Raw genomic sequence first — 72089 nt, 5'->3', positions numbered from 1 at the left:
AACTAATGAGCTAATGTATGTATGTATGATGAACTTCTTTCGCATCGTATGTAGCCAACCGTGCTAATCGGAGGCGTGACTAGCATCCGTTGATACTTGCCATCTCGCTGTACCAAGCTCCATCATTGGTGAAACAGCAGGATTCCTTTTCATGTTTGTTTGCTTGTCAGTTTCCCTGTTCAAACTGCCCAGGCGTGTACCGCTTCGTGTGTTCTAAACAGAAGGATGTTTTACTGCTGTGCTTGGAACATGCATTTTGATCCAGTAGTTTGCTGGTTAAAATGGTGCGGGGTTCAGAATTGAGCACATTTTGCATGCAAGTATGTTGAACTTCTTTTGCACCGTGCGTGACCATACCTCACCACGTGACCATACCTCACCACGTGACCATACCTCACCACGTTTGGCAGTGCGGGTTGGTTGAGCGGGAGGGCCCATGGCTGGTCCAGCTGTCAGCGACATTAGCCACAGTCAGGAATTGAACTCGGTGAGCTGACCGCTGCACCACTGCTCCACTGCCTTGTAAATAAATAAATATATACACAATGCATATGTACCACAGCAACGTGAACATGAATTAATAATGCATGGGGGCATGTATGCACATATTAATACAAGGGGAGGATGCATATGCATCATACATAATACATGGATGGATGGATGCTTTACACAGAAGAGGGTGAGGCATGAACAGCTGCGAAGGCCTTTACACATCCATTGAAACTGCACGCTTATGCATAATATATGCTACATAATATAACACAGGCCTACATACATTAATTCATACACTGTACACATAATGAGGTGATATAAATATGTGTGTAATACACGTGTATGAAAAGTTAATGGTCAGGCAATGACCCGAATATTTTACACAAAAAGTAAGGTCCCCTCGTTTAGCCTAACAGAGCTGTGGGGCATGTGGTGATACTTAGCAAGCACAGATTAATAGGCGATGTATACATTAATATTAATATTCGGCCATTTGTCAACTGCTGGATAAAGACCTCCCCACCCCGTGGTTGTTTTAACCATACTTCCCCACGCGGGTCAGTGCAGGGGTTGGTGCAGGTGCGCGCCGGATAACTTCACGTGTCACTCGCTCCTACTGGTGTTAGCTGTGGCTGGGAATCGAACTGCAGTTGCCGGGTTAAGAGTGCAGTGCGATAGCTACCGTGCTCTCGAAGCGACAAATATGTCGAGACAAATACGTTTGCGTGACACCAGCTTCATATGGGGTTCATCTCAAAACCCAAACATACGGTCATGTCAAGTACTAGGTGGGGGTGGGGTGGGGGGTGCTGCCACGGTCAGTGTAATTGGTCGCCCCACTGGACCTGCAATCCATAGGTGGTCACCGCTTCGATCTCCCATCGCGTGGCATAAAAACCCTACCTTCGATTAGCACGGTTGGTTACGTACGGTGCGAAAGAAGTTCAACATACATACATTTACGAGGCATCAATGGATCAAAGGCAATGTGATTTCCAATGATGACGCAAGGAAAGGCAATGTGATTTCCAATGATGACGCAAGGATAGTATTCTAGCCACGAGCTACAGAGGCATTAAATCAGGGGGACTTGGGTGGCGAGGAACATACAATGGGACCAAACAGAACCCGAGACTCATGGTATGGAGAGTTACATCAGAGCCGGAGAGAGAGAGATGGGAGATAAGTAAGCGCAAGCGCCTTAGCCACCAATCACGAGCGGCTTTCTCCATCAATCGGCGTCAGAAAATGAACTGCGGACTGATCTGCGATTGAGCAGCGGGCACGATGGGACAGAGGAGGAGGAACACCGGTCGCCAGATGTCACGAAGAGACCTGGCACGGCCGCCACACCAATGGTGTCACTCTCTATTGTGTGCCCAGCTACATTGCGGTGTGTGTAATATATCGGACTGGCAGAGGCAGTCAAGGCATAGGTGGAGTTTGACTTCTATATTTGGGGGGTGGGGACAGGGGATCGCTTTGTCCCTCACATTAGGAATCGCAAGTGCATATAATTAATTGTTTTATCTCAATTGTAAACTACTGATAATAAATTAATAAAGGTGTCCAGTTTGGGTGGTGCTTAGCCCCCCCCGTGCCCCCTCCCCCCTGAAAACTCCGCCCATGAGCAGAGGGCACTAAGTTAGTTTTGCAATTTTGCTTCCAGCGATGTATGTTTAAGTTTAGCAGCCTTTAGGCATTCTGGACCAAGGCTTTCCGGCAAACTTAATTTGTTCAAGTGGGCAAACTCTGGACCGTTTCAACTTTCACCGTCTCATCAGCTGTCAGAGCTGTTCAACTGCCTCATGTTGAAAACAAGAGCGATTCATGAACACAGTGGGGGTATATTTAGTGCAAAGCAACGCAATTGTGGGTAATAAATTAACATTACGAGTCCCAGTATTACCGTGTATAAATGCAATATGAAAGAAAAAAAACATTTTAACCAGATATATTCCAGCAGCATATTTGTACAAGTATACTTATGTATCACACTGTTGTAAAACATAATTCATACAAATAATGTATTCATTACTTAAAGGGTTAATATGAAACCCTGCCAAAGCTTGCTCACTCGTCTGCGGTCAGAATGGCCATTACCACACAGAGCTCTGGAGAGCCCCTCTGTTGGGTATTTTGGCCAGAGAGTACCCACATATATACTGCTGCTTGGGCAGAAACGCGAAAATTTAAGACACTTTCCCATTATTTCAACTGCTGTGTCAGGAGATTACACCAGTGACCCCTGGATCGCAAGTCCGGTGTGCTAACCGTTGCGAGCATGACAGCGACCTAACAGATAGTAACTTCCTCGAATTGGAGCCTCTTAACGAAAGGGCTGCAAGAAAGCTGGGGGGTTGTTCTGTTTTGTCCCAGAGAGCAACTTCACATCACAACGACTATAATCTCTCACCAAGTTCCAGGATCAGATATTCGGTTTTTTTGCCTGTAGCGGAAATGGTGTCATGAGCACTGGGAATGGAACCGGCACCACAGCGCGTGAGTACACTCAAACCTGAAGCTCAAGCTCTTGGTGGTGAATTCCTCAAATTAATCACTGCCCTAGTCACATCACTGACACACTGCCTCCATCCATACTCTTGTGCTGCATATAACAGCATGAGAATTGTTCTTCAGAAAGAGCAGGCAAAGATCAGTCGCCAAAGAGCATCTTGAATTCATTCAACCAGTTCTACGTCAACATCCCATCGATACGGAGTGGACCTTTGTGGGTGCAGTCTGGTGTCATCACGATATTCACTCTGCGTGTGTTTTTTTTCCCCCGCACCTTGCAATTTGCGCTCTGCAATTATTTTGAAAACCAATGTATTAACCGGCTGGAGTTTTCTTGATTTTTTGTTTCTTCTGCATTGCCATCAAGAAGCTATTAACAGAGTCCTACAGACAACAGAATGGCAAACCAAAATGTGTAAATATATATTACCTTTAAGACTCTGTGTATACGATAATTGGCTGCGTTTGGGATGCAAGAAACTGAAGCAGCTTGCAAAATAGATAAAGTCCCCGCCCCCCTCCGACATTACTTGGAGAATTACCAAAGATTAAATCCCCCTGCCTTCCGCCCAGCGGTATAAAAATTGGTGCACCAGCGAGGTAGAATGTGGGTATCTTATCCAAGAGATGTGGCCAGCGTATGAAAGTGAGCCAACATATCCATTGTAAGAGGGGACCAATGCAGCTCCCTCGAGTGGAGACAATTCCGCCAGCAGTGGTGTCGGCGGCAAGGCATTGCAGGGCTGCGCCTTTATTAAAAGAGCAGGCGTTTAAAATCCGTGATATGATGTCCAAGAAGAGGCCACTGCATGGGTGCCAGTGTCGGGGTCACTTTAGGTTGAACTTGAAATCCATTTTGCAAATCCTAATGTCGTTAAAAATAAAAACACAACTTTAAAATTATCTGGCCGAGCTGAAAATTCAGGTACAATCTCCAAAGCATTTCGGAAAAACGGATCAAGCAAATGTGCAGTACATTAGAAAATCAGTGTATCTTTAAACCATGTATCTCTAATTTATATTTACACACACATAGACAAAGACCCCCTATATAGCCTGCTGCAGATTGTTGTGCCGAGTGATGTTAACGAGCACCTATGGAGGCCAACATGGCCCATGACGAGGTTGGTTGGTCAACACCACGCCTGGCCACCTTCGTCTCCCTAGCGTGGCAATATTTTACACATCGTACCAGGTACTCATCTAAGGCCGAGTCGACCTAGGGGAGGCCCAGAAACTCGTTCATATAATTGTCACTGTGTGTTGGTGTTGATCGTGAGCGGGAAGATGTATGTGCGCATATATACAGACAAAGATCCCCCCTGTAGCCTTAACAGACTGCTGGGGCAAGTGCTGTTAGCGAGCATCTTGGAGGCTGGCACGGCACACGAGGGGGGGGGGTGGCCAGCACAACGCCCGGCCGCCTTTGTCTCCCCAGTGGCGATGTTTACACACCGCACCAGGTACTCATTTGAAGCTAAGTCGACCTAGGGGTCGCTGGGTTCCTAGCGAATCGCGTTAACCGCAACACCACCTCTCACCGCATATATCCAAACATACACACCCGCGCACGCCATGCTGCGTAGTTATGTTTTACTCATGACCGTGCGTGCGTGCGTGCATGCGTAATCGTGCACACGCGCGCGCCGCTTGTCGCCAAAGGGCTAATACATTTCCTCCAAAGCATTCCGTTTTGCATTGTGGTTTTATAACTCATCATCATCGCGGGCGTCATCATTTCTCGGCGGTAGGATGTTTCCCTTTGGAGCGGCATGCCGCGTGTTGCTCCCTGCACCCTCCCCTGCCGCGTCTGTGCGTGTCTTGGCAGCTTGTGTTATTATCTTGGGCTGATTGTAAAGTTGAGCGTATTTGCAAAGGAATGGTTTTTACCTATAATGAGTATTTCCTGAAATCACAATAAACACCCCGTTGTGGATTGATTTGAATTTAGGAATCGCATAAACCCTTTGCCTTGAGCAAACATAACCCATCCCCTTTTTCACATTTATACATCCGAGTAGATTGCATTTTTACTGCACTTTACATGGTATATTTTTTTCATTGCAAATACTTCAGCAATGAGTTTGCAACTTGAACACCTCAAGGAACATTTTCTGTTTCAGTTTATATTAACGTTAAAGTTAGGCCGTCAAAAAACCCAGCATTTTAATGCCAGCAATTTAGCTCCATATTTGCACGAGCATTTCCAAACATTAACTAAAAAAGTGTTATCCACGGAACAAGGACAAAATCCTGTCTGTGAAAAAAATATTACTTTTCTCAGATATATATTATGTTTCTACACAGAGTGAATGTTGCAGACGAATGCCACTGTGAACCCGGTACTTTATTACACCTAATAAGAGGTCAACATATGAATGACATACCAAATAAAGTATAAAAAAACTATCTTGTGGCATCAATAGACGACTTCGAGAAAAGCGTATTAATTTTTTCGTCAGTTCTGAAACCTTACCAATAACTAGAGATTAATTTTATATTTATTTATTTTGGATATTGGCTTTTCAGATTTTGATGCCAAATTTATTTTATTTTGATATTTTGTCTGGTCATATTTGAATTAATAGATTCTTCATTACTTTAATTTTGGCGTGCATCTTAATCTTGCTGGACAGCCCTTTGAATCAGGAGTGTACGATTATGATTACCCTTCAAAGGTCCTTTATTCTGCAACTAAACGGCCGCACTTATATCAGTGGTGGCTAGGCCAAACAAAAATACATTTAACGCACATTACTCTGCATGACCACTTAATAATATACCACAGAGGGAAAAGGGGATCTAAATTACCCCTTTAGGCAAGGAAATCACAGGAGGGAATGTTCATATGAAGCAAAAACATGAATACTTTTACTCCATTTATTTGATTACCCACAAACTCAGGTGTAATATATATACGGTGCATTAAGAAGGTTTATCTAATTACATTAAGAAAGCAAATGCATTAATTTTCTTATATATACCTTCCAGTTAAATACTACACACTGGTATTTGTTGCATCGTGGCTATATTCAGGCCTACATACAGTAGTGTGGCTATCTCGTTGGAAATAAGTGGTAAGTGATACAGATGTGACTGCATCAAGCTGATAATAACTACGATTTTGCTGCGATTGAAGCGTACTTATGTGCCCCACGGTAGCCAGATGTTGACTCCCTCACATGGGTCGTGGGTTTGAGCCCGACCAGGACGCCTGTATATTTGAAAATTTGCATGTTCTCCCCGTGGTCGTGTGGATTTTTCTCAAAGTCCTCCGGTCTTTCCCTCCACATTTAGAAACGTGCGTTTAGATTACAGTATTTGGCTGCTATACTTGTCCACTAGATGAGCCACTTCGTTGAGCTATCGTTTGTGACCAGGTCGCTTCTGTAGTAGAGCTGCATAGCTCAGTGGGCCATACCTGGTAAAATAAATAAAAAAATAGTTTAATCGTTTTAACTTCTTCATAAAATGCAGGCTCCTGTGGACACCCTGACAGTGTGTTCAAGAGTAATCACGTGCCGATTCATTTATACATCGCTAGCATCTGCCAAAAGTAGCCCGCTGCTGGATGAAGGCTCTGCACATCCTTTTGCCACTCGTCGCGGTCTTGCAATTCAAACATCCGTTTCGCTTCTGCACATGATCTGGTGCCATCGCTCCATCTCCATAGTGAGTGTTCTTTTGGATGTTCCAAATTTTGGCTGCCATTCAACCACCAGCTTCGTCCATTGGCCATCATCCATTTTGAGCGTTGTGTTCTGCCCGAGCCCACTCAACTTTCCTGAATGGGCACCATGAAGTGTACCTCGATCTGTCTCCCAGTGTGTGTCCAGAGAAATCGACTCTCTGCATGCTTATTTGTGCATCATCTTTAGCTTTTGTTCAATTGCCTCTGCATTGTTAATGTTTCCACACCGTGTGTTATCGTGGGCACGATGCACCGATTGAAAATGTTCCCTCGCGAGTAATTTCTCCCACTTGTGCAATCATTTTGATCCAGATCTGCCTTCAGTAACTGAAAAGATGCAACTTTGCTGTGTTTTCCAGCTGTGCCCTTCAATCAGTTTTTGGTTGTTTTGCTCGTAATTATCTTTACTACCAAATTATTTTTCACCGCCTGCTTTGTCGAGTGCTCGCTATCAATTCGTGCACATTGTTATCGGCGAGTCTGAGATGGTTCATACGTCACGTCTTCATATGTGCCAACCTAATTTTGGAGAATAACACCTCGCTGTTGCTGTGAATAACCTTGACGAGAGCGTATACCCTTCACAAATTTCTCTTTTGATTTGCATTTTTATCTTTTACACGTAATCTTGTAATAACCTGCTGTTCAGCACACCTGTGCTGGTGAGAGGGGCCTGCTGTTCAACACACCCGTGCTGGTGAGAGGGGCATGCTGTTCATCACATCCGTGTTGGTGAGAGAGGCCTGCTGTTCAGCACACCCGTGCTGGTGAGAGAGGCCTGCTGTTCAGCACACCCGTGTTGAGGGGCCTACTGTTCAGCACACCCGTGCTGGTGAGAGGGGCCTGCTGTTCAACACACCCGTGCTGGTGAGAGGGGCCTGCTGTTCAGCACACCCGTGCAGGTGAGAGAGGCCTACTGTTCATCACACCCGTGTTGGTGAGAGGGGCCTGCTGTTCACCACTCCCGTGCTGGTGAGAGAGGCCTACTGTTCATCACACCCGTGCTGGTGAGAGGGGCCTGCTGTTCAACACACCAGTGCTGGTGAGAGAGTCCTGCTGTTCAGCATACCCGTGCTGGTGCGAAGATGGCGCCGATGATGGTAGCCTCAGCCGGTCGGTGCGCCCTGTTTTGTCTTGTTTTGTCTGTCAATTCAGTGTTTTGCCAAGATTTTCGGAGTTCTCTAACAAGAGACGAACTTTTAAATATCAGGGAAACAACTCCTGTGGATTTAATTCCTACTTTTCTGCTTCCAGCGGCAGAATTAGTAGGCATTCTAGTCAATGCCGCGCTAGGCTTTGCTCAAGCAGCGAAACGCCGCCCAAGGAGTAAACGGTCGGGGGCTCTAGTACGGCTACGCAGACGCGGGATCCGAACAGTGCTTCCGAGCTTTTTCCTCTCCAACGTACGTTCACTGTACAACAAAATGGATGAACTTCAGCTACTGATGGTAAAAAACAAAGACTTTCTTTCAGCTTCTGTTTTGTGCTTCACGGAAACATGGCTGTGTGATTTGATTCCTGACACTTCGCTACAACTAGCAGGATTCCATCTTGTAAGATCGGATCGTGACATAGCACTCTCCGGCAAGACGAAAGGCGGTGGTATTTGTTTTTACATTAACAGTGGCTGGTGTGTAGATGTCACAGTGATTCTGCAACATTGTTCTCCACTCCTTGAATCAATTTTTATAACCTGTAAACCGTTTTACTCGCCTCGCGAGTTCGCGTTGCTCATTTTGGTCGGAGTTTATTTGCCGCCTTGTCCTCAGGTTAAAGAGGCCCAACGCATGCTCGCCGATCAGATTCTGAGTGTGGAGCGAGCAAATCCAGATTCGTTGGTTATCGTACTTGGCGACTTTAACAAAGGTAATCTCAGCCACGAACTCCCCAAATACATACAATTCATTAAATGCGCAACCAGAGAAGGGAACACTCTGGATCACTGCTACACTACAGTCAGTAGAGCCTACCACGCCGTCCCCCGAGCAGCACTAGGACACTCTGACCATGCCATGGTCCACCTGATTCCTGCATACAGGCAGAAACTAAATCTCTGTAAACCTGCTGTGAGGACATCTAAACAGTGGACCAGTGAGGCTGTGGAAGATTTGCGGGCGTGCTTAGACTGTACTGACTGGGATATGTTCACGACTGCTACCAATAGTCTGGATGAACTCACAGAGGCTGTGACGTCCTACATCAGCTTCTGTGAGGACTGCTGTATCCCAACACGTACCAGGGTGAACTTTAACAACAATAATAGCCCTGGTTCTCAGCAAAGCTCAGAAGGTTGAGGTTGGAGAAGGAGGAAGCGTTTAGGAGTGGGGATAGAGACAGATTCAAGGAGTCGAAGAACAGGTTTAGCAAAGCGGTGAGAGAGGCTAAACGACTGGAGAGGGCTCAGGCAGATCACCAACTACAAACCCAGAGCCCCCCACACCACTAACGACTCCCGCCTAGCCAACGACCTGAACGAGTTCTACTGTAGATTTGAAAGACAATTGGACTGTCCTGAACCACCCCTTCCCACCCAAGAGGCCCCACCCCCCACCCATACTACAGAGACGATTATCTCCTTTCAGGAGGGAGAAGTTAATAGACTTTTCAAGAAGCAGAATCCACGCAAAGCAGCTGGGCCGGACTCTGTCTCTCCAGCAACCCTCAGGCACTGCGCTGACCAGCTGTCTCCGGTGTTCACCCACATCTTTAACACCTCCCTGGAGACATGCCATGTACCAGCCTGTCTCAAGTCCTCCACCATCATCCCTGTGCCCAAAAAGCTAAGGCCAACAGGACTAAATGATTACAGACCGGTCGCCCTAACATCTGTGGTAATGAAGTCTTTTGAGCGCCTGGTCCTGGCACACCTCAAAGCCATCACAGACCCTCTCCTGGACCCCCTTCAGTTTGCCTACAGAGCCAACAGGTCTGTGGACGACGCAGTTAGCATGGCCCTCCACTTCACCCTACAGCATCTGGACGCCCCAGCATCCTACGCCAGGATCCTGTTTGTGGACTTCAGCTCTGCCTTCAACACCATCATCCTTGCCCTGCTTCAGGAGAAGCTCTTCCAGCTGAACGTGCCCTACACCACCTGTAAATGGATCACAGACTTCCTGTCTGACAGGAAGCAGTGCGTTAAGCTGGGAACACAAATCTCTTACTCCAGGTCCATCAGCACCGGAACTCCTCAGGGCTGCGTCCTTTCCCCACTGCCCTTCTCCCTGTATACCAACAGCTGCACCTCCAATCATCTGTCCGTCAAACTCTTGAAGTTTGCGGACGACACCACCCTCATTGGGCTGATCTCTGGTGGGGATGAGTCTGACTATAGGTGGGAAGCTGACAACCTGGTGACCTGGTGTAGCCAGAACAACTTAGAGCTAAATGCTCTAAAGACAGTTGAGATGGTTGTGGGCTTCAGGAAGAATACAGCCCCCCTCACCCCCATCACCCTGTTAGACTCCCCAGTCAAAATTGTAGAGTCCTTCCGCTTCCTGGGCACTATTCTCTCCCGGGACCTCAAGTGGGAACTGAACATCAGCTCCCTCACCAAGAGAGCTCAACAGAGGATGTACTTTCTACGGCAGCTGAATAAATTCAACCTGCCAAAGACAATGATGGTGCAATTCTATACAGCGATCATTGAATCCATCCTCACCTCCTCCATAACCGTCTGGTACGCTGCTGCCACTGCCAAGGACAAGAGCAGACTGCAGCGTATCATCCACACTGCTGAGAAGGTAATTGCCTGCAATCTACCAACCCTTGAGAACCTGCACACGACAAGGACCATGAGGCGAGCGAGGAAGATTATGGCCGATTCCTCCCACCCTGGACACTCTCTGTTTCAGCTACTCCCCTCCGGCAGAAGGCTTCGGTCCATCAGGACCAAAACCTCACGCCATAAAAACAGTTTCTTCCCATCTGCTGCTGGCCTGTTAAACAAGGCCAAGGGCTTACACTGATTTTAACATTTTATCTACATAATGACACCTTGCCGATATTAACTATGTTAACCTATTTGTATTTTTTATTTTTAAATTATATCTTAAAGCTATTTTATATTCGATATTTTTTCAATTTTATATACTTCAGCCCCTTGGTGTTAGTTAGACTTTTAACCCTTATTATTATAGTAAGACTTGTTTAAAACTTATTTAAGATTTTAGATTCCTATATCTTGAATGTATGCACTATCCTGCCAAAGTAAATTCCGTGTCGGTGTGAACTTTCATGGCGAATAAAACCCTTTCTGATTCTGATTTCTGATTCTAACCGTTCCTTCTTTAGTCATGCTTTTGATAATTTCGATATTTTATTTCTTATTAAGGCATTGGGCATATATGTGTGTACAGGACATCCATAAAGGGTGTCCATATCATCCATTATTGAATAATTATAATGAAAGAGAATGAGACCTACTGGGTTCAAATGTTGGCAGACATATTCCTCACATACTTACGCTTTCTAAACAACAACAACAACAAAAAGGCCTTAGATTATCTACAAGCGCAACGCAACAGAAACTTTTGAAACAATCACACCGAGACTCAAATGTCGAGACGATGCGCGTCGCTAACGACGGATGGATATTCGCGCTTACCAATCGTGCGTGTGGGAGTAGCTGATCGACCTAGCAGCTCAAAACGCCGTCCTAATTTTCATTCTTTGGTAATGGATAATACCTGCATGGACAAACGCTGCGATATCCTTCGACCGAGATTGCCAGGCGACAAAAAGAAAGCTCCCGAGACTGACCTCTCACGCCATGCGGCGGGGGGGGGGGTTATCTCTTTTCTTCCTCAATAAAACTTGTGAGATGTCCCCACTCGCGTTGCCATGGCACGAACACGCCCAGATGCGTTGCGTGAACTCTACCTAATGAGACGGGGCATCAGCTGGGGCCAGTGCCTGTCAAGAGACGAGGTTCGCAAAACCCATCGCATCCCCCCCCCCCCAACCAAACCTCCTGCAGCCCCCCGCAGCCAACAACAACCTCATGTCTGTTTACACCCCCCCCCCCCCCCCGTGCCCACAAACCCAGCCAACCCTGGTGTCATCGTTCCCGACAGCTGCAACAAAAAATATTCTTTTGCATTTGCCTCCGAGGAGCCAGAGGTATTATTATTATATTTATATATATTTTTTGCACTTTTATTATTCGAGATGCACGGCAACGGTTAGGTTTGTTATATTTATTGGGGAAAGTACGTGCAGATCTGCGCCCGATAGCCCGCGGTCTGCATTCGTACGGTCGGGCAAATGAGCGAAAACCCGCGTTATAGTTGTCAATTAAGGGTAAAGGTGAAGCCCTACATTTCTTTACCCACACCACAATGGTGGAAAGGCCTCGACTGCTTTAGCAAGATAGTCACGTCTTCCAAGAGGCGGGAGTACCCAGTTTACTCCTCCATACGTGACATTCGGGTCGACCAACTCTTCCTGTATCAATTCAAAAAGATTGCTCCTGAATTTAGTGAGTTTTCAAGGGTGGTAATGTTGTACTAAAATGTTGTCAAACCTGCAGTTGTAACCAATGTGAAGAATATCGATAAACGCATTGTACAGTTATTGCAAATTTATGTTGGTTTAACGTAATGACGTATTAATCCACGGACTTTTGTCAATCCACTGCTGGATGAATGCATTTTACCATCCCATCAGCCACAAGGGGGTTGGTTGACTATACTTCACCATGCTGGTCAGCGTGGATGATTGAAGTTGTGCTGAGAACGGGTTCCAGCATCGCTTGCTACTGCTGTAAGTAAACACTGTCTCCAATTTGAGTGGTCACCATCTGCAATGGTACCGACAGTGGTATTGTATCCCAAATGCAATATTGACCAGCAAGGAAAGAACCAACTGCTCTCCATGTACCCGCACAATAACCATTAAATTATCTTTCGGAATAGCTGAATAATTTATACGAAATCACTTCTCCGTTCATTAACCATCAGGGAATATTGTGTTAATGCATTATAGTTATGATTGGACTGAATGCACTTTTTCTCTCTCTCTCTTTTAAACCAATAAGGTTATCCTTGGATGATCACAATAATACTAAACCGAAACAGACAAAAAATATTACGACTTATAATCACGTGTGAATCTCTCTTTGCAATATAGAGCCTATGAAGAGTCACACGGAGGGGGGTGGCATTTTCCCTAAGCAGATGGCATTTGGTGACCACTTTGAGACAACGTGGAAAAGTTACAAAACTTGGATTCATCACTCAAGAGTGAAGCGAAAATTAATTGAATAAATACGGATGGATCTGGCCATCGCGCGCACACGCGCGCAAAGAGAAAGATCCCCCCTATTTCCTTCTAACAGACTGCTGGGGCAAGAGTGATATTAGCGAAGCACCTACGAAGGCTGAAACGGCACACGCGGGGGTGGGTGGCCAAAAACCACGCCGGACTGCCTCCGTCTCCCCAGTGGCGATGTTTTCACACACCGCACCGGGTACTCATTTGAGGCTGAATCGACCTAGGGGGAGGCCCTGGACAGGTTCAGATAATCGTCACCGGTGTTGGCCGTGAGCGGAAATAGAACTCGGGTCACCGGGTTCGTAGCGCAGCGCAGCGCTAAGCGCCGCACTGCCGCTACTCCCAATCGCGCGGGCACGTGAACACGCGCACGCGCACGCGCCTGCACGCACGCGCCTTCATCTCACCCACCACGCACCCGCCTTCATCTCACCCACCACGCACCCACAGCAGACCCTCCGCGCGCGCCTGCCACTGATATTGCGTTCATGCATTTCCGAGGCCCTCCATCAATCTCACTTGTCGAGGGAGCTCGCATCGATTTTCTTGTGTTTGGTTTTTTTTGTTCTTCTTTCCACCTCTTTTGGTGTTTTATAAGCCGGCGGTGTGCTGGAGTAAAGGTTGTGCAGCCTGAATTTCGTTTTGCGGTTGTATGCAAGAATTGTGCCCGTGTGTGTTTGTGTGCCCTGATGAGAACGTCACCGTCCGGTGCCACGTTTAATTCGTATTACAATTCAGGGCTCTTTGTTTTTGTCAAGTAAGTATCCATTAATGATTCGTGGACTTTTGCAAAAAACTGACCGGGATAACTCGTGACCCAGGTTTAATTACTGGGTTTTTTTTTTAGCAGCGAGATAGTTTAGTTCAGTTTAATAGAGTTAGTTTGATAGAGTTAGTTTGATAGAGTTAGTTTGATGCATATTTCATCACAGAAATCATTATCTGAAAGAAGCCTCGTAGGTAACAAGGCTTATGATAATTATTTAGTTTTTTTGCGACAATGATGTTCAATTCCAATAAAGAAATGGCGCGGTGGAGTAGGTTGATGTGCAGCAGCTAGTTGGCCTATTACATTGTGGAGGTGGTTTGGCAAGGCCTCCATCCAGCAGTGGATTGACCAAAGCGGATGATGTTGAACGCTTAATAATTGTACTTTTATATATAGTCTCCTTTTATTGTAACACTTTTCAAATTGTGTTTTCTACATTTTGTCGACACAATAAAATTCGCTTGCTGTTTTCTGTAAGGAACTACACGATCCCTGGTCTCTATTGTCAGACATGGCCTTTTGAATTGAGTCTCACCAGGATATACATTATATCCATCTGTATTTCTATTACGGGTGTGCTATGGAACTTAGGGTAGATATAGTGCTACCTGACGTCTATTCTCTCAGTGGAATTCCAAGCATGTAACTCTCCCGCGCAACTTTGCGCATTTTTCAGCCCGAGTTACATTTTCTTTGATATTGGCCCTTGTTTTTTTTTCCATCGACATTAACAACGTGGATCAGAAAACAAACGCGGGTCAGAGGCACCGCATGGATCTCCAAAAGCGAAGTTGGCTAGCGCAGGACACGTCTGCTCGAGGAGATGACGGCCGTCGGTCGGAACGGACAAATGTAGCGGCGGCGTTGCACGTCTGAGAAAACCACCACCCTGGAGATGGAGAAAGTAGCACGGCTCACGTGCAGGAGCAGAGCAGATTGTCGCATCACACGACCACGACAGATGGTGACAGCCTGCGGAGGCCTTCAAACAGCAGCGGATAAATCATGACCGTCGATGGTGGACTATGCTAAACTTATTGCACGAAGCATAGTATTCGAGACGTGAATAATGGCACCGGGGTAATGATATTCCATTATATATGTGTACATATTAAAATATAATTGCGTTGTGTCACGCTTGCAACCAATGCATTAGGTCATTCTGGATGCAGCATTGTGCACACACTATATATGCACAACAACATGACAGTAATGTGCACGCGCACACACACACACATAGTGCACGGCGCTTTCATGTTTAATTTCTACTGGAGGTAAGACACTGGAGAGATGCTTGCATTAGGGCTATAGTGCAAACACGTGCTAACTTAATATATAATATAAACCCACACTTATGCCCACAGGGAGCGAATGCTTCATCTTGGCCCGTTCAATAGCCACAGAGATAACCCGGTTTGAGCGAGGCTGGTATGTCATAAAGCAGCTGGCAGGAATGCAATATAGACGAAGACAGCGTCAAATGGCACAAAACGCGCTTCTGGCCTTTTAAAATAATAAAATAAAGATTAACTGACTTTTCCGTGACATTTCCCTTTTTTTTTTACCCCTCCCGGGGTAGAAGCATTCGCTTCAAAATTGTATTGCTCCATCATTTCAGCGTGTACACAAATGTGCATATCGAACACACGCATGTTGCTCGGGTTTTTTCCGACAAGCTCGCGATGTCACGTGAAATGTACCGTGCAGGTGCGGCGCTTATCTCCCGTATTGTAGATAAATAATTTGCCATAATTGCCATCAAAGACAACGACAAAGATGCCCCCCCCCCCGCCCGCCCGCATATAGCCTTAACAGACTGTTGGGGCAAGTGCTGTTAGCGAGCACCTGTGAAGACCGGCACGGCACACGAAGGGGATGGTTTGTTTGCCAGCACCATGCCCGGCCGCCTTTGCCTCCCCAGTGGCGATGTTTAAACATTGCACCAGGTACTAATTTAAGGCTGAGTCGACCTAGACAAGGCCCAGGACCAGCTCAGATATTCGTCACTGGCCGGTTTCGTAGTGCAGCGTGCTAACCGCGACACTACCGCGCCTCACATAGTAATCACCATCACCACCATGATCACCTTCGTTGAACATCAGGTGGCAGCCCAGTAAGATAACAAGTCTTTGTTGCAAGCCATCTCGCGAACAATGTAACAGGGGAGAACGTACAAATAATAAAAGGACGTTGAAAATAGTAAAAAAACAATCTAAAGGTTATCAAATTAAAATCCACAAAAATCACTAAACGATCGTAAAAAATAAAAAAATAAAATGAAATATTAATTCATGGTATTTATGTATGTATTTTTTTCTAAATTTACAAGGAGAAAGAGTATACTGCGCATTTATGAAATTGTGGGGGGGGGGGGGGGGGAGCATTAAAGTGATAATGCCACGGTATAACTCTAACGGAGGCCTTTGTTAAGGAACCTGGTAAAAAAAATCCTGAATGGGAAATAAATGTCAACATTTCAGCTCAGAAAATGAGTGTGGATTTGAGAAAGGCCTCTTAGCTGAAACATTATCCTCACGTCCCATTTACAACACACTGCCATCTTTTTTTTTCTCCTCATAAAATATCATTCATTAATCATCGAAGTTATTCATCTGCATATGCTCTGCGAAGCAACAGCGATTTATTTGAATCACAAATTTGTATAATTCTGCTTGGAGTTGCCATTCATTCTCTTAACACAATGCTTAGTGCTCATTATTTTTGAATGAGTGGCGAGTGCCACGTGAGACTAAACGGCGAGGAATTCACCTCTTTTCTTGACTCGCTTACCAGAATGAGCCCTCCCTGTCAAGCGTGCGAGACGCAGGCTACCAATCAGTGTGCATTTCTCAGATGGGGGCATTTAGCCAGACCATCATGGCCTGAGGTTGTGGTCAAATTTGTGTGGGCAATAGTGTCAAATTCCTCACTCATACTTCATTGAGCTATCAGCCTAGAAATGGCGTATCAGTACCACTGAAGATGGCAAATGCTACTAATGATTTTCGTTAAGCATTGTATCTCTAGATCATGAATATTGATGATAGTAAGGCCACCGTCGTAGCATTTTATTAGATAAATGTTCTTAATAATGGTACCATCGTGTATTTGATAGGGAGAAATACATTTTTTTATATTAAACATCTAAAGAACATTAAATAAACATACCGTATATGCAACATATTTCCGTCCATGGTGCATACTGTCCATGGTGGATACTGGTAGCAATTGCCACGCAATTTTGGTACCAGCAAACTCCCTTGGCTCATGGGCAATTGAGCAAATGAACAGGCTTCGTGCAGACAAATGAAACCGCTGTGTGTGATTAGATGATTGCAGTATAGAGTCATACACAATCAATTTAATGTATTAATAAATATCCACACTCCCCCATCCTCGGGGCAAGAACCAACATCCACCTCTGAACAATAAAAATTGCCACGAAAGAGTTAATGCAGTGCATGCAGCATATATGGTACCAGGCTTAACACAGATATGTTCATTGACATCGCAGTCCACTCCAATGCACTCTTCCCGCATTTGAAAATAAAGTCAGTCATCAACATATGCGAAGTTTTAAATACTGATGAGAGAAAATTGAACCAATAGTGACTGGGATTGAAACGTACCGTAAGCACTAATAACTAGAGGCGTTTTTTTCTAACCACTAAAATTGTAAGTATATAACTGCTATCACAGCACATTAACCTGCTTGATGAATGATTAAAAAAAAAACTTACAGCCCTACATTATTGCTAAACAAAATAAAGTTTTACTACTTCTTACTACAAAAAATCCCACACTGCGTGGAGTTGGTTGCTCAGATTTTGCTCTCTCCTCATACTTCTCATCTGCATCTCTTCTCGACTCACTCACAGGCCCAGTCCGCGTAGCTAGTCCCCCTACATACTCCCACCTCACACTCGGCATCCATCTGCTCCTTCTGCCCTGACCATCTCCATTGCCATTCTAGTATATGGGTTTCTGGTGTGAGTCTACGGATCCCTGTGCGAGTTTATAGGTCTCTATGTGAGTCCATGGGTCTCTATGTGAGTCTATGGGTCTCAGTGGGAACTATGGGTTTCTATGCGAGTTTATGGGTCTCTGTGCGAGTCTGTGGGTCTCTATGTGAGTATGTGGGTCTCCATGTAAGTCCATGGGTTTCTATGCAAGTATGGGTCTCTATTTGAGTCTGTGGGTCTTTGTGCGAGTCGATGGGTCTCTCATCTTCATACCCTTTAAATTCGTTCGTATTAGTCTCTTCTCATCACGTGCCTTGACCATCTAATTTTAGACTGAAAAGAGATAGGCATTAACCTTCAGCTACAAACAGTGAAAGTGTTTTAACTTTCAAAATGTACACTGCGTCGCTACCCACACGATGGCCATACGATGTGATATTTAAAGCAATCTCGGGCCATTAGGAGATGCAGAGAAATTCATCCCTCTTAACAAAATGCCTGCGGCAAAGCCTGCATTACCCAGCGATTAGCAAAGCTTGGCTGCTCGCAGAGTTTTAATTAGACAATATTTAACTTGAAAGCCGTGGCTTCGCTCCCTTTTTGCCTGCAGTCTCTGGCTTTTGGTGCGGGAGGCATGTGTGAACACAAGCTCCGCAGGGAACACTTCAAGATAACTGCAAAGTGCAGTTATTATAAATGTTTTTGAATTCCACAGCCAGGCTCCACGCGTACGAATCTAAGTGGTGCAGGGGCGAAGTGTATCCCTGTCACTGTACATTTCAGATGCTCAGTTTAACACGTGGGCATTCGCGACCAATATCACCCCGAAAGGAGGTCTTTGGGTTAGATTTGCGTAAATATAAATACGTCGTTAAACCCGCCACCAATTGGCAGTGTCGGGTGGTGGCGGGTTTTTGTGACGCATTTATATTTATGCGATCTCACCCAAAAAAAAAAACCTTTATTATGGATGATATTGGTCGCGAAACCCTACGTGTTAAATTGATGACGATGGTAACATGGTAACGTTAGCGTGTTCTGCACAGACTATAACACAACACAATTGTACACGTGTGTGTATATTTATCTTACATGGTGTGTACGGTCCAATTCTGTGGCAAATGCATTACAAGAACAACTACGACCCCGCGTGCTATGTCGGACATTGTTGACACTGGGTCGTTATCTGATGCACCGCTCTGCTGTGTAAGAATATGCAGCAATTATAAAGGCACCTTCTAATGATGCTTATTTTCAATGTTGTGATTATCAGGTTGTGTCCTGTGCTGTAATTCCGTGACCATTGCACCAAACAACTGCCTCTAGAAGTACTGCACATATCTGTCCAACGTGGGTTTGTTTTTTTCGTGTGAGCTTAAAATCAGCAGTAAAGGCGCAATACAAATTCTCAGGCATTTGCAGATCCCCCTGACAACCCATTCTAAACACCACGGCAACACCTCAAAGTGGTTAAACACGAGAGTGATTACTTAAAATAGCATCACTGGTCCAAATACACGCGACTATGAATCACCACGTCCATCGGTCCATGCTCGGTGAAGGATGTCTCGACAATTGTGCCACGCAAATAGCCAGCCACAGGATTACCATCGCTGCCAAGTGACGAGGAGAGGCGACGTCATTATTCGCACGCAAGCACTGCCTTTGCCAAATCATCGCACACATCTGGCCCAAATGAAACGTGGAGATGCGGCAGACCCTCCCTCGTGTGTCCCATTGCCAGAACTGTACACATCAAAACGCACTTAACAGCCCACATTGAAGTGTGGTCACAGAGCCGGTGCCTTGAGCTACCATCAGGTTCCATTCTGTCAAATTCTTGCGCGTGGCAATATGTTCAGGAGATGAATGCCAATGTCGAAGTCTGCTTGTCACGAGAGGGCTTCAGGAGAGAGTTCGTTGTAGTTGTTTCTCTTGCTCCATCGAAGGCGCACAGATTCTAGTGGTTTACTATATCGTACATAATTGGATTTGTATAGCCACAGTCCCACTGTGAAGAAGATGTGCACATCGGTCTGTTGATGTTCTGTTGTGCTTGATGGTTACACAAATGTGTTCGAAGCCAGAAGATGTGTTGTTTGTATCTCCATGGAGGTGTTTATTCTAGACATCCGCGCTGTTCGACCTCAGGTATAATTGCCGCATTAATGTGCAAGTGGAGTAAATATATTCCAAGTGCAACACTGACAACTTGTATCATTATTTTTAAGCGTCCTATACGAAACATTGCACTGACCCCAACACACACACACACATCTGTACGTGGTACACACACTCATTGACAAACAAATACAATATTTCCGTATGCATCCTTAATAGATTAACAGGGCAAGTGATGTGAGCGAATGTCTATGAAGGCCGACGCAGCGCACGAGGGGATGGTGTGGCCAGAACTCGTGCTTGCAGGACACCTTTATGTTTCCCAAAGAGAACACGTGACACGATACTCCAGGTACTCACTGAAGGCTGAGTCAATTTAGAAGAGGCTCAGGAGGAGATCAGATTCCATGCACCGCTGACATTAGCCATTGCAGTGACGAGCATTCGGGTCGCCGGGTCTGCATTGCACAGTGTGCCAACCACTGCACCACCGTTCGCTGCCAAAAGACAAAGACAGACTGTGAAGACCGGCACGGTGGCACACGAAGGGGTGGGTGGCCAGCACCACGCCCGGTCGCCTTTGTCTCCCTAGTGGCGATGTTTATGCATCACACTCGGTACTAATGAGCCCCAGTAGACCTAGGAGAGGCCCAGGACCAGTTTAGATAATCGTCAACTGATGTTGGCAACGAGCGGGAATCGAACTGGGGGTCTCCGGATGGTAATGCAGCGTGCTAACCCGCTTCACTACAGCTTCCGTACAACTCGTTCACACACGCGCGCACATACGCACACATTAACGCATGCGTGAATGCACACGCACGGTGCAAAGCCATTGCTTATCTAATAAGAATAATGTTGCCACTGATGCATTGACATTAACCCTGGTGCACGCGTCCCTTGCTCTCTCGAGCACGGTGGCCGGCGCATCATTGGGACATGGCTTGCAGGCACACACCTCGCGGCGTGAAGGCCACCCAGGGTGCAGACCCCCCCCCCGCCCCTCGCGGAGACAAATCTCCTCGACTCACTCCTCTACCGTGACCCCCCTCCTCCCCCCAATGCCGTCTGCTCCCCACGTCCCCTTTATGTACAGGGGTGGCCCAAAAAGTGAGGGCACGTCGGAGATTGTTTCATTTATTTTAATACCGGCGTTGAAACGTTTTGTTTATTCTTTAAGTTAACGTTGGACTGCGTCTCCGATTAGCACAGTTGGCTAAGTACGGTGCAAAACATTATTTTAAAAAAAATATCAAATTTTCTTTTTATTCAGATGACATTTAAACGTGGAATTAGCTGTAATTGAGACCAGAAAAGTATGTCCTACTGGACATCTGTGAAAAAGCTTCACCGCTCATGGGATTCCTCCAGGATAAAATCATTAATAAATAATGCTGATTCTGATCATTGATGAATGCTCAAATATTACACCTGTCATGTAAAAAAAAATAAGCAAGTCCTAAATTCATATTCTTGGTTCTTTCGGTAAAGTCACGTAGAAAGGAAACAATAAAATAATAAAAATATAAAACAATAAAATTATCACGACGTTTCGACTGCAACACAAGCAATCATCATCAGGTGTGAAAACCACAGCAAGAAAATTTGGTTTTCACACCTGATGATGATTGCTGGTGTTGCGGTCGAAACGTCGTGAGAATTTCATTGTTTTACATTTTTATTATTTTATTGTTTCCCTTCTACGTGACTTTACCGAAAGAACCAAGAATATGAATCCCTGCAGTCACGAAAGCTTTAAATCAAAAGTCCTAAATTCGTTTAAAAAGATAATTCATGCATTATGCACGAATGTTAACGATTGTCCGATTGAACATTTGTTAAAATAACCCTATGTGTCCTGACTTTTCGGCCACCCTGGATAAATAAATGCGTTCACCCCCCCACTCTCACAGACCCGCCCCTTCTCCTTGCAATACTAAGAGATGTAATCTGTGATCAGTGTTCGGATTGCCTACTCAGACTGACTGGTGGGAGCCCGAACTCCGTTGTTAGGGTGACACTGGGTATCATATTGAGTTCAGCTGGGGCTAATTACAACACAATTACTTTATTATATAATTTGTATTAAATTATTATTATTGGCGGGAAGATAGCGTAGTAGTAACAGTTGTGACTCACAGCAAGAAGGGCCTGGCTGGGTTCGATTGGTGACCAGCGCGCCTTTCTGTGTGGAGTTTGTATGTCCCGACCCTCTGTTTTGAATGGGGTTTCCTGCAGGTCATTCAATTTCCTCCCATAGCTAAAAGAAACAAAACCCATATTGTACAATGCAACAGATATTGACCAAATGCTTTAACAAAAGATCCCTGCAAAAATCACTCGAATGGGATAACAGACAGCGGACATTTCGCCCCGACTGTGAAAACTTGACAGGATTCTCTCCGATTTAAAACTATCGTTTGGCTTTGTGAGGCTTTCCTGAGTACACAAGAAGAAAAATAATACATTCATAGGTGCAAAGCAGAATAATTCATTGAGTTACTATAAAGTAAAAGTCCACATCTTTGGCTTAAAACTTGCAGCATAAACACAACAGGATTGGCTGGGTTAGACCACAATTATTTAATTTCATTAGCCCACGGCTGTTTTACAACGTCCAGCGGCAGGAAAAGTCGGATTTTACTTGAACGCAAACAGGTGCGGTCGTTACATTTCTAACAACAGTAGAGTCAGCCTGCAGTGCGAATGGACTAGTGGCCACGGGAGGTAATGACAGGGGAGTCAGCCTGCAGTGTGAATGGACTGGTGGCTGCAGGAATGATTGAGAAGAGGAGCGTGGCCAGGTGACGGAAGAGGACGGTTGAGTCTGACGGTAGAGCGAGCGGTCTAGAACCAGTGAGGAAGGTTCGGGAATGGGGGCGTGGCCTCGGACCGTATATAAGGGAGACGCGTGGGAGACTCGGGGCTGTTGCAGTGCGGGTCTCCGCCAGTTCGAGTGTGAGCACGTGGCTCCTTAATAAAAATAAACCATCTCAAAACAAGTGCGTCCAAGTCGTCATGACACATTTAAACGCAATTCACCTCTGTGGGAGAAAAAAAATCTCAATAACTAGGGACAATTTGAAGGAAAAACACAAGCCTCGCTTGTATCCATCTGTGCCAGTTAGGCTGCCCTATTGCTCCCCTCCTTCTCCGGCACTCTCAACATTATGACGAGCGCATGACAACGTGTTATTTTCCTTAATCGAGCCGCCCAATTTAAAAACAAAACAGATATTTCCTGCATTGAGACCTTTCACATGACAAAAAAAATCATCTATGAACTTTCGGCAAGAGCGCAATTGCCCGTGTCAGCGTCTCCTTGGGAAGCACGTGGCACTCTGTGGCAGAGGAAGGAAAGGCTTGGCGTGGCTGCGCTGAGCAATCGTGTTGCTGCAAGAAAAACAAGTGGCAATCCACCTTCGCCGCCGCAGAAGCTTTAAGCGGAATGCTAATTAAACGTTTAATTAGACGGGGAAGGGTGATAGGCCAAGGCGCAGTTGTGGTGGAACCAAATTGACGGCTGCAGAGATAATAATCCCTGCCGATTTTTTTTTTATATTTCCCCCCTTAGCCAATTACACTGGAAAGCTGTATCACCGGAACAGGGCAATTACGTCCGCATCCCTAGCGAGCTAAGATTAATGTGTTATCCTGATGTGCAACAATCAACAGCCACCGCTCTCGCACGGGACATACAATTACTGGGCCATACTAGGGATGTGCCAAGCGCTAGGAGATGGCTCTCTCTCTCTCTCTCTCCGGCAGTCCTCCCTCTGTCTGCTGCTCTGTTTGTCCGTCCGTGTCTCCTGTTTCCCTATTCCCCCACACCGTACGATCTCTTCTTGCTTTCATTTGCCATAATTCGACCACACATCTACTCGCTTTAATTAGTCCACCACCCGTTCCCGTCTATTCTCATCGTCGTCCCATCTCACACCAAAACTCCCCGCATCTCCTCTCATTGCCACTGCCATCGCCGCCACTTTCTCATCACATAACATCTCTCAACCCATCTCTTTGGCCTTCTTAAAATATATCATTTATTTTGCCCCCACTCCCATCGCCTATTATCCGCCCTCCTCCCCATCGCTCGCGAGCAATTCCTCCTGCTCCCCAATTCTATTGCTCACATCTTCCTCTCTCTGCCTCCCCACCATATTTCCTTCTGCCCAACTGCCTTTTATTGAGCACGTTACCGAGCCACTCCCCCGCTCCATCCGTCTGATATCCGCCCCGCTTTGCCAGCGGAGGAAAAAATTGGGCTCCGGCACGCGCAATGATTTTTTTTTCCCGAGAACACTGACAAAATGTCGCCCGTGTGTTGTCTCAGCAGACCCGAGTGCTCCCCCTCTACTCCGCAAAGCTTTTGAGATACGTACGAGTGATGGCGTGATGATGAATAGTTTATCATTTACAGTATTTACTTACGTTGCCGGATTATACATTTATGAAATCGTTTTTAAAAAAAAAATCGGGATTGAATGTGCAATGGAAGCATTTTTTTTAAATAACGGTTCAATTTAAATGGCTTAACTGCATGCAAATGTCATCCATACATCATTCCTTTTTTTCCTTTTAAGTCCACGTGTTTTACGTGGGCAATTCTTCTTGGCTGGTAATGACAGCCCTCGCTCACGGACTTGGCGCCTGCTGGGGACCCGATGACAATGCGATCATCTGCGGAAGCATCGCGAGAATCATTTCCTCGATTGTAGAAAACAAATTATCGACCCCGCGCCACTACACGCTGTAGTTTAGGAGTCTTTTTTTTATTTAAAGGAAGAATATTTTTTTTATTATTATTGTTGAAAATAAATGTGGTTAAGCGATAAGAAACACGTGCGAATATCTTGACTTAAAGTTTTCGTGACTGCAGGAATTCATATACTTTGGGTCTTTCGGTAAAGTCACGTAGATAGGTTCAAAGAAACGAAGCGACATGTCTCGGACCGTGTTCGTGAACATAAGGCAGATCTGAAACACGGTAAGACCAATACCTCGGCCGTGGCTGATCATTGTTTTAATACGGTGGGCTCACACGAAATTTATTTCTCTAAGACGAAGGTACTTTTGCCAACCCACTGGCTATCAACAAAAAATTAGTTCATGAAGCCATCCATATACACAGACACAACTTCAACCAAGAAGATGGGTACAAATTTAGCAATCGTTGGAAGGACGTTATCAACCAGTTTAAGTCATAACTGGCTGCGATGTTCCCATCCTGCCACCTTCCGATGTCAGTTGTTATTTTCGGCTCTCCGATTTTACATGAACAGATAAAATTTCTCACACCAACACAGCCTGCGATCTCACATTAACATGCCAATCTCCCGCCTCAGCACGCTCGCCGTGGAGGCCGCTCACCGATCTTACATTAGCATGCTAATTTTTACGTGGCAGTCCTTTAATTGGTGGAAACCCACCACCAGCGCCGTCGCTGCGCCGCTACTACCATCACTTACATTAACATTAGCTGCCCCGTCCATGCTGCTGACACTTGGGCTACACCCATTTTAAACGTTTATAAATAGTTTGCCTTTAGAGGCTAATCCCCCTTTTCCTGATGACGACCGCTGGTGTTGCGATCGAAACGTCGTAGTTTTTTTTGCTATTTTCTTTGAACCTATTTACGTGACAATACCGAAAGACCCAAAGAATACGTGTGAATGTTTTTTTTCTTTCAATTGGCCCGGCGTGCTCAGTGTGTCGAGGCGACGGGGACTCTTGTGTGTGCGTGGTATTCGCGCTGTGCAAGCTTGTGATCACAGCTGGTGAAACTGCAAGTACACTCTCTGCTTTGCTTCCTTGTCTGGCCCAACTTTCTCACCTCTCAAGCGATAATGACTGCAACATCGCTTCCTTTAATTCACCCTTTGTTTCTACATAATCCGCGTATCGAGCTACTTGCTGTCTTCCCTATGTTAGAATTTTTTTTTCTGAGCGTTTCGCAGCCGCACTCTTTATTTCGTCACTTCTTGGTTGAAATCAATTTGCCTTAATTCACTTAAGTCCATGGACTGCGTATACAGATACAGTCACAAGGAGCTCCAGCCCACGCGGTAAAGCCCTGGGATTTATGGAATCGTGGTGCTTTCATCTTCACAAATGTGTGAAGACATCCTTAATTAATGGTGCGAAGCTAAAGATGAAAAATCTCGATGTGCAAGCAAATATGAAACTAAATATATAACACCCCCGTATATCCTGAACAGACTGTTGGGGACCAGTGCGGTTAGCGAGCACCTATGAAGGCCGACAAGGCATACAAGTGTATGGGTGGCCAGCACCACGCCGGGCCGCCTTTGTCTCCCCAGTGGCGATGTTTACACACCTCACCAGGTACTTATTTGAGGCAGAGTCGACCTAGGGGATGCCCAGGACCGGTTCAGATAATCGTCACTGGTGTTGGCCGTGGAGGGAATCGAACTCGGATATCCAGGTTCACAGCGCGCTAGCCTCTACTCTACTGCTTCCCTTTCTTACATCCTAACAAACCACAAGGGTCGATGTTTTGTCAAAAACGGGTTTGTGGCGCTACATTGAGTCGGTGAGGCCATCCAAGAGTTTAACAAAACTGCATTTTCCTTTTCATCTCAGCACCATTAAAAGCACAACGCAAATTTTCTCTCGCGATAATTACAGTGTTCTGCAGACAATGCACATTCCTTTCAATTGGAACTACGTTTGGGCCGCGAGGGCGGGGGCAAGTCTCATTTACTATCACTCAGCGATTGCAAGTTCCTTTTACTGCGCTGGAAGAGAGCGAACAAGGTTGGCTATTTGTTCGGGAAAACATCGTGTAACATTCATGCAGCCCTAAAAAAAAAAAGCATACACAATACACTGTAGGTAGCGCTTGGCTCCTTCAAAAAGACAACGAGAAGGGAAAGAAATTACACACACACAAAAAAAACAATCCTCTTACGATGTTCAACGGAGCCAGCGGCAATTTGCTGATATTCCGATTGAATTGGCCCGCGCTGCATCGATGCACATGAACGCACTCCCGAGGAAATATGGACATTACACAAGCGGCAGTCTGCTGTGGGTAACAGCATTATGCACCGGTATTGTTACCCAAAGCTTGGTTATCCAGTCAAACCGGTCTGGACCCCTTATCTCGTCTGGGATAATTTGGGGAAATTTGATTTCGCAGAGGCTGTTTTTAAATAAAGTATACAACTATGATGTGTTTTGGGCTAATGCAGGGTTATAGCCAGGGTTAAGCTGTTTTTTTAGCTTATCTTGGGTGACCTGTATATATTCTTGGTTCTTTCGGTAAAGTCACGTAGAAGGGAAACAATAAAATAATAAAAATATAAAACAATAAAATTATAACGGCGTTTCGACTGCAACACAAGCAATCATCATCAGGTGTAAAAACCACAGCAAGAAAATTTGAAAAAAAGTGGCGGGTTTTTTTATCGTTAGCACCATGGTGAGCGATTTGGCAGTTATTCAGATGGACGAGTCCATCTATGTTCGGAAAAGAGGAGGGGGGAGACGAAAATAATGGATGCGGTCTGAAAGCCACCGTAAGCGTGAACAATCAATTAAGACCCAAAATGGTTTATCAAATCCTTCCAATGATTGCTAAGCCAGAATCAATCTTCTCGGTTGAAATTGTCTCTGTGTTTGTATATGTGGGATAGCCTCATGAACGAATCTCTCATGGTAGCCAGATGGCTTGCAAAGAACCTCTGTCTTGGAGAAGTCAATGTCATGTGAGCCTACTGAATTATAAGTGATCTGCCACGGCCGAGGTGTTGGTCCTACCGTGTTTTAGGTCCGCTTTGTGTTCACGAATGCGGTCCGAGACATGTCGTTTGGTTTCTCCAATGTAACTACTACCACAGAGGCAACTTAGTTTGTAGACGCCAGGGTACTGTATGTCCGGAATCACATCTTTTACAGACGGAACCAGATCACGGATTTTATGTAATGTGTTGAATCGGACCTGGATCTTGAGAAGATGGATTCTGGCTTAGGAATCATTGGAAGGATTTGATAAACCATTTCGGGTCTTAATTGATTGTTCACGCTTACGGTGGCTTTCAGACCGCATCCATTATTTTCGTCTCCCCCCTCCTCTTTTCCGACCATAGATGGAATCGTCCACCTGAATAACTACCAAATCGCTCTCCGTGGTGCTAACGTTAAAAAATAACGCCACTTTTTTTCAAATTTTCTTGCTGTGGTTTTCACACCTGATGATGATTGCTTGTGTTGCAGTCGAAACGTCGTTAGAATTTTATTGTTTTATATTTTTATTATTTTATTGTTTCCCTTCTACGTGACTTTACCGAAAGAACCAAGAATATGAATCCCTGCAGTCACGAAAGCTTTAAATCAAAATTTGGGTGACCTGGTTTAGGGAAGGCATACTGCCATCTTCTCTGTGCCTTGCAGTGCAAGAATGAGCTGTGGCTTAGGCTGATTCCAATGATCTCTTGTAGCCTAGTCTATTTTAGAATGATCTGTAGTGGCCTAGAAACTCATTAGGCATTTCCACGGATTGGTGTGGGTTAAAGCATATACAGTATGAGAAAACTTACGTTCGGTATCGAACATATACCTATATAAAACATGTTTTATGCCACGATACTATTGGATTTCCAGACCAATATTATTACGTAGCAGCTTTTGTTAAAGCAAGTGCACTCTAGAATGGTTGGTTTTGTAAGAATTATCTGCTGTGTACTAGGTTGGTTTAGAATGCCCTGTTGTGGGCTAAGATGATTTATGAAGCTCAAGAAAACACAATGTAACCGTATATTGGTCAAACATTTCAATGCTGAAAATTTACTTGCAAATTACTCATTTGGGGATTACACGTAGCAACTTCGCCTCCTACTGGGAAAAAAAACCTGGCAGGACCCTCCTGAAAAATTATTGAGACTCTGTGGGGCTTTTTTTTAGTAAACAAATGGAACAACAACATGTTGTGTGGGCTTTGCCGTTTGAGACTTACATGTTGTCAATTAGGTTGGTTTTACAATGTTACAGGCGAAGCTGGTTAAGCCTGCTATAATCTGCTGTTAAGCTGGCTGGACTAATTTGGTGGACTAATTCCCTTCATATATTCGACTGAGAATACTGCATTCTAGTCATTGTGGACAGCGCAAGTAACGTGTTTAAGTGGGCTTCAGCTTTGTGCGAGTGGTTGGGGATTGAGGAGGAGGAACGGCAAATGAGGGTACAAAAGATAAGGGCGATAGCTTGGGTTTTCCCCCAAAGGGTAACAAATTCCTTCATTTGTATCCAACATTAATTTTTATGAGAAAATTGTATATTTTTTTATTGACTGCGAAAAAAAATGATAGGCTAAAGTCTATTGAGCCGAGGGTTATGGGCATTACGAAACACACACGGTCCACTGTCTCTGCGTAGTGCGGGCAATACTTCCAGAGCATGCTCTGAGTTCTCCCTATATTATAGGATTAGTAATACAAAATGTTAATGCCCCACACAGTATTCACTTGCTGTTATCGAGAAAAAACGACTCGGAGGCACAAGGAACCACAGACAAGCTGGAAGGCAGCAACCAATTGCCTTAGCTCTGCGATTCTCTACATATTAAGGAAACCGGAGCACCCGGAGAAAACTCGCGTGTGCTAGGGGGAAACATTCTATCCCATACAGACGGAACAGGCGGAGTCCACATGTTTGCTGTACTGCCTTCTCCTGGCGAGCGAGGATATGGGCTCCTGCTCGACACCCACGGAACGGCTGTTTCACAACATTTGTGCCAAATTGTTGATTTTACATTTCAAAAACAGTTATTTTACATTTGCCACCGTGGGGGTATTTATACCAAAACGGTTCAGATACTTTGGGTTAAAAGTTGTCCTCCTTTTTTTGCTCTTTCTCAAATGTATTTATTAAAGAAATTCATTATTTAGTTTGATACATTATGTATTGTATGTGGTCCTATCTATTATGGACTGCTCCGAGGTTCTATTCCGGAGGTGCACACTGCCTCGTGTTGTTTACGTACCGTCCGAGCTAGCAGTGGAAACGTCGTGGACCGGTGCTCAAGGGGAGATGATAAAACAAAATAATTCGCATGGATTATCACAACGTGACACACACCAAGTCAGTAACGTGTTAGGTTAAAGTACTTAACACTGCTGCAGCTGTATATAAGATTAAACACGATGACCCGCACATATTTCTTCTTTTGACATTTTCAACAAAATGTCACATGCAACCCCCACTCCTCCCCACTCCTCCTCCTCCTCATCCCCCATGCGTAAGCTGCCAAACATACAGCACGCGCAGCGATGGAGTAGCTGGCACTCCCTGTGGCACCGTGCTCCGCGGAATAGTGGTGCCTGACAGTAGGAGGCGATGTTGTGGTGTAGCAGTACCCAATTAGGTCATCTTGAGGGTCGGTTGTTTTTCTTCTTCAATTTTTTCAACAACAAAAATTCGGACCCGCGATGCCCCCCGCACACGTGGCGTGCTCATTTCCACCCCACATTCGCAGGCTCTCGAACGTCAAACTGTGCAGCAGATGGCGAGCATTGACGGCGATTTATAATTTCGCCCCGCTCGAACGGTGAACTTGGGGAATCTCTGCAACAAGCGGCAAATGGCCGCATTAGCGGTTACCACCCGCGCTGTGTTAAAAACTTAAAAAAAAAATCTCAATATTTATTTACTTTCCCGAAATTCGCAACCCAGGTGAGAAAATCTTGCGGGGGTTGGCGGCGCGTCAACGCCACTTCCTGTGGCGTCTAAACAGTCCGGCAGGCGAACGTTTTCGAGCAGCTGAACGCGAAGCTTCGCGGTCCGCTGCCGTATTTATCACGCACCCGGCCCTGACAACGAGTGGATGATGCCTCCGTGTTCCAAAGGCGAAGATTTCTCCCCGCGTGCACCGGCTGGACTCGTTTCGGAAGGTTCCTCGATTCTCGTTTCCGCAATCATTCTTTCCTGACGGGACGGTGGCATCAACAGATTTCGACTTCGCGTTGTCACCACCGCGCACGCTCGAATGGGAAAGCGGCTGTTGAATCCAAGTTGCAACTTCTCATTCAGAGTCTGCAGCTCACTCGAAAGGCAACAGCGGGCGTCGTCAGACTGTTTTTACGAGGAGCGGTGTACCGCCAATACATCGAAATTGGCTACCGCGTGGCCACATCAACGCTGTATAGCACCGCACAACAATTAACCTATCGGGAGGTAAGACGCGATGCTGTTAACAGATTCGCGGGCGTCCCATCATGTTCGCTCTGGGATAAGTAAATGTGAAGGAGGCATACCAAGCAGCCCATGGGCAAAAAGATCAAATTCAGTTGGCTGCTCGAGAACTTGCACCCTTCCATAGCACAGGAACGGAGCTCCTTGGTTGCGTAATGAAACCACGCTTTCATATTGGTGCTTAAAACCTCTCAAAGAAATGAGTAATATATTTCGTTTTACCCCATGGACGCTGACGGGATGTTAATGGTTAGCACACTGGACTTAAGAGGGAAATGTGTTAAAAAAAGTTGAGTCAGTCGGCAGCTTGCGTGTGGTGAGGGTAAAACTTGGGTCCTCTCCTACCCTCTTCCAAGATGCCTGGAAAATGTTGAAGATTCGGCTGAAAGAACTTAACAAGAGGGGATCTGCTGAGCTCTTCTGCCAGCAGTGGCACGAACGAGCAGTTACAGGGCTGCACATTTACCGTTAACAAATTATTTATTGAGCTGAAGCACTTTTTACAAAGGTCTCGTTTTGGAATATTTGGGCCATTCCTTTTGAGTATTTTTTTTTTCAGATGAGAGGAAATGTGAATGTCCGAAAAAAAAACGTTCGCGAAAGGCTATACAAACCCAGCATAAATACGGTGATCTGGTTGCTGTACCACAAACTAGGTTACCATAAAAATGGTTGACTCACGAAGAGTCTACCTCCAAGTGAGACACCCACCTCAAGTGGTCAGACGATGAGCTTGCATCCGCCACACGCGCACCCCACAGCCAAGTGGGAAGGGCGATCTTTGCAGAGCAGCCTGTAGGCTGGCTGCAGACATGCGAGTCACGCGGCAGACGGCAAATCCCTAAATCGTTGAATGAATTCACTCAGGGATTTTGGTCTCGGCAGAGCCACTGGGCCTCGTTCCTGCTGCTTACGTTTGCACGATCAACAATCGGGACCCAGGGAGGAAATGTGTTTCTGTAGGAGGCACGTGATTTAAGGCGGACGTTTTAATTGTGGCATTAAAAATGGTGCCAACGCTGTCTTGGAACGCGTTAGGAGCCCACTGTTGGGGGTAATAGCCGGCACCGCAGAGTGAGGGCGGGGGCGGGAATTAGTGAATTTAGGGATGAAGAGTTACTGAGAACGGAGCGGAGAGTGGGAGGTAAAGAGTAGGAGACGCGGAGAAAAATCTTTTCGGAATCTACCGACTATGCAGTAAATTCCAAAAGTCAATTTTAATGCACTTAAGAAATTACAAATTAATGCCATAAATTTACCGTTAGCTGACTGGACCATGTAGGGAAACTATATTAAATGACCATTACGTTGTAAGACAAGAACTTGGGAGGTGGCCAGATACGTATTTATTATTATTATTATTTAACCAAAAATACCACGTGACATTGAAAAGTCTTTGTTGCTTCATTCTTTATTTTGAGAGCCCTGGTAATGGGATGCTACTTGGAAGAAGGCACATATAAATTCCACGTTAACTCAAACACCTTCGCAAGGGTGTGTGTCTGCCAAATGGGAAAAGAAATCCGACCACTGGAGGTTTGCAACTCCTCAAAAGAACAATCTTGAAGATTAAAAAAGCGGCAAAATTGATTGTAATTATAAACAGGCCGCGCGTGCAACAAGAGACAAATGCCTTTGAACGCTGGCATTTGTTTCCTTCATAATGGTATCAAAGTCCACTCAGAATCGAACCCTCGTCTAAAAATATTGAAATCTAAAAACCATTAAATATGTATACGTTTTTAGTGGCTGTATTAAGCATCTCATTAATAAGCCCCATATTCGGCATGAAGAGGGAACTTTTCCTAGATTTGGTCATGTCTGGTCCGACGCCACACCACTGCCTACAAAAATGACAGCTCTTTTTGAATTGTCACGATAGACCCTCTAATTCAGATATCTGACATTCAGCAGCAATGCCTGTGGTGCAGTGTGATAGTGGAAACGAAGTTATAAAAATGCCGAAGAGAAAAAAACCCATCGTTATTGGATGCTTCATCACTTTATATATATAAAAGGCCTGGGTGCCTGCTAAAAACAAACGCACAGGTATCGTCTAGTGACAACGAACGGAAGCAAATGTTTTCTCCGTGCTTGATACAAGGGTACGCAGCAGCGAAGAGATGCCGCGTAACTGTGCGTCCCAACAAACGTTGATCTCACAAGCTCGTCATACATAACATCCCTTGCTCAAGTGATTTTGTGAAGTTGTGATGAAAGTTTCTAATCTACAACAAAACGCATGCGGTGCCGTTGAGCAGATTCGCCCTTGAATGTGCCCGACCTCATCGAACCTCGAGAGACTGCCTGGTATCAGGTGTCGTCGGCACGGGCGATGAGGTGGCCATGAAATGGCAGCACCAATGGATTCTTGAATATATCTGTGCGAGGCAATGCATATATTAACACATTCATCACGTATTATTGGCTCTTTCGGTAAAGTCACGTAGAAGGGAACCAATAAAATAATTTTAAAAAAATTCAAATTTTATTGTTGTGGTTTTCACACCTGATGATGATTGCTGCTTGTGTTGCGGTCGAAACGTCGTGAGAATTTTATTGTTTTATATTTTTATTATTTAATTGTTTCCCTTCTACGTGGTGACTTTACCGAAAGAACCAAGAATATGAATCCCTGCAGTCACGAAAGCTTTAAATCAAAACATTCATCACGTGTTTTCTCTGGTCACTCGGAGTTTCCTCCAACATGCCAAACACTGGATACAAATGCATTGGCCAAACATTTTGATTTAGGACCATCATTTAAAAAAAAAAGTGTCACGACTCAGTGAGGCCTTCCTGTTGAAAAATACTAATTAAACGACGTTCGTATGCAACTCGCACCGAGTAATGTTGTACGACAGGGGTCCCCAACCCCCGGGGCCGCGGACCGGTACCGGTCCGTGGCCTGTGAGGAACCGGGCCGCACAGCAAGAGGTGAGAGCGGTGAATCCGCGCGTGGCCCGCCCCAATGATTTTATTTACCACTTCTATCCGCTCCTCTTTCCCGCACTCCGCACTTGTCTCAGTCAGTTTTGTGTAAGCTCACAAGCTAACTCCTAGCTGCAATGAGTAAAAAAATAAACGTTGCTAGAGAGTAATAATAGGGTTTTTCCCCTTTTTTCTGGCAACAAAACTGAAACCTTTTTACAAGGATTCATGTCTGCATTAACCACAATACCTGCATTGTCTTTGAAACTGATTGGTCCACACCAAGGGACGGCTTTGTTTGCATTTTGACTGCAGGTATTGTGGTTAATGCAGACATGAATCCTTGTAAAAAGGTTTCAGTTTTGTTGCCAGAAAAAAAGGGGAAAAACCCTATTATTACATTTTGGTACTGGCAAAGGAGGTCTAATGATGTTGCCAGAGAGCTTCATTAAAAAGGGGGAAAGACCCAATGATGAACCCTGCCCCTCCCCCCCGGTCCGTGATAAAATTGTCTTCCACGAATCCGGTCCCTGGTGCCAAAAACGTTGAGGAGCGCTGGTGCATGACACGTGCACAACTGCAATCGAAATTGTACATGTAGTATTTCACGAACAATATGATTCATAATCGGTTTCTTTTGGGTTAGGTCACATGCAAAACATTTGATCAGATTTTTGTGTTTGGTGTGTGTCCTTCCCCTGCGCACCGCCGATTATAGCACCGTTGGCTATGTATGGTGTGAAAGAAGTTCAACATAATACAAAAATGTGTCGTAAAACACTCCTCCGTCTGACAGAAAATTAATGAACGTGTCACGCGAATCAAACGTGCCAATTACTTACTGCTTCAGCACACCTGTGGTGGCGTTGAAGAGTAAACATCTCGCAACATTCAAATAGGTCACGCCGTTTTGATGATCTCAAAGATCTGAGCTCCTGATAAGAACCTGATGATGCTGGATGTAATCTCCGGCGAAACGTCGTTACCCATTTAAATGCTGTGAGATTGTTACTCTCCAACACCACCGCCGGTGTGCTGAAGCAGTAATAAATTTGGCACGTTTCGGATTCAGGTGACACTTTCATTAAGTGACTGTGTCGGGTGGAGGAGGGTTGACGGAACACATTTTTACAGGTGACTTAACCCAAAAGAAACCAATTGATTCATTATGAATACTGTAAAGGAAAACTATCACCACAGGTGCACATTTTATTAAAAATAATGCTTACAAAGAAATCAAACATTTGGTACAACTCACTGGAAGACTCTTTATTTTGGTTATTTACTATTTACAAAGACATTGGCATTAAGATTACATAAGGATATGGCCAATGAGGCATTACAAATTGCGCAAACTTTTACATGTGGCAAATAACACACACACACACTTTTTTATATAAAATAGTAATTATTTCAATGTCCCTTTAAAAAAATACAAATAATTACAGTATGAAATAACAAGCGACGACTATTTTATCAACCGGTGAATTTAAAACGTCAAGTTATTGTACAGCTTCAAAATGCTAAAATATTTACGCATCCTTACTTTGCTTATCAACAGAAGAGTTTGACTGTCAGTGGCGTAAGCTTGGCGAACATTAGTGGTGGCAAATGACAGTAAATGTATGGATCACATGGAGTCATTGGGTCAATTCATTATCGAGAAAGTGGTAGCCACTATTAAAAACGTGCTTCCCCTTTTTAGACTTGTTTTTTTTAATCTCTTACACCTACTTAATCACATCCCCTGCCACCCACAATGTTTTATCAATTACCTAGCGGCAGTGCAAATCAACCCATTAACAGAAGCCCCTTCATCAGGAACAATTCAGTAAAAAAAACAATGTCCCTTGGTGGGGGGATGATGGGGGGGGGTGTACAAAATTGTTACATTGCAATGCTTTACGATGCTAAATTTGCTGTCGCTGGGTTTGCCAAAGAATCTCCTTGTCGGCATAACGCTGATCCACATTCAATTCACACCTGGGAATTCACTAAAAGATAGCCACTGTCACTGCACTCAACCCAGCGGTGAGTCAACAACTATTCACCTGCTTAAGCACGGACAATCACAGGCATCTGGAAACATTTAAGAATTGTGCTCCCCAAAAGGGTTAAGTAAAAATAAATAGTTTTAGAAGTCACAGCTGTTCAGGATGAAGGCCTCCCCGCCATGCTGGGTCAGTACTTCACCCGGTTGGTTCAAGTGTAGGTTGGTGGAGGGCACGGGACTGGTTCAGATATCACTCGCCACTGATGTTTGCCATAGGCAGGAACCGAACGCATATCATTGGGTTAAATTCACAGCGCAGTGCGCGCTGGATACTGCACCACCACTCGATCCAAATAACGCCTTTTAAAAAGCCCTTCGTGATGGTCTGAGAAGCTCAGGCATTACACACCTGTTGTCAGGAGATAATGTAATTTACAGTTTTATATATTTCATGGCTTCTCATTTATATTGCTCAAGTAACACAGGGTTTAAAAAGTATGTGAATTTCTCAAACTCTTCCCTTTCTGTAAAATACGGGACAGTGAGAATGTAAAGGGTGCATGCATAATCTGTTCTGATGTAATTATTACAATCATCATCATCATCATCATCCATGATCAGACGATTGCCAGATAATCACATGATGTAATAATTCAACTAAAATCTACAATACAAACTGATTTTATCGCTGCAAATTTAATCACATATCTTAACAACTCTCCCTCCCACACCTCAAATTGTTACATTTTATCCAAATTGCAAAAACTTGTTTCGTCTAAATCTAATGTTCAATTCATGTTACCATCCTATGTGTAAAGTGTGTTGTTGCAGCAGCAGCTTTGTGAGGTGCACTTTAAAATAACAACTTAATCCAATGATTACAGATCGACACTTCTCTTATGTATCCTGTTTTGAATACGTATCGTCTCTAGATGCATGTCTTTTGGACTTATCTGAATAGTATATCGTGTTGTTGTTACCAATCTGAGTATTTTTCAAGTTGGAGCCTACAATCGTGAAAGAATCTGGAAAGGAAAACAAATATAATTACTGCATTGGGTTTGATTTCGATGAAAAGATAAATGTTACATACTAAAAGTTCGGTGCAGGTAAAAAAAAATACTCGAGCACTGTTTATTAGAGCAATATTATAGTAATTGTAGATTTTAATTCACAAAAAGTAACTTACGAGTCGGAGCAGGGGAGTTGAATTGATCCTGCAAAGAAACACAACATTTTATTAGTAGGTGGAGGTGGGGTGGATGTGGGTGGGTGGATGAGGGTGGGTGGGGTTGGTTGGTTGGTGTGGTGGGGGTGGGTGTGGTGGGGGTGTGTGGGGTTGGTTGGTGGGTGGGGTGGGGGTGGGGTGTGGGTGGTTGGGTGGGTGGGGTGGGGGTGTGTGGGGTTGGGGTGGATGGGGTGGGGAGTGGGTGGTTGGGTGAGGTTTGGGTGGTTGGGTGGGGTGGGGGTGGGTGGGGTGTGGGTGGGTGGGGTAGGGGTGGGTGTGGTGGGGGTGGATGTGGTGGGGGTGTGTGGGGTTGGTTGGTGGGTGGGGGTGGGGTGTGGGTGGTTGGGTGGGGTGGGGGTTGTGTGGGTGGTTGGGTGGGGTGTGGATGGTTGGGTGGTTGGGTGGGGTTTGATTGGTTGGGTGGGGTGTGGGTGGTTGGGTGGGTGGGGTGTGGGTGGTTGGGTGGGTGGGGTGTGGGTGGTTGGGTGGGGTGTGGGTGGTTGGGTGGGGTGTGGGTGGTTGGGTGGGTGGGGTGTGGGTGGTTGGGTGGGTGGGGTGTGGGTGGTTGGTTGGTGGGTGGGGGTGGGTGGTTGGGTGGGTGGGGTGTGGGTGGTTGGGTGGGGTGGCGGCGGCGGCAAAAAAGGTAATGTACTCCGGAACTTAAAGAAAAGAGGGCCCCCCACAATGGCCCTGTGTTTTTTTTGCTTTATCACAAATGAATTAGGGGGGGTCCACGTGGCATTCTGCCCGAGGCCTCCAGGAGTCTGGGTATCCCTGGTGGTGCATGCCTGTGATCCGGTACTAAGCAGGTATTGGGTTTGTGGCTTACTAAAATCTGTGATATTCCCAAAACCCTCTGGCCCGTTAAATGGCCAGAGAGTTGCAGTATAACAAGTGGATGGAATCTATCTCAGCAGAGCTGTGTTATCTCTGTGGTATATATGGGTTTTCTACAGGTTTTCTCCCACATGCCAAACATTTGTTCATAATAAATGGCCAAACATCACCAAATCAGGACTCTCCTGAAAAAGAGTCGTCAGACTCAGTGAGGCTTTCTATGCATGGTTATTGTTCATAATTTGGATCCATTTGGTTAGATTGTGTAGATGTAATTTTTTAAGTAGCTCTCCACCACCCAACAGAGCCAATCAAATCAAGTTGTCATGTCATGGGCAATTCAGCCAATTGATTTGGTTCATAAGTAAAACTGGAATATTGAAAAGCAAGCAACATTATGCCAATTATTTACACGATGTTTTCGCTGGAAATACACCCAGGACCATCGGGTGTTGAACAATAGCTCAGCTCTCGCGTGAAAGAGCTTCTTAAACCAGATCCTAAAGTAGGTGCCACGACATCATGAGCACAGTCATGCATGTGAACCAGTTTATTCACACAGTACAGCTTCTGCAGGATCATTTTCCCCTCTGCTTGTAGTGAAGTGAGCACTATGTCCATGCATATACCTGGACCACAATTAACCGGCCTGCTATAAAAGAGTAGTGTTAACCCTTTCCCCTTCCGATGACATACGTGTATGTGTACACATACGTCATCAGAATTGCTTCGGAAGCAAAAATAAAATAACCTCATCGGTACATCTCTAGATCACGCGAGAGGGCGTGTGGCACAGTTTGGGCCAGCTATCAGAGTGCGGTCATGTCGCTACAGTTATCTGCGGTGAGTACAATGTCTTTAAAAACAGGGGCACTACGCCTGTCTAAATAAAATTAAAGCAAACCGCTTGCGCGTCTCGAAATTCAATAGTGAACGGGGCCCACCCTGTAACTTGCAGACATCCCGGAACGGGAAAGGACTAACTGCCCCCTCTTGTAGAATGCTAAACAATGAATAGGACGACGGGTAATATGTCTGGCCGCAAGGACTGGAGTTGAAGCTCTGAGCAGTGGAGTTAAGGACTTACTAGATGGACATGTGGAGGGTGGTAGTGGGGTCGATGGGCGGGAAAACCTGGCAGTGCTCCTGATGGACCATCCATCGGTTCTCCAGTGCCTCTCCGATCTACTCCAGGATGGAGATAAAGTGAACACATTGTGCTTACACAGGCTTGTTGAGTCAACCACGCATTCAATCACTAAGCAGTACACGCCAACCCGGAATTTAGTGACGTTAAAATGTAAATGCACACTTCTTTCAAGGCAAATATTCAAACAAGCACAAAAAAGCGGAGTTACGAACAGATTTGGATTTTTTGTGCGCGTGTATTTTTGTTCCATGAAGATTTTGTATCCACTTCAAAAACTGATGATTGAATCACCTACGACATTTGCCAACTGTCACTTTGGAACATTAGCAAGTGCCATTTTGTACAGAAACAAAAGTGGGCCTGATCAACCGAAATGCTGCGCACATGTACGTCACTTGTTTATGCTAAGCTCTGTGATGTCTAACCGAGGGAAGAGAGCGTGTTTCATAGCGCCTCTGTGTGAAAAGATTAACACTCCGTGGTGTTTCCATCACTGTGGTTGGAACCAAAAGGCCATAGCAGCAAGCACCACGAGCACACACTTTTGTTTATTTTGATGTAACAATATTTGTCGAGTGCGAGTTTACCGCAAAGTTCACGCCAAGCAGGTCTAGGCGAGGCCCGCATCAAGTAGAGGCATATTTGTTTATTCAAACACTCTTTGCAAACTTCTCGTTTATAAGGGTGTCCACAAAGAGCAATTAAAATATAATTCTGATGATCTCTTATCAATTATTTCCAATGTAAAAAAAATTGTAAACTAGTGTTACACATATTCTTGGTTCTTTCGGTGAAGTCACGTAGAAGGGAAACAATAAAATAATAAAAAAATATAAAACTATTAAATTCTCACGACGTTTCGACTGCAACACAAGCAATCATCATCAGGTGTGAAAACTACAGCAAGAAAATTTGAAAAAAGTGGCGGTTTTTTTTAACGTTAGCACCACGGAGAGCGATTTGACAGTTTGTTCAGATGGACGAGTCCATCTATGTTCGGAATTGAGGAGGGGGGAGACGAATATAATGGTTGCGGTCTGAAAGCCACCGTAAGCGTGAACAATCAATTAAGACCCGAAATGGTTTATCAAATCCTTCCAATTATTGCTAAGCCAGAATCCATCTTCTCGGTTGAAATTGTCTCTGTGTTTGTATATGTGGATAGCCTCATGAACGAATCTCTCATGGTAGCCAGATGGCTTGCAAAGAACATCTTCTACGTGACTTTACCAAAAGAACCAAGAATATGAATCCCTGCAGTCACGAAAGCTTTAAATCAAAATTTAATGTTAGACACATTTAGGCTAATAACAGTGAACGATGACGCAGAACAAACAAGGCAAAACGATTGAGAAATAATAAAGACGGGACAAAAAACAGCAACGCCTTTGTAATCTAAATCTAATGGCAAATCGCGAGAGTTCACCGAATTGCTCAGCCGTGGTGAACCAGGACAACAATGCTACCAATGAGGATCTAACGATTTACTTCCTGGAGTACGGCAGGTCACTCGGCTTCTTTCTCCACACTGCTCGATGACGGAATTCACTCCCCACCGTCTCTCTTTCCATTTCTTAGAATCGTGCTCAATTGGTGAAACGTTAACGGCATCTCTGTCAATGAAAACTACAAGAGTGGTGTTTGTTGTTGGACAAGTTGTGGCATTTTGGGCCTCTGGGTCTTTGCTTGGCAAAGTATCGTAAAAAAAAAAAGAACCGTCCGAATTCAGGTTTGTGATTCGATCAAAGAAGCAATCAAATAACTTTCATCTCATTTTTGTCAACTCGTTTGCATTGCTTCTCATTTTTGTGTCTTGTACAGTTATGTTAACTCCATTAGCAAAAGCATAATGTTAGAATACAATTTTGCTAATGATATCTAATAATGTAATATATATTTTAATAATTAATACTGCCGGATAAGAATATATCAGGCGACGCTTCGGGCAATGGCCCTTCTTCGTAGCACACAGAGAGCCCAGAGAGACAGAGTGGATAAGGATTGGAGATGACACTTAACACCACAGGGTCCGGTGAGAATTACATTCTAAAAAAATGTTTTTTAAGGCGTAGTTGCCTAAAAGTAGCTACTGAGTAACGGGCAAACCCTTCGATTACCAGCAACATTTTTATTATTGGTTTGATTAACAAAACAACTTTCACCCTTTGACTCAGGCCCTCAACCGGTCTGAGTAGAACTGGGCTGCGATTTTGCTCCTAATTCACAATCACGGCACAGATGGTGGAGTTGAACCCTATCTTACTGGACCCAGGTGCGTGCTGCACTACTAGATGCATAATGACCTGCTGTTCTGTTATCTGGCAAAGAACAGCTTGTTAAAGTAGAGGAACGAGACGTATCAATGCATACAGAATGTAATGTATATTCTTGTTCAAGGTTGGTTGCATGGCTTCATTGAAAAAGAGACATCGTTTTACCTGACGAGGGGTGCTGATATTGTCCTGTTGCTTGGTGCACCGACTGAATAAAGCAAATGAAATGCAACCGTCAAAGTGGGATTGCCACTCGGAGCTGCAAACTTTCTCCAGCTAATTCATTGGTTGAATGCACAATGAAGGCAGTAATTAGGTGATAATTATGTTTGCTTTTTGAAAATAACATTTTACCATTCCGTCAGGAGACTAGGACGCCTCATGAATGACACCCCAGACACAACGCTAAATAATGCATTTACATAACTAGGCTTTAGTATCTTTAATGAGCTGCAATAGACAAATCGTAAAAACACATTTTTTAAATCGCCTTTATCATTACCAATTAAATTGACACCCATATTTTATCGTACGGGCACAGACACTGCGCTCTGCTACGGCTTGGGGAAGAGCCAAAAGGTGCAGCCCTGAAATTTATCGCAAGCACACTGCTGTGGGGAAGGGGAGCTCTCTCAGAGAGCACACTGCTGGCGTGAAGGGGAGCTCTCTCAGAGAGCACACTGCTGTGGGGAAGGGGAGCTCTCTCAGAGAGCACACTGTTGGTGGGAAGGGGAGCTCTCTCAGAGAGCACACTGCTATGGGGAAGGGGAACTCTCTCAGAGAGCACACTGCTGTGGGGAAGGGGAGCTCTCTCAGAGAGCACACTGCTGGCATGAAGGGGAGCTCTCTCAGAGAGCACACTGCTGGCATGAAGGGGAGCTCTCTCAGAGAGCACACTGCTGGCGTGAAGGGGAGCTCTCTCAGAGAGCACACTGCTGGTGGGAAGGGGAGCTCTCTCAGAGAGCACACTGCTGTGGGGAAGGGGAGTTCTCTCAGAGAGCACACTGTTGGTGGGAAGGGGAGCTCTCTTAGAGAGCACACTGCTGTGGGGAAGGGGAGTTCTCTCAGAGAGCACACTGCTGGCGTGAAGGGGAACTCTCTCAGAGAGCACACTGCTGCTGGGAAGGGGAGCTCTCTCAGAGAGCACACTGCTGTGGGGAAGGGGAGCTCTCTCAGAGAGCACACTGTTGGTGGGAAGGGGAGCTCTCTCAGAGAGCACACTGCTGTGGGGAAGGGGAACTCTCTCAGAGAGCACACTGCTGTGGGGAAGGGGAGCTCTCTCAGAGAGCACACTGCTGGCATGAAGGGGAGCTCTCTCAGAGAGCACACTGCTGGCATGAAGGGGAGCTCTCTCAGAGAGCACACTGCTGGCGTGAAGGGGAGCTCTCTCAGAGAGCACACTGCTGGCGTGAAGGGGAGCTCTCTCAGAGAGCACACTGCTGGTGGGAAGGGGAGCTCTCTCAGAGAGCACACTGCTGTGGGGAAGGGGAGTTCTCTCAGAGAGCACACTGTTGGTGGGAAGGGGAGCTCTCTTAGAGAGCACACTGCTGTGGGGAAGGGGAGTTCTCTCAGAGAGCACACTGCTGGCGTGAAGGGGAACTCTCTCAGAGAGCACACTGCTGCTGGGAAGGGGAGCTCTCTCAGAGAGCACACTGCTGTGGGGAAGGGGAGTTCTCTCAGAGAGCACACTGTTGGTGGGAAGGGGAGCTCTCTCAGAGAGCACATTGCTGTGGGGAAGGGGAGCTCTCTCAGAGAGCACACTGCTGTGGGGAAGGGGAGTTCTCTCAGAGAGCACACTGTTGGTGGGAAGGGGAGCTCTCTCAGAGAGCACATTGCTGTGGGGAAGGGGAGCTCTCTCAGAGAGCACACTGCTGTGGGGAAGGGGAGCTCTCTCGCGAGCTCACTGCTGGCGTGAAGGGGAGCTCTCTCAGAGAGCTCCGCCGGAGGGAGTTATAGACGTGCCCCTCGAGCCACCGCTTTTGGCCTACTCTTCAATGCGAGCCAGACGTCTGGGCATAAGTGGGAGTACCTGCAGTGCTGAGTGGACAGAGGTGGGGGAGGGGGTATTTAATAAATCTGCCCCCATTGTCTCCACTGCTGTCCCATCCCATGAGATCGAATCAAACCGGGTGACCTCTGAATTGCAAGCCCAGTGCTGGAACATTACACCATTGGCAGGATCCTACATTTAGGCACGTGCCTAAATGATTGTGTGAAATTGTGATTCTGCAGCAGTGCAGCATTTGAGAAAATTCCAAGCCAACCCCAAGTGCTGCTGATTTCACGGAAGACACCATTTGTGATTTGCGAACAATCAGGTTCAGTAGATCTTAACAACGATCGTGAAGATGATGATAGTAAAATGTACGACCACATCGATGCCATTATTCCACTCTGAATTGTCTACATTGTGCCATATTAAATACATGACAACAGCAATGACATTGATTCTACTGCCAACACAACAATGTGAGCCGCAAAAACAGCTGCTGGATTGTTCCACCATTGATTATAGCAATGTATAAAATACATAGGTTACTAAATTAGATCAATCATTGATGCCAAGGTAGCAATATCGCATTGCATACACATATCTGTAGTGTTATTTTTTGTAATATAGTACAAACACCCTGAATAAATATCAAGTTTCCCGAGCAAAAAACGTATTGTTTTCATGTTCTTTCACAGCGGCAAAATAAGATGCCGCTGGATCCTGATTAAACAATTTACGTGGTGACATTTGGGAGTGTGCCGATGGTGTGCAGTGAACTCACGTGTGGGTGCGTGTGCCGACGGTTATAGGGTTGAGCGGAGGGGTTGAATGGGTTTCCCGCCGACCCTGCCGCCGGCCCTGTGCACACACGCGCACACACGCACACACGCGCACACACGCACACACACGCATGCACACACGCACGCACACACACACGCACGCACACACGCACACACGTGCGCACACACGCGCGCACACACGCACACACACACGCACACACACGCATGCACACACGCACACACACGCACACACGCGCGCACACACGCACACACGCGCGCACACACGCAAGTCCATCAGCGCACAGTGGGCGCCCACCGCCGAGCTGCTCCGTCGTTTCCGCCCCTTTATTTTTGTTTTTTGCGAACGATCGCCAGAAGCAGGTAGGGATGTGCGGGGGGTGGGGGGGGGAGATAGCCACGACGGCTGGCGGCGGCGAAGGTTTACGGCGGAGGGAGGGGGGGCGGCAATGGTGCCGTCTCCATGATGGTGTAAGCTTGCCTCTTTAATGAACAATAACCTTCTCACTATACTGATATTTAATTACTCGTGTTAAAGTACTGTGTAATAAGAACAATGGTCGATGGTTGTGTTGCCCTTCGGATGCAATAATATTGGGATTCTATTCACGTTTTTAAGGGGCCAAGTTAAAAAGTAAAATTTAACATTTTAAAAGAGAACAAATGGTATTTAACTCCGCCTGAATCCCACCTTCATGAGAACACTGTCGTCCCCACCTGCAAAGACTTCTTCACACACGAACCATTTCAATACCTCGAGAAACTAAAACATGGAACTCCTCGGAGCCAGGATGCACAGTCAACGTAGATGACAATAAAAACCATCCACCGGTAGCGCTACATCCTGCCGCTTACTCCCGAGAAATTACGTCGTCTCCCGTGTGAAGGTGGCAAGGGGCGGCCCTGGAAATAACGAAGCCTTGCAGGGACAGAACACTACCATGGCCCAATGCGGTATTGCAAGTGTTTGCTAAAAAAAATATTCACGACCAACACCTCCCCCCCCTCCCCAACAAGCTCCAGAAAATGTCAAGGCCCGGCAGAAGCAACGGTCGGGCCAAATGGACGCGACTCCTTCGCGACACACACGTTAACAGGGTTGTTTTACAAAATCAGATTTGAATTGGAAATTAATGAAAACTGGGATTTTGCGATGGTTGGCGCATTATCTTGAGCGTAGCGAGTGGTTGGCAGACTTTGCGTGGCTTCCAGGAAGCAGGTTAACAAAAAAAAAAGCGGGTGGCTTGGCAATGCGAGATGGGCTCGATTGATTTTTGCATAATGAAACAAATAGCATAAATGAATGAAAGGACAGTTTAGTCGACGGGCGGTTGGATTTACTGATGAGTACATGAATCAAGAAGGAAAAAAAAACCCAATAACAACCCATTGAGGGAATGAGATTAAAGGATACAAAAAAATATGCGGTTACCTTGGGGCTCCACTGGAACGGCTCCCGAATACATTGGAATACGTCCTTCCTGGTGCCTTGGAAAGACTCCCTGTTTTACAAAGCAAAACAAAAAGAATACTTTTCATTTACGCTAAGAGACATATACACACGTGCGTAACAGTGGGAAAATAAGAGTATTGGTCAGGAATGGGTCAAATTATGTTATTAACTCACTGAGCAGTTTAACACTAAAAGTAAAACTTTAAAAAGGCTTTATGTGTATGCAGGATGTAAAGTACTCTAACCTACCCGCAAACAAATTATTAAGAGCGCACGCGTAATGGGGCTCAAGCGCATTACAATGAGTTGTCTAAAACTCTAACAAAAATTTCATTGGCCATTTAAATGCCTCCCTGAATTGACCATTTAGCACATCTAATTATTTCCCCTTCCCAACCGCAACGCACACACATTTCCATGCATTTGCTAACTTTCGATATTTAAAGTTCAATCTGTATTTTACAACTTCAATATTGTGGCCTCGATAAATCCATTTTTTTTTCTTGTTGTTTTTCACTGAAATGTTGGTCACGGTACACACTTTTTTTTAAACAAGGAGCAGAGAGGCCAGTTTAGTAGATGGCGAGTCGACGACTGGATGGATATTACCTTAACACTACGCAAATCACAAAAAACGATCACGAGTTCAAAGAGGGAAAGGCACCGATTGCCTCAGCTGGTTTTCACTTCATAAAATTAAGATGTCTACCTAACATCAGCAGCTATGCGCTCACCTTAACAACAATACACTATCCATTTATGCTGCAAAGACAAACAAACACTTTTTTTTTACCAAAGAGTGATCACAATTTGTGACAATTCACCAATTCAGGGCCGGTGTGAATCGCTACATCCCTCGTGATCCTGCAAGAATTTTTCTTTTTACTTTTTGATGAATCTCTATATTTATCCCAACTGGACTCTCACCATCACACTTCAAGAGATAACGAATTTCACTGGAAAAAGCTCAGAGTGGGGTGTGTGCTTTTGTGTCAGGACTGCTGCAGAAAACGTTTTTTTCACAGGACTTTAGAAAAAAACCATTTATTTCCACAAAGTAGATTAACACGTAGTATATGCTTTCGCGACCAATATTACCCATAACCGAGGCTTTTAGGTTAGATCCCGTAAATATTAATGCATCGTTAAAACCTGCCACCACCCGACACAGCCAATTAGTAAGGTTTGTCATGTAAACAAAACTTGCCAATTAGTTACTAGTTCAGCACATCGGTGTGCTGGAGAGTTAACCCACACCATTTACAAGTAAACCCACACCATTGTGGCGTGTAAACCCACACCATTTAGAAGTAAACCCACAACATTGTGGTTTTATTCTCCAACACACCGGTGCGCTGACGAACTAGCAATGAATTGGCATTTTTTTTTTTACGTGACAAACCTTTCTAATTGTCTGTGTCGGGTGGTGGCAGGCTCAACGACGCATTCATATTTACTGCGATCTAACCCAAAAAAAAACCCCTCCAGTATAGATACCACAAAGTTAGCAGGGCCCAGTTTGCCAGACACTCTGCTATGAGACTGTGTGTGTGTGTCGCATTACAGTCCAAAAAAAATGCCTTGAATATCGAACAAATCTCCCAGACGCACTAAAAAGTGTGTGCTGCCTGTCTCAGCTCATTTTAAATCTTTAACCGAACACAAACTGGCAGAATACCGACAGAGGCCTGTTATAGCTAGAGAATATTCTCTACTGAACTGGCATTGTGTGCACATCACATTTATTTTATTTGACTGCTGCGTGATGTTTATTGTGTAAATGCGTACTGTACAATTTATTGATATTAAATAGTTTGCATTCTTGCTATTACGTTTTTTGCTACGTGCTTACTTGGCACCCTGGATACCTTTTTCAAATGAGATGTTCCAGTTAAAGGGATTATCCAGTTAAAATAAAAAGTTTAATTAACAATACCATCTGTAATTCTTAAGAGCTGGAACCTCGGCACATTTAACGCACATTTTAAGTTAATGTGTTGGGAATTGTTTGAGCACACATTGGTGGCAGGGCTGAGTCTACAAACCTTTCTATACACGAGAACCTGCTTTGATCACAGATAGACGCCCGGATTAGAACCCAAGACCTCAACAGCCCTAGTTCAGTGCCCCGATCTCTGCGCCGTCCAGTCAACTCAAGCCTATGTTGGTAAAATAAATGGCCATTTTGCGTGGAATGTGTTGAACATTTCAAAAGTAACAGACACTTGCACGATATTCCATACCTGCGTTTCCGGTCGAGCAAAGCTCTCTCCCACTCTCATCTGCTGAAATGGTGCCTCGACGTGAGTCTCGTTGTTTCCTCTTGTTTCCGCTGCAGAGGTTTATATACACACAAACAAAAATTTAACCAACGCATTATCATACAGCAGTCAACACAGGGTACACCATGGATCCGGTGATCGCTTGCGAATTTAAAAAGTAAACCGACTCATCATCAGCAGAAGCAACAGCAGCAATTGCCAATCCACTGCTGGATAACGACCCCCCCCCCCCCAAGCCACCAACGTCTCTAATGACAGAGTACATGCACGTTAGCTTGTTTCATAGCTCTATAAACTTGGCCACATGCAACCGACCGAGTTGTTCAAGCGAAGGATAAGATAACCACTTGTCTGAGAGTTTGTCTTCCACCTCCCTTCTCGGCTTCTGTTCACAACCATGCTGCCATAGTTTGACCTCAAGAGCCCTCTGTAATGTGTTCCCTAAGGCCTCGGAACTTTAAGGAAATTGAATAAACTTGGGAGAAGTCATCGCCGGCTGTTCATTTCAAGTGAAGCTGACCTGAGAGGGGCCACCAGCCCTCAAACAGACCACGCAGAGTCACCTCTAGGTAGGGTTGCCACCTGTTCTGGTTATTCCAGGATGTTCTCTGTGAACAACTGTCCTGGGAAATTAGTAAATTAGTAAGTCCTTCCAGTTTCTGTCAAATGCATAATAATACACCGCTCGGGGACAATGCATTGACGTGTGGTTATTTCCTCTTCAGATACTGTGAGACATTATTCTTCCCATGGTATTTTCAAGGTCTCTTAAACAACCTCCACAACCTCTACGCGAGCGCGAAGGCAGACAGACGGTGGCTTTTGTCCACAAAGAGGCGCGCAGACACGCCGTGGGAAGAGGGCGAACGAGGAAAAGCGAGGAGGCTCGTAAAGACGATAGGAGAGGGTATGTGACCTGGTCTAGAGGAAGGGCTCAAAATGACGAATATGGAAAGGAGAGAGGGCAGACGGGGCCATGTTTTCACCACCGCTTTTTTAATAGAACTCTCTTGCGGTAAATGTCTTCCACCTCTGCCCCCTGAGAGCGAGGGCAGCGGTGTTACATTTGTTTGTGTAGTTGCGAGGGCTCCCGAAAGAGCAGCGCACTAATTAGGGCTGGCAGGTTTTTGGTGTGGCTGGAAGTTGACAGAGGTGGCGATCCCACGAAGCAGGACAACCAAAGCTGTGTATAACATGTTGTGTGGGAGCAAGTGTTTAGAGCCCTTACAGACACAGCAATCAGACCCTGAGAGGATATGTCAAAATACTAACATTTGTCGTGCGTTGTTATCACAACAGTTTTTACCCAATATTGTAATCCATCAACAGCCTTGCACATGATTTAACTGCAGATTCACCTCTGCCTACCTCTCTCTCTCTCTCTAACTCGCCCTGCTCTCTGCCAGATGCTTTCCCTGCTCCAGCAACCACGGCTTCCTGTGAAAGGCCTCAGTCAACCACCATGCAATGGGTGGTGGCTCAGCTTCCTCTGCTGCCCCTACAGTCTGGAACTCCCTTGGGCCATTCTGACTGCCGACTCCATCCCCCCCCTCAAGTCCAGGATTGTGCTCTGCTGATGCCTGGCAATTTCCATCTGTACGAATGTCTTGATCAGCACTACAATTATATTGCCGGCATTCCTGATATTCCTAACTTTGCCCCTTAATAAATACATTATTTAAACAAATTTCCACCTCACACCAGGTTACTTGAAATTATTTCAAGAGGCAGCGCTATTATATGTGCTTCCACGCACTGCCCTCAAACATGAAGGGTGGCACTGCTCTGCGAGAGCTTCAAGCAGACACTTCGTCTCAAACACATGATGCCGACGGAACAAATGCGATAAAACTCTGGGAAAATGAGAAACGTTTGAGGATAAACAAAATCACATTTCCCCAGGATAAAAAAGTGTAGATTTTTTGTACAGCATTTTGATATGTCACAGCCTTTAGATGCTTTAACAATTCGATTTGTAATGTATTCTGTTGATTTGTGGAGTTTTCCCCCCACCCTCTTCCTGATAAGGTCACAATCAGCACCGCCACCATCAGCATTTGAAATCAAATGTGAAGAGGCTTCGCATGTCATGCTATCGCCACCTGCTGGTAAACAATCTCGCATTGTAAAATCTGCCAACCTAATGCCTCTTTTCCTGGACGCAACTTTTCCTTCATTAGCGCCTTCATTTATCGTAAATGCACTTGATAGCGAAAATATGGCATATGAACCCGTAAGCAGATGTTGCTCATATCGGTGACCTGGAAGTGAATTTCCTTTCACCCTCAATCTATTAACATCACCCTGGACCAAGAGCCACTCCAGGCCCCCCAAAACAAAAATGATCCTATGAAAATATAAATCGAGAATGTCAGAAACCATTTTTAGATTGAGCAAAAGATGTTATTAGAAAATTGGTTAGAAACAAGTGCAAAGACTCAAGAGCAGAGAACCGAATGTAAAATTTCAAATTGTGACGCATGCATCTGTTTAATACCCATGGGCTGTTTTTTTAATATATAACACATTCATGGTGAAAGTTAATTAAGCCGTTAATAATAATTCCATGAATATTTGAATTTTGATATTGCTATGCTTGTGCTCTGGATTATAATAAAATGTTTAAGTAATGGAAGGATTGACAAAGGTACTCTTCCCCGTCATCATGTGAACCTTATGGCGAGACCCCGGGGTACCATAAGCCCCCGGCTCTCGCATAAACTGCGTTGCGACGTCATTTTATGTTTGTTGAAGGCGAACGATACGGCGATCTCTTCCTCTCGACGAGCTCAACACGGTGCGCTAATCAAAGTTTAAAAGTTTTGTTTACGTCTACGGCAATTTTGGCAACGACGGGTGCTCGGTGAAGAACGAGGAGAGGATTGATTTCTGGTGGGTCGAGGCGTTTATGTGCGCGGTGGGACGGAGTCGCCAAAAATAAATTAACTAATTACGATTTTGACTTCCGTTTATTCGGGACCCCGGGGTCCCGCCATAAGGTTAATTTACGGTAAAAAGGTACTACCATTTGCAGCACTCGCAGTCAAGGCATTTAATTTTTAGCTCCATTATTTCACGACACTGTTATTTAACATTATGGGCCGATTAAAAATCACGGTGTTACAGAAATAATATGAAAATGACTGCTTTTTCACGTCCATTATAATACTCAATACGAATGTTATGCCTCTGACAGCAATGCCCCACGACTTGTATTAAAATATTTGTGATTTGTTAAGCAGCTGATGTTTTATTCCCAAAGCATTAAACGCTGCAATGCTAATTTTCTTTAAAGAAACCAGACAAGGAATGCGAGTTGTACGAGTCCTACTACCCTGCTAAATGTGCAGTGGATTACATGAAGTAAAATGCACGCCCTAATTAATTATATCCCAATTAACCAAATTCTGATTAGCGCTGTGCTGTCAACTCGCAGCCACACGCATAAAAAAAATAATAGGCCACCTGTTTCTCCTGTTGATTGAAAGTTGGATTCTGGAAACAAATGTTCGAAGACTGCATTTTGATGGAACGTTTTATTATTATTTTTATTCTAAACTTTTTTATTGAACATGCCCTTTTATTGAGGCAGGCAAGGAACAATTTAAATTATCCCGATTGTAAGGTAGACCTGGATATCCAAATATGACTCAAAACTTTCGTGACTGCAGGAATTCATATTCTTGGTTCTTTCGGTAAAGTCAAGTAGATAGAAAATACAAAAATAAGAAACTCATTTTTTTTGCTTTTATTATTTTCAATTTATTTAAAAAAAAAAAATTATTTGTATTTTCTATCTATGTGACTTTACCGAAATAATCAAAAATATCCAAATATGTTTGTGTACTGCTCTTTGTCAATCCCCTGTTGGATGAAGGCCTGCCCATGCCAAGTCAGTCATGGAGGTTATTGACCATATTTCACTACGCTGGTCGGTGCGGGTTGGTGAATGCAGAAGCCAGTACCTGTGCGATTATCAAGTGCCACTGATGTAAGCCATGGCTGGTAAATTAACTCAGGTCCCCAGGTTCGTAGCGCAGTTTGCCAATAAGTGTATCACCGCTGGATGTGGTGGGGACAATGGCACAGTGGTGGCGGTGGTTAAGAGTTAACGTCTCAACAATAATGGGTGAGCATAAATATCACCAAAATTACTTTTCTCCAACCATATTTTCATTTCCATACAAGTGGAGAAGCATCATCCTGGTGAGCTCTCCATACAGTGAGGGAAAAAAGTATTTGATCCCCTGCTGATTTTGTACGTTTGCCCACTGACAAAGAAATGATCAGTCTATAATTTTAATGGTAGGTTTATTTGAACAGTGAGAGACAGAATAACAACAAAAAAATCCAGAAAAACGCATGTCAAAAATGTTAAAAATTGATTGGCATTTTAGTGACAGAACTAAGTATTTGACCCCCTCTCAATCAGAAAGATTTCTGGCTCCCAGGTGTCTTTTATACAGGTAATGAGCTGAGATTAGGAGCACACTCTTAAAGGGAGTGCTCCTAATCTCAGCTTGTTACCTGTATAAAAGACACCTGTCCACAGAAGCAATCAATCAGATTCCAAACTCTCCACCATGGCCAAGACCAAAGAGCTCTCCAAGGATGTCAGGGACAAGATTGTAGACCTACACAAGGCTGGAATGGGCTACAAGACCATTGCCAAGCAGCTTGGTGAGAAGGTGACAACAGTTGGTGCAATTATTCGCAAATGGAAGAAACACAAAAGAACTGTCAATATCCCTCGGCCTAGGGTTCCATGCAAGACCTCACCTCGTCGAGTTGCAATGATCATGAGAACGGTGAGCAATCAGCCCAGAACTACACGGGAGGATCTTGTCAATGATCTGAAGGCAGCTGGGACCATAGACACCAAGAATACAATTGGAAACACACTACGCCGTGAAAGACTGAAATCCTGCAGCGCCCGCAAGGTCCCCCTGCTCAAGAAAGCACATATACATGCCCGTCTGAAGTTTGCCAATGAACATCTGAATGATTCAGAGGACAACTGGGTGAAAGTGTTGTGGTCAGATGAGACCAAAATGGAGCTCTTTGGCATCAACTCAACTCGCCGTGTTTGGAGGAGGAGGAATGCTGCCTATGACCCCAAGAACACCATCCCCACCGTCAAACATGGAGGTGGAAACATTATGCTTTGGGGGTGTTTTTCTGATAAGGGGACAGGACAACTTCACCGCATCAAAGGGACGATGGATGGGGCCATGTACCGTCAAATATTGGGTGAGAACCTCCTTCCCTCAGTCAGGGCATTGAAAATGAGTCGTGGATGGGTAATCCAGCATGACAATGACCCAAAACACACGGCCAAGGCAACAAAGGAGTGGCTCAAGAAGAAGCACATTAAGGTCCTGGAGTGGCCTAGCCAGTCTCCAGACCTTAATCCCATAGAAAATCTGTGGAGAGAGCTGAAGGTTCGAGTTTTCAAACGTCAACCTCGAAACCTTAATGACTTGGAGAAGATCTGCAAAGAGGAGTGGGACAATATCCCTCCTGAGATGTGTGCAAACCTGGTGGCCAACTACAAGAAACGTCTGACCTCTCTGATTGCCAACAAGGGTTTTGCCACCAAGTACTTAGTCATGTTTTGCAGAGGGGTCAAATACTTATTTCCCTCATTAAAATGCAAATCAATTTATAACATTTTTGACATGCGTTTTTCTGGATTTTGTTGTTGTTGTTATTCTGTCTCTCACTGTTCAAATAAACCTACCATTAAAATTATAGACTGATCATATCTTTGTCAGTGGGCAAACGTACAAAATCAGCAGGGGATCAAATACTTTTTTCCCTCACTGTACGTGTTTAGACATTAGTCTCAATTCCAACAGCCATTATGTTTTAAATGGTGGCTAGAGTACTGTAATATGAACCCGGCAACTTACGTTTGATTCCTGGCAATGGCTTACCGTAAGTGGACGTTCATTTTGATGTCTGAACTGGTACTGAGCCACTTTCATGAGTACATTTTTAAAACCATAAAAAGCTAACCATTGCATTTGTAAAGAAAGTCTCATAAACAGACATGTTAGGAACCCATTTGCTGTACTTCCATAGATGTGTCTTTGTGTGTATGTACGAGTGTCTGCATGCATCTACGTGCCTGTGGGGAGTGGTAGTGCAGTGGTTAGCATGCTGTGCTATTAACCAGTCCACCCAAGTTCGATTCCTGCTCACGGCCAACACCTCGGTCGACTTAGCCTTAAACGAGTACCTCGTGTGGTGTAAATATCACCACTTGGGAGACAAAGGCGGCCGGGAGTGGTGTTGGCCACCCACCCCCTCGTGTGTCGTGCTGGCCTTCATAAGGTGCTTGCTAACAGCACTTGCCCCAACAGTCTTTTAAGGCTATATGGGGGATCTTTTTAAGGCAATATGAGTGTGGCTGTGTGTGTATTTTCATTTCTATACATACGAGTTTGGCTGTTGTTATGCTTGTGTCTTTATTTGTATGTCTTTGTAGACTGTATGCGAGTATATGTATACGTGTGAATATTTAAGTGCCTTTCCAGACTCTCGCACACAAGCTCATATAAAAACAAAAAAACAGACATATATATGGAAGTAGGGTTAGTGGGTTAGCAATGTGTCTGCTTAGCAGACTGTTTTTTTACAGAATGCTATCACACCCTGTTATCCACTGGGGTGAGCCTTCTCCCCTCTCTACCACGTACGCACGTGATTGACTTGTTGCTCTGGAGACTGGGAAGGCCTTTTGATCGATGTTTAATGGCAGGGTTGATGATGGCATTAGTCGTGATTTCTCACTTAACATGATCGGGCCGTGTGAAGGTGATGAAGCGAATAAATAACATTGGCTGGCCTACATTAAACGCCAGCAGTAGCCAACACCTCTATGATCGAGGGAGAAGGCGAGCTGCCCTATTTAGTTCCTGAAGAAAGCTCCCAGCACCAGCATCGGAACGTTGGACGTCATGCTGAACAGCATGTGGTACAACCCGAAAGCACACGAGAGAGATGTTAATTTTCTTTAGGTCTTTCAGGTAAGTCACGTAGATAGGTTCAAAGAAAATAACAAAAATAACAGTAGTTTTTCGTTATTTTTATTAACAGTAGTTAACAGTAGTTAACAAATAACAGTAGTTTTTTGTTATTTTTGTTCTTTTCTTTGAGCCTATCTACGTGACTTCACCAAAAGACACAAAGAATGAATTCCTGCAGTCACGAAAGCTTCAAGTCAACATTTATTAGTTGTTATATTCTTTTTAAGACATTCACCAATTTGAATATGTATGTTGCAATCGCAATGATTATAAATATAAATTCTAGGTTTCTGTCACTGACTAATTTAAAAATTTGGGATTTATCACTTTCAGTTTTCAGTTTCATTTATGAGGTATAACCCTGTGAGCCATGCGGCTTTTGACTCGGGTGCAACCTCAACAAAACCATGAACAAGCAACATCTTAAAGTGACTACACGCAATTATAACTACAAGTGCACTCTGCTAACTCCCGACATAAATTTCTGGTTCCTTAAATGGAATGAAACCATCAAATCCACAAAAAACTGGTTTGGTACAAAGTACTTTGACAATGGAGGCTGCCCGGGTCAGTAATAAAGGGAGTACATCATTCACTCGAAATTGGTGATAAAAATTAATCACATTTTTTTTTCGAAAATGATCACCGTCACAGAAGATTACTTACCCTGTGGCACTCCGATGTCTCTGATTTGCGAGCGCCCCACAGCCAACATTGTTTCCTCCTCAGATATGCACAACGATGGGGAAGACTGCAATGTGTCGGAGACCTGCGGTGAGGCCTCCTCTCTTGAGTGCCTCCCAGAGTCCAACTCCTCCCTCCCACTGCTACAATCTCTGAGGGTGAGCGGGAGGTCCTGGCCCACTGGGCTGTAGCCCTGTGGCCCCAACGCAGGCCGAGGGGGCAAATCCCCACGGATCGGGTCACCCGACACCATTCTTTCCTGCAACGGTAATGGCGACAGGAAATAGAATACATTAGCAAATGCCTGCAATACGGTGACAACCGGTCCAGAGTTTGCTTGTACTGAATCAATGCTGCTGAAAGGATGCACTCCCAAAAGGCCATGGCGCCAATGGGCTGTGTATTAAAATAAAATAAAAACTGTCGAGAAATGGACATGTGAAGGAGTCATTGTCTGATTATCTATTTTGATACAATACAAATCAGCGAATTTGCCATGTGGTGGGATAAAGTGTATGTACTCCCACCACCTATAAGTGTGGAAGAGGAAGCCAAAATTCCCTCTAGAGCAGCGGGGGGGGGGGGGGGGGGGTTCGTCATTGGGTCTTTCCCCTTTTTCAAAGAAGCTCTCCAGCAACGTTTGTTTTTTTACTCATTGTGGCTACTAGGGGTTAGCTTGTGGACTTACCAACACTGTGACTGAGACAAGTGCGAAGTGCGGGAAAGAGGCGCGGACGGAAGTGGTAAATTAAATAATGGGGGCGGCCCACGCGCGGACTCACCGCTCACCTCCTGCTGTGCGGCCCGGATACTAACAGGCCGCGGACCGCTACTGGTCCGCGGTCTGGGGGTTGGGGACTCCTGCTCTAGAGGGACTTTCGAGAGATGCCTTTAATGGACGCCTTTCTTTTTACCTGAAGTGTTGCGAGCAAGCGTTTAAGTACCTGGGCGCAACGATGTGGTGCTGATGGATCACTAGGAGAGCCGACAACAAGAACAAGGGATGGACGGCTGAAATGGCGAGAGATGACCGGGTGTGGTGTGCGATAAGAGGGTCCCCAGTGTGGTTGAAGGGAAAAGTGTACAAGACGGTGGTGAGGCCGGCGCTGTTGTATGGGGCCGAGTGCTGGGACACAAGAAAGAGGGAGGACTAAGCTATGCCAGTGACAGTAGATATGAGGTGGATGTTGGTATTAACAAGGACAGGGTGAGAAATTAAGAAGTCAGAGGAAGACTCAACGTGGTAGAAATCACAGAGAAGATGAGAGAGAAAAGGCTGGTGTGGTTCGGTCACGTTGAGAGACGGCAGGAAAATGTGGGTCAGAAGTTGCAAGTGATGCAAGTGGAAGGAAAGAGGAAGGCAGAAGAGGTGGGGCGATGTGGTGCAATCGGACCATGGTGGCACGAGGAGCGGATAGGGAGATGACGCAGGACAGGGTAGCATGGAGAATGATGGCAAGGACAGCGGACCCCACCATGAGTGAGACAAACGCGTGGAAGAAGACGTTGCAGGGCTGCACTTTTACCTTTAAAAAACAATCTATAATACCAAATTAGAATTGTGCTTTACACACAACGAGAAATTAACTACACGAATTCAAGTAGTAATAATCAGTTCAGGATTTAATTCAACAGATTATGAAATAAAGGAATAAATGCATAAATTAATTTAATCTTATTTATTTAATAATTGTAATTATTGTATTAAAGTTTAAACCACGTTAATATTTTATTTGCTTTGCATTTGGAAAAAAAAGCCTCCAATTGCTAAACAAGAAAATGTCATCTTTCCTCTTCATGAATACATTATTATAAATTATGGAAACAGAAATACTTTGGCATAACATCAAGTTGTAAAAGTAACAGTCAGCATTTAAACAGTCTCCCAAACTACTATTGTTGAGATAATTAGAATTGTTCCAATGGTCATGGCCACATTTTATCCTTCATTAAGCGGCTGTCTTTGATCAACAGACATGAGCTGTCCACTGCTGGATGAAGCTCTTCCAAACTCACCCCTCACGATCCCAAGATGAAAAAAGTGGCGTTTTTTTTTCCAAATTTTCTTGCTGTGGTTTTCACACCTGATGATGAATGCTTGTGTTGCAGTCGAAACGTCGTGAGAATTTTATTGCTTTATATTTTTATTATTTTATTGTTTCCCCTCTACGTGACTTTACCGAAAGAACAAAGAATATGAATCCCTGCAGTCACGAAAGCTTTAAATAAATAAAAAAAATCTCAGCTCTTGTTCAATTTTTCTTCGTCAATTGTCACGTCCAATCCTTACTTCGTAGCAGGCAACATACACCGATGAAAAAACTCTTTCTAATGCACAACGCAACGTTTATTTTCATTGTCAAGCACATTTTTCGAACACCACTCCCAATTTGTTCTAATTTTACTCATTACTTCATTTCGATTCCAGTCCACTGTCAGCAAATGCCCTCGGTATACATACTCTGATGTGTTTTCCAGTTGTGTTCCTCCGAGACGGCTTTCATTGTTTTGGTGAACTTGTGCATGACTTTTAAGGATAAGGGTTTGAAGTTTGAGGTACCGCAGTGAGTAGTGGCAGTACATTTTAATAAGCTATTAAGGGTGAAAAGTCCAAACGTCTGTGCTCTCCACTTTTACAAATCCCAAGATTCACGACAAGTCTGTGGTCTGTAGCAACTCCTAAATTCTGCAGGTGTTAAAATCTAAAATGTGAGTTTTGGCACAAATATCCACAAAAAATCTTTTCCCATTTTCTTGTGGGTTGTCGTGGATTATAGGATTGGCGAATAGCATCCGCAAAATCGGTGTATTTTTTTAAGTTTCCTTGTACATATAGATAGTACGTTATCGCAAAGCAAGGGTTAGGCCCTTTAACTGGATAGGAAAGTTCTGTATTCATAAGGCATGATTGGCAGCAGAACCGATCATTGGCTTATTTGCTTGTCAACTAATGCATTCACGATCGATTCTCACTTACCAGTATGTTTCTTACTTTCAGCACGTCCGAGGCTAAATCACTCTTGTGCATGTCCAAAATTACTTGCGTTTTTGTTAAAATTTCTGCAATCGTAAACGAATGGAAAGCAGGAAAAAGACAAGTCATCTTTATTAATTGACAAATAACAACACAGTGTGCTTAGAACATAACACAGCATAATGGTCTAAAGTATTACTTTGGCTATATGTCAAGTGATTTGACACAAAAAATCAAAGATAATGTACAAAAATAATTATTTATTTCTCCAGGAAAGCCGAATGAAATATTAATAATTTTTCAAGAAGCCTCTGTTCCATATGCTGGCCAATTCCTTTTCGCGAGAACATTTTGAGAATATTTGCTTTTCAAATGTTCAGAGTTTCAGAATTAAAGGCAACTCGTACGTACAAATTCTCAACATTCAATGAACAGAAGTTGCACGTGTACGACGCCATCCAACAGCGATGCTCGGTTTCACATGTGCTTATTCGAGCTAAATGAAACCCGTGCTTAGTGAACCACTATTACTTGTTTTCACAGTGCAAGGGCGTCATATAGAAAAGCAGCGAGTTGCTTGACTGACCCCTGAAAGATGGCCTCTTAGGCTGGTCACCGTCCCAGCAAAGCTTCATGAGATCCACGTATTTTGCGATCCCTGCCACGTTTGCATTCTTTGGTATCTTCATCAGGTCTGGCCTTTGACCATCGGGGACAAGAATATAGATCAAGTCTGATGGTGCATCTGTATTGAAGATGGAAACAGACAGATGGACAGACAGACACAAAGTAGATTTGTATCGTAGGATGATAGCAGACACAATGCTACTGAAACATATAACTTAGGATGCTAATAGACAGACAGACACAACACAGCTTATTGTATCACATGATGCGAATAGGTGGCCAGACAGATTCGACAGAGAACCGTAAAAATACTGGACAACAAGGCAGGCAGAATAGGGATGCAGAGGCAAACGAAATAAGAGAAACCAAAACAGAAAAAGGATAACTGAGACGAGAGACCATGCCAAAAGAGAATGAGAAAATTAATAAAATGAGGACAAATATTGGTGGAAAAAAAGTAATGAAGAGAGAGAATGTGAGAAACAAGACCAAACTGAATTAAGCCAGCACCTTAAAATTATTTTTTTTAAACATTATTTAAAATATTTTAGGATATGCGTGCGAGTGGTTTTCTTACATTCATAGGGCACCTCTCGTGTAAGCACAGTCCAGATGAGTATCGCATAGCTGTTGGATACACACAGTATTATAATGGGGCTTCTGTCATCCCATATATCCAAGAAATAGAATTCTAATTAAAAGAGTACTTTGAACAAATGTGCTCTGTATGGCAGACAAAAAATGCTATTTACCCCAGTTCTTCACCCTTTGTTAAACGGAGTAATACAAAAAGATTGTTACTCACAAAGTAATTGCAAGAATATCGCACAACTGAACCTCGCATTTAAGCTCCTTAGACCTCTGGTTGAGCAAGTGCCTAGCCTCTGACCTGTAGACATCAAAGGCTGTGTTGGGATGGTGATTGATGTTGCTGAGCGACTCAGGGGGCATGTACTCCTGTGTCCCCAAAAAGTTCATATCACTCCGATGTGAGGCCTCAGTCTTCCTGAACTTGGATAAGCCAAAGTCAGCGACCTGCAGACAGCACAGTTTGACCCCACTGCGGTTACTTGAGCAGACGATGACGATTACACATGTCATCATTCACCCTTCACACTCCCCTGCCCCACTCCCCAAAATAGGCAAAATTTCGCATCACGTTTATATTGAAGAACAGCCTGTCTTTTTTTGTCTTGTTTTTTTACCGTCACGTTTGCACTGTTTCCACTGTTTTCCCATCTCGCGTATGCAACTTCATTTGCTGCATTAGCCTAAAAGTTTAATTGCTGGGTAGTTATCATACAACTTGCATAACTCACACGTAACTGAATCTTACGTGCGTAGCTTTGACGTGCGTATCGTGAGCGTAGAGAGTCGATTAAAAAAAACGATGCAAATTTGCATCTCTAACGAAGACGACGCCGGTCATGACTGATGGGCGATGACGATGATGGTGACGACAAGCACGGGGGACCCGAGGAGGTGCCGATAACGACTACGGAGCAGCCGTTTGAACGAGAGCGCGTGAACCTTGGCGTGCAGATCCTCGTCGAGCAGCACGTTCTGAGGCTTCAGGTCCAGGTGCAGCAGCTGGGGCTCCAGGCTGTGCAGGAAGTTCATGGCGAGCGCCACTTCATGCAGGAGCCGGAAGCGGAGCGACCACGGCGGCTCCAGGCGCTCCAGCAGCCCGGCGATGGAGCCGTACGGCATGAACTCCATCACGACGCCCAAGTTATGCTCGTCGCGAAAGGTCCCGCGCACGGGCAACACAAATTGGAACTGTGCGCGCCACATTTTCTTTGCCTCATCCATAAGCTTCTCTCGGGCACTGAAACAGAATTTTAAATAGAACGCGTTATTTACTGCGCATTGTTCCGACATTTTTCGAGGGGGGGGGGGGGGGGGGAGGGCAGGTGGACGGGTGGGGCGGGCGTGCGGAGAGTTATTGTCTGGATACAAATATATATAGAAAATTTGAAAATACACTGAATAAAAACGTATTGTTTAACACCGCGAAATCTGTCACCTGTTCTTTTGTCGCTTATTCGAGCAATCGGTTTACATACCGACATGGTTGTGGTCATGTGTGCACCGAGTCATGGACCCCCCAACGAGTGAGGATCGATTCATAATAATACAATCAGCACGTGTCAGATGTTTTTCTGCAAGCGTGGTTAATCTGCAATGCTGATGGATAACATAACCCACCCAGGGAATAGCTGCGAGTTATCTTCTTTGGTTCTTTCGGTAAAGTCACGTAGAATGAGAATAAAATAATAAATTGATAAAATAACACAATAATATTCTCACGACGTTTCGGCCACAACACAAGCGGCCTTCATCGTCGTGAGAATATTATTGTGTTATTTTACTTTATCAATTTATTATTTTATTCTCATTCTACGTGACTTTACCGAAAGAACCAAAGAAGATGAATCATTGCAGTCACGAAAGCTTTAAATCGAAATTTAGCTGTGAGTTAACTGCACTACCTACTATTGATGTATTCAAAATGTTTATCCATCGTCCAGCTATTAACGCGAGAACCACAAATAGTACGAGGATGAGTCCCTGCATACACTGCAGGTTTCCTGCGTGGAGTGGGAATGCGGGACGAAAAAATGTGGCTGCAATGCCGGCACAGGAAATGAGAACGTGCAGCAAACAGGTAAATAATACTACTCGTATATTTTCGTGGTCGTGCTGTATACTCGAAAGTTGACTGTAGTGAGCACTATACAATGCATCAATGCAGGCATTAAAACAAGTTTGCCAGCTTGTCAGGTCAGGTAATGCCCTCACAAAAAAAACAGTAATTGCATTTTGGAAAGGAGATATATAAAAAAAAACTAACAAAAATGTTCAGGGTTTTAGTTGCCAATGTATTGCTTGAAATGCTTAGGTAATAAGTAAAAAACAAAACTTATCCCAATTAACTCAGTCTTTCACAGATTTTCTTGAACTAAGTTGTTTAAATGTTTTTCCTATTGCTAACAAAGTTAACAGGCTACGATTGGTTCATTGTCATTACCTATGATGGCACTGATCAACTGAGAACTAAAAAAAATAGAAATATTATAAAATCTAATTAATATGCCTAAATATATTATCATTTTTTGTTCAATAGTTGCCTTATTATAAGGAAGATATGGTAAGTAAAATGGAAAATAAAACAATTAGTAAACTGATCTAATTGCAATTCCCCATGCCTTGTCGGTTAAAGGGCTTGTTTGACCATACTTCACCTTTGCTGTTTAGTGCAGGTTGGAGAAAGGCCAGTGCAGATGTTAGCCATGGCCAGAAATTTAACTCCGGATGCCTGGTTCACAAGCGCATTGTCCAAATACCACTGCGCCAAATTTCCCCTGCTCTCGCGTCATGCTAAAGCTAGACTCAAACGCTAAATGACTTTCAATGCATCTAAAGTGAGAGCTCGCGCACATGGGCAGGGGGTCGGCAAACGAAACATTTTTTCAAAGAGCTGCAACGGAATGTGAAAACGAGACGGTGGCCCCTTAATAAACGACGTCACGAAGCAGCAGTCCTTAAGTAACCGCGTGCGGCTCCGCAGCCGCACACTGCTGACCCCTGCACGTGAGTAACGACTAAAACTGAAAAGGGGCAAACGCAAGCACACTGTCAATAGTTCTTACAAATGAGGAATGTGAAGTGTTGTAAGAGGGGCATGCGGATATCTTTAGTAAATGGAAACTTTGATGGTTTTCTAGCAAATCGTCTGTTAGCGTGTGCTAAGGGATAACACCTACAGGGCAATAGTGTGCCATCAAGGCAGGGGTGTAAAGGTCAAATTGACTATAATGCATAAACAGATTGCACTTACCTTCATATACATACGTGTACCTTCACGTATATAATTCAAACAATGTACACTTACAAAGGTTTAATTACACATAATACAGTAATGTATCATCTATTACACAGCTGTGAGTGCTTTAAAATGCAATGGCTTTCAAGGAGGGATAAAAAGGTGAAACCTTGGGCTGCCTCAGCCGCACTCCTGCTGAGCGGGCTGAGCGCGGCCCGGGGAACGGCTCATTTGTGCCATGGGTAAACAAGGTATTACACGCGCGCATACGTGCACCACATACCCACGTAACATGAAAGATTTGCACGCAAAAATTCCAAATGTGCAATGGTTCAACGCCGAGGTACGCGTGCAAGCAAAAGCAATTAGCCGGTGACCACCTGTCGTTGGATTGGTTGGGCAGAAGGCACTTGATCGCCACGTCGATGGTCCAGATTTTGTGCCTGGCCTTGTAGACGATTCCGAAGCCTCCAGAGCCAATTTTAATCTTGTTCTCCAGGTCCTCCCACCTGACCCTGCAGAGGTCACTGCTTAATGACGCACCCGATACCGCCATGCCGCCAGGGACAGCCTCTCGGCGATACCGCAGCACTCTGCAGGAAGAGAGACGTTTCCGCTGCTGTGACACGTGCGTGCGCGTCCCAGCTCACGAGCGAATGCTCAACACGAGGCATGCAACAATGCACAGTAAAATCTATTATTGTGCTCATGATATGTGCATCAAACTGTGCGTGAAAATACGATTGTGTTGCGATCGAAACGTCGTGATATTGTTGTTATTGTTATTATTTTCTTCTATCTACGTGGCTTTACCGAAAGACCCAATGAATATGAATTCCTGCAGTCACGAAAGCTTTAAGTCGACATTTAACATTTAGAAGCTATTTTTCGCCCAAAGCAGTGAATGAGCCTGCACAAACAGGACAGAACAAAACAAAAAACAATGCAAATAAGATGGTTAAAATGAGATAAAAAAATGTTTTTTCAAGCTTATGACAGTCCTGACTATTGCCAAATCGTTGGGTTTGGGGTATATGATTACATAAGAGACTAAAAATCTGTAAACACCACCATCTCATGAACTTTGTTCTTCCTCTTGACTTAAAGATTTCGTGACTGCAGGAATTCATATTCTTTGGGTCTTTCGGTAAAGTCACGTAGATCGTTCAAAGAAAATAACAAAAACCTACGACGTTTCGATCACAACACAAGCGATCATCATCCTGATGATGTTATTTTCTTTGAACGATCTACGTGACTTTACCGAAAGACCTATTTTGGCTCTCATTTATCTCCTCGCCCAGCCAAGTTATAGAGCACAATACTGTATTGCCAAAGCATGACTAATATCCTTTTGAAGAACTAAATATGGTGGGGTGGTGGTCTGGGTCTGAATATATTTCATGAACTTGTGCATAGGCAAAAAGGAAGTGTGCACTCTACAATGTCTATGTAGAGTTAGACATACTAGCAGAAAATAAACAAACGAAAAGTTCAACACTTTCACAAAAAGACACTTCCTCCCTTATCTATCTGCCCATAGTCGACTAAAACAGCATGCTCCAAGGGCTCATGAATTACTGCCGACAGAATTGAATGCAGTCAAGTATCAGTTATTCCATTGCTATTTATAAAACTGGGCACGGCAACAGTCTATGTAAACCAGAGTCACGTGCGTTATTTTAAAGCGTTGTAACTTCTCCGTGTTAGCGTCACACATCAAAGTTATTTCGGGCAAGTCCAAGTTAACCTCGTGAATTGTCATAGCCAAGCAGTACTCCACTGAATTGCTATCAACAAGCAATGTGTTTTTTTTCATGGAGCTCTTTGTCAATCCATTGCCCGATAAAGGCCCTCTCCACCCCATGCTGCTCATGTGGGTTGTCTGACCGTACTTCACCACGCTGGAGGTCGGTATACGGGATGCCCAGGACCTGTCGAAATATCACTCGCCACTGAAAGTAGACGTGGCCTGGAATCAAACTCAGATCAACGAGAATGATTATTATTAATCTCTGACAAATACTTTATGTTTTACTCTGTTGTGATTCAGCTCAAGTCTCAGAGCTGCTGAAAATGTGACAAGTTCATGTATATTGCCACGACTCCAGCACGAAAAGTTTTGAATGCGCTCTGCAATGAGACGAGTCTGAACAACACACCGCAATTTATGAAGGCCTACACATCTTTGTAAGTACTATGGAGTTTGTTGTAACGCGTCTCATTTGCCAAACACATTCAAGAAATAAAGTGCATGGAACTTTATCAACACTGTACAGGATGGAGAAAGATAAATCTAAAACATTAACAGAAAAAGTAATATTTTTAAAAAACTTTTTTTAAAACACGCTTTTATGAAATGTACCGTACTAGTAATGGCAGAACTCCACGACTGCAGGAAGTGGCCCCGAAGCTTGCCCCAACGTAAGGGGGCCGTAACAAGTTTCAAGTTTCATTTATTAGGTATAGCCCTGTGAGCCATGCGGCTCTTAAGTCGGGTGCAACCGCAACAAACAAAATTTGAACAGAGGACATCTTAAAGCGACAACGCGTAACAGAAACATCCTGGAATAAACCAGCAAATATTCCACGCAAAAAAACATGTTAAAACGCTGTGTGTTAAAATCAATGTGGTGCAAGTGAACAACAAGAACAACCATAAGACAATTTAGATTAACCATGTTTTCGAATCACCAAAATAAAGCTGTAAAAACAATGTAACAACAGTAATCATAGGAACTGTGAATTTAAATTTAACAATAAACAATTACAGCCAACGTCAGTTGAGCGTGGACAATTAGAATCAAAGCCGAAACATAACATATAAAAAATAATGTTTAAAAATATATTTTTATTTCTAATGATAGAATATAGTATTGTCATCAGTATGACATACGTATACCAAGTTTGCAGTCGACACCACATCGGGAAGTGAGTTAAAATTGAGTTACAAGATTTGAAGATACAACAAAACAACAAAGTGAGTTAAATAAAAGCGTGTAAAAAAATTAGATTGCATTGAACCTGGTCAAGTCGAAATACTGTATATTTAAATTTTCCATTGGACTTTGATTTACAACATGTAGTGATTGATGCGGGGCTATATTCCCCTCGCATTAGAGGTATAGTCCAAAAGTTGCCATTCAGTTTCACGATTCGCGTGTTAAGCCACTACGATGATCTATAATTTGTGGTCAGATCGCTTCTGAAAACGATGCTTAATAGCTCAGTGAGCTATTTTTTTAATAATTTGTTTACCATTCCTATACGTTTCACTCCTATCGTGATTTGTGTAACTGTCTATTGTTATAACGTTCTTGCCCCGTGCCCCTACTGGACATCTGTGAATAAGAGCTTCACAGCTCATCGGATTTCTCCTGCAGCAATACATATTCTGATTCTGTGCCACGTCACCACGCACGAACCCCGCTCGGCGCTGTGGAATCCAGGTGACGTCATCACGCACATGTGCGCGGTGACGTCGCACGCACGCCTGGCACGCAGCCAGCAAAACGTTTTCTTATTCTCCTAATATCTAGTCTATAGTTGCTGTGGTATGAAATATATGGCAAGGGTAACACACACTTTTTTTTGGGCCACCCTGTATTGTTGCAGAATTGATAAAAAACATGTCTTAAATAAACAAGTCTTAAGGGAAAAAGTGAGTACTTTTTAAATGCAGCCCAAATTGAATATTCTTTTGCGTATGACGAATACTTCTTCTTTGGTTCTTTCGGTAAAGTCACGTAGAATGAAAGAACCAAAGAAGATGAATCCTTGCAGTCACGAAAGCTTTAAATCGAAATGACGAATACTGTGCAGTATAGCAGTCAGTAGTGCTGGCATAGCAGCTAACTCTTTTACGTGGCATTGGAGCGAATGGCTTTGTATTTGCCCGCATGAGGCCCATTGTACAATCTTGAACGTGGTGTCAGAATGAGTTTGCTCGCTTAGCAACGCACATTTTCAAAGTTCATGTCCGCTTTGGGAAGGAAAAAAACCCCCCTCGGGTACAACACAACTTGCAGCATTGACAAACTAGGATTATCTCATGAGCTTTGCTATACTTAATGCGCCCAAACAAAATACACGTTTTAAAAGCCTGCAAATATGAGATCGTGTGCACACGTACAAATAGGGCGATCTTTGAAACCGTGTTTTTGAAAAAAAAACTGAAACCAAACACAAGCTAAAACATTTTCATCAACATCGATTTACCACCCTATAGCCATGCTTTTTCCACCGCTAGCTTACGCTACCAAGGTGTAAAAAAAAAAACAATGGAGCGGATTTAAATACGTTGAAAGTTAATTGCAACGCCTAAACGCAATCGGAATGCGGACGGTCTGCCGACGTTTCAAGTAAAATAAACTACACGAGTCGGGCGCACGGCAAGCCATAACAATAACCCCAAGGAAGCCACACAACAGACGTTGTGGCGGCAAACACGCACTGCATTCTGCACCGCCGTCTTCATTCATGCGGGTTGCATTTAAACAGGAAGATAACGGGTCACGATGCAACCCACCGCTGAATGAAAAGGAAGGCCCACCCCCCCGTACCACCACCCCCCCCCCCATACCAACGGCTGAGACACACTCGCCATTCCTATGGCCGGGGGACCTGGCTGGACACAAGACGATAGCCCACTCCAAGAACCCACAACTAAGAGGGTAGCCCACGCCAAGAACCCACAACTAAGAGGGTAGCCCACGCCAAGAACCCACAACTAAGACGATAGCCCACTCCAAGAACCCACAACTAAGACGATAGCCCACTCCAAGAACCCACAACTAAGAGGGTAGCCCACGCCAAGAACCCACAACTAAGAGGGTAGCCCACGCCAAGAACCCACAACTAAGACGATAGCCCACTCCAAGAACCCACAACTAAGACGATAGCCCACTCCAAGAACCCACAACTAAGACGACAGCCCACGCCAAGAACCCACAACTAAGAGGGTAGCCCACACCAAGAACCCACAACTAAGACGATAGCCCACTCCAAGAACCCACAACTAAGAGGGTAGCCCACACCAAGAACCCACAACTAAGACGACAGCCCACGCCAAGAACCCACAACTAAGAGGGTAGCCCACTCCAAGAACCCACAACTAAGACGATAGCCCACTCCAAGAACCCACAACTAAGAGGGTAGCCCACACCAAGAACCCACAACTAAGACGACAGCCCACTCCAAGAACCCACAACTAAGAGGGTAGCCCACACCAAGAAACCACAACTAAGAGGGTAGCCCACACCAAGAACCCACAACTAAGACGACAGCCCACGCCAAGAACCCACAACTAAGAGGGTAGCCCAGTCCAAGAACCCACAACTAAGACGATAGCCCACTCCAAGAACCCACAACTAAGACGATAGCCCAGTCCAAGAACCCACAACTAAGACGATAGCCCACTCCAAGAACCCACAACTAAGACGATAGCCCACTCCAAGAACCCACAACTAAGACGATAGCCCACTCCAAGAACCCACAACTAAGAGGGTAGCCCACTCCAAGAACCCACAACTAAGACGATAGCCCAGTCCAAGAACCCACAACTAAGAGGGTAGCCCACTGCAAGAACCCACAACTAAGACGACAGCCCACGCCAAGAACCCACAACTAAGACGATAGCCCAGTCCAAGAACCCACAACTAAGACGATAGCCCAGTCCAAGAACCCACAACTAAGACGATAGCCCAGTCCAAGAACCCACAACTAAGACGATAGCCCACACCAAGAACCCACAACTAAGACGATAGCCCAGTCCAAGAACCCACAACTAAGACGATAGCCCAGTCCAAGAACCCACAACTAAGACGATAGCCCACACCAAGAACCCACAACTAAGACGATAGCCCAGTCCAAGAACCCACAACTAAGACGATAGCCCAGTCCAAGAACCCACAACTAAGAGGGTAGCCCACTCCAAGAACCCACAACTAAGACGATAGCCCAGTCCAAGAACCCACAACTAAGACGATAGCCCACACCAAGAACCCACAACTAAGACGATAGCCCACTCCAAAAACCCACAACTAAGACGATAGCCCACTCCAAGAACCCACAACTAAGACGATAGCCCACGCCAAGAACCCACAACTAAGACGATAGCCCACGCCAAGAACCCACAACTAAGACGATAGCCCAGTCCAAGAACCCACAACCAAGACGATAGCCCACGCCAAGAACCCACAACTAAGACGATAGCCCACACCAAGAACCCACAACTAAGACGATAGCCCACACCAAGAACCCACAACTAAGACGATAGCCCACACCAAGAACCCACAACTAAGACGATAGCCCACACCAAGAACCCACAACTAAGACGATAGCCCACACCAAGAACCCACAACTAAGAGGGTAGCCCAGTCCAAGAACCCACAACTAAGACGATAGCCCACACCAAGAACCCACAACTAAGACGATAGCCCACGCCAAGAACCCACAACCAAGACGATAGCCCACTCCAAGAACCCACAACCAAGACGATAGCCCACTCGAAGAAGCCACAACTAAGTCGATAGCCCACTCCAAGAACCCACAACTAAGACGATAGCCCACACCAAGAACCCACAACTAAGAGGGTAGCCCAGTCCAAGAACCCACAACTAAGACGATAGCCCACTCCAAGAACCCACAACTAAGTCGATAGCCCACTCCAAGAACCCACAACTAAGAGGGTAGCCCAGTCCAAGAACCCACAACTAAGACGATAGCCCACACCAAGAACCCACAACTAAGACGATAGCCCACGCCAAGAACCCACAACCAAGACGATAGCCCACTCCAAGAACCCACAACCAAGACGATAGCCCACTCGAAGAAGCCACAACTAAGTCGATAGCCCACTCCAAGAACCCACAACTAAGACGATAGCCCACACCAAGAACCCACAACTAAGAGGGTAGCCCAGTCCAAGAACCCACAACTAAGACGATAGCCCACACCAAGAACCCACAACTAAGTCGATAGCCCACTCCAAGAACCCACAACTAAGAGGGTAGCCCAGTCCAAGAACCCACAACTAAGACGACAGCCCACGCCAAGAACCCACAACTAAGACGACAGCCCACGCCAAGAACCCACAACTAAGACGACAGCCCACGCCAAGAACCCACAACTAAGAGGGTAGCCCAGTCCAAGAGAGAAACTAGTTTGGTGACACTGCGTCGGCAGCGTTGCGGCGAAAACAACACTCGGGTGATAACGCCTTTACATGAAACATAGAGCGCTCTGTTCCTATCAACAACCATATGCTTCCGCAAAACGGGTCTTCATATCATGCACACACACACAGCGCGCGCACGCCATGGTGTGTGTGTGCGCGCGCGAGACAAAAAAGGGTCATTGCCCGAAACGTCGCCTAATTATTTATCACACGGTCGAGTCTGTTTTTTTTTCTTCTGCTACGCGTTCCGCTGCCGCTTTGAATCGTTATAAAATTAAAATAAAAAATCTGCACAGTGCGTTCACAGTTAAGCCCTCGAAACGAATCTGTCCGGTGCAAACGCTCACCCTGAACTCGTGGCTTCGCTCACCCTGAACTCGTGGCGACTCGCCGGCAATTGGAGCACCTTCGAGCTGCCGCCTTTAGAAGGACCCGCGTGGATGACAAAATTTAAAAAAATATATATAATGTATAAATAATAATTATAATAAAACAAAGTTAGCGGGGTAGGGGAGGGGTTAAAAAGAAGTGAACGCTTCGCTTACCGCTCGCGTGACCACGGCGTTTACCGGAAACTCGTGAGCGCGCGTGCGCTCTGGCCCCGCCCCTTTTCCGCATTCGACGACGCGGCCCCAGGGCCCAGCCAATCGGAGGGGCGCAACGCGCGGCCCACTCCGCCCACGGTCGCGTTGACGTAACGGGTAAATCCCAGCCGAGGCGCTGTTTGTTAAAGGGACCCCCGGATTGTCACAGTTAGTAACCCCCTTCCGCAACTCACTCTTAAAGGCACCCGTTACGTTCGTGTCAACCCACGCATTCTCATGCCAGTCAACCCCCTTTATCAGTGCCCACATTATTACAGACCAATTCAGACCTTTATTGGTCACCCCGTGCCCTTATACATCTAAACGTTCATCCTGCAAACTCTCAACCACAAGGGAGAAACTTGTGTTGTGGCCGAAACGTCGTTTATTTTAATTTAATTTGTTTTTTACCTACGTGACTTTACCGAATAAAACCAAAGAGTACAAAATAGACACTTATTTTTTATACTCTTTGGTTCTATTGGCTAAAGTCACGTAGGCAAAAAAAATATAAAACAACCTACGTGACTTTACCGAATAGAACCAAAGGGTATGGATCCTTGCAGTCACGAAAGCTTCAAATCTAAAACTTCTTTTTTTTGCCCGTATTGAAAGAGCTGTACGCCGTATGGTCCTAAAAACTCAAATTCCATGTAGGGGCCGTTCATAAATGACGTCACGCGATTTTGGACGATTTTGACCCCCCCCCCCCTTCGTCACGCGGCGTCACAAAAAGTCAGACCCCCCCAAATATGACGTCAAAATAAACATGCTTCAAATCGCTTTAAACTATTGTCATTGTAGTGCGTATTTAATGTGGCGCTGCACTCTGATGTTGTAGGAGAAAACATGTATTTAAAAGCCTACTTGATTAAGTAGAACTTATTCTTGGTTCTTTCGGTAAAGTCACGTAGAAGGGAAACAATAAAATAATAAAAATACTTTTTAAAGAAATTCTCACGACGTTTCGACTGCAACACAAGCAATCATCATCAGGTGTGAAAACCACAACACTGATGATGATTGCTTGTGTTGCAGTCGAAACGTCGTGAGAATTGTATTGTTTTATGTTTTTATTATTTTATTGTTTCCCTTCTACGTGACTTTGCCGAAAGAACCAAGAATATGAATCCCTGCAGTCACGAAAGCTTTAAATCAAAATTTAAGTAGAACGTGTTGCGTATATTTATTTAAAGTCGCGCATTTTTACGTG

General features: G+C 44.7%; 1 protein-coding gene across 3 annotated transcripts; it reads right to left on the bottom strand.

Annotated features, from left to right (window-relative positions):
• Window positions 1–35221: 35221 nt before the first annotated feature.
• LOC116945942 (receptor-interacting serine/threonine-protein kinase 3-like) lies at window positions 35222–70927 on the bottom strand. 3 transcript variants are annotated; one of them, XM_032960642.2, is made up of 16 exons: window positions 70838–70925; window positions 70640–70712; window positions 63496–63708; window positions 60820–61117; window positions 60179–60324; window positions 59867–59916; window positions 59249–59407; window positions 58666–58748; window positions 55671–55947; window positions 47935–48023; window positions 45671–45740; window positions 44223–44299; window positions 41614–41656; window positions 39113–39210; window positions 37150–37177; window positions 35222–36985 (listed from the first exon to the last, which is right to left on the bottom strand). In XM_032960642.2, exons 1-16 carry the CDS (start codon window positions 70908–70910, stop codon window positions 36858–36860), a joined length of 1905 nt encoding a protein of 634 aa, XP_032816533.2. In that variant the 5' UTR covers window positions 70911–70925; the 3' UTR covers window positions 35222–36857. The 3 variants fall into 3 exon arrangements, with proteins under 3 accessions (XP_032816533.2, XP_032816535.2, XP_032816534.2); XM_032960644.2 differs by lacking the exon at window positions 70640–70712 and having other exon boundaries at window positions 70838–70927; XM_032960643.2 differs by having other exon boundaries at window positions 70663–70883.
• Window positions 70928–72089: the final 1162 nt, after the last annotated feature.

Source organism: Petromyzon marinus, chromosome 25 (genome assembly GCF_048934315.1).
Source record: "Petromyzon marinus isolate PM22_M1 ecotype Great Lakes invasive population chromosome 25, UKy_Petmar_22M1.pri1.0, whole genome shotgun sequence".
NCBI classification, from domain to species: domain Eukaryota; kingdom Metazoa; phylum Chordata; class Hyperoartia; order Petromyzontiformes; family Petromyzontidae; genus Petromyzon; species Petromyzon marinus.
This window is presented reverse-complemented; position numbering and strand designations above follow the sequence as displayed.

Excerpts from the sequence above, each read along its gene's own strand:
- LOC116945942 (XM_032960642.2), bottom strand. The coding sequence starts at position 70,910 with ATGCGGAAAAGGGGCGGGGCCAGAGCGCACGCGCGCTCACGAGTTTCC. Across the intron at positions 60,325-60,819 it reads ACGAGGATCTGCACGCCAAG|GTCGCTGACTTTGGCTTATC; the intron begins GTTCACGCGCTC and ends TGCTGTCTGCAG. Across the intron at positions 58,749-59,248 it reads TAAGAGGCCATCTTTCAGGG|AAATTTTAACAAAAACGCAA; the intron begins GTCAGTCAAGCA and ends TTACGATTGCAG.